Source organism: Cupressus sempervirens, chromosome 6 (assembly GCF_028749045.1).
Source record: "Cupressus sempervirens isolate cs-2001-9-10 chromosome 6, ASM2874904v1, whole genome shotgun sequence".
NCBI lineage: Eukaryota > Viridiplantae > Streptophyta > Pinopsida > Cupressales > Cupressaceae > Cupressus > Cupressus sempervirens.
Window position 1 is genome coordinate 554797870 of NC_143123.1, and position 72089 is coordinate 554869958.

Here is a 72089-nt window from a genome sequence, read left to right on the forward strand (position 1 = left end):
ACAATGTCACAGATTTTAAAGGTACATTCTGACTTTTTGTCACATTTTGGTATTACCATGTAGCATACACCTTTGGCATTTATGTCAAAAAGGGGTAGAATATGCAATAAAAGGGGAGAAGATAAGAAGAGAAGATGTAAGATGTAATATATATGTACGGGGGAGCATCATAATATTATACATATAAATGCATAGATATTTAGATAAACATCTATTACAAAAGAAATTTTTAAAAATCTCAAAAATAGAGTATGTTACTGAGTTGAACACATAGGATGGAGAATAAAGATTGTTTTGAACTTTTTGAGAATTTAGTTTTGATTGATAAGTGTTTTTGTCACTAATGCCAAAGGGGGAGATTGTTGAAATTATACTCAATTTTTTTATCAGTGACACACACACTTAATTAGATGGTTAGTAGCTAACAAGCTTATCTTGTAGTGTTAACCAAGTAATTAAGGTTGTAACAAGTTCTATAGTTGCTATCGAGTTCCAGGAAAAGTATTCAATTTGCACTAAGAAACATCTACCAAGTTGATGATTATTAGTGTAAATTGAGCTTCAAAGTGTTTACCGAGTTTCTCAGTGCAAACTAAGTTCTCTAGTTTTTACCGAGTTCATAGCTTTAGTAATATGGATCTAGTGTTGACCGAGCCATGCAATGTCAACCAAGTGATTTAGTTTATACTGAGCTCATAGTGATAGTGTTGATTGAGCTATGTAGTGTCAACCAAGTGATTTAGTTTATATGTTGAGTTTTGTAGTGTTCATCGAGTCACCAATGCAAATCGAGTTCAAACCACTTGGAAGTGATTAGTATGAACTGAGATTCTAAGTCTATCGAGTGCATGATGATGCCAAGTGTTGACAATGGTTGCCGGGTGTCAGAACCTCACCGAGTTTGTCTTTAGAACTTGAGTACCTATAGTTGGGCCAACTTTTTATATTTTGGTGAAACTTGTGTTATAGCTGACTTTTATGAAATGTAAATTGCATTGGTATATATGTAATGTATTGTATCACATCCAATATGAGAAATGAGATGAATATAGAAAGATATGTATAAGAGTAGAAGTGCAAAGTAAGAAGGTTACAAGGAGTATAAGGAGCAATAAAGATTTATCTATCACAGTAAGGTGATCATTACACTCCAAAGGAATCTCATTCAACAAATCAAGGTTGTAGATCAGAGATCAGCCACTAGTTCATCCTAATAGGTGGAACAGTTAAATCCTTTCACAAAGTAGACTTAATAGTCTTTTTTAAATCTCTTTACCAAGTATATACTTCATTGTATGTTTGTAAATCCTTTTGCAAGGTGTACCTAGTAGTCCTTATTGCTCTGAACATGGCAAAGCATCAGAAGTGATCATTATAAGCCTTAATAGGCCAACTTTATACTACAATACTAAAGGTTGCGGGTATCATCCCCACCCTAGTTTTAAGTTCTATTTGGAAGGTTTCTCAGTTACCATATTGTGTGTCAAAGTGTTATGAATGTTTTAATGCTTTTAGTTTTTTATGCATGCAATTAGATTAGATTACATATGAAGGATTAATTGGTGAATTAAGATTAAGTTTTATTGGTTCATGATTCACCCCTCCCCTCTTAGTAACCTAGCCTATCTTATATTTCCAACACTTTAATCTAGTAGTGGAGTCCATGGGTCTAATAAACTCCAACAATAATTTTGGAATTCTTAGGTCATCGCTAGATAATAATGCCCTCAACTTTGATGCAACATATCTATCAAATCTGGTAAAACTAGCCTCATTCGCATCCCCTGACATGTCCACACTCCATAATTAGATAGGTATAACTTCTCCCTCATAGCCTTTTGTTAATTGCATCTCTTCTCTAAAATAGGTGGCTCCCTTGAAAAGGAACATATTCATCAACATTGAATACCATCCAAAAGATTTCTCCACTCTGCACTTTGTAATTCCAATTAATTCATTATGGATTTCATTAGCTAAAAATGAGGCAACGTATAAAATAACATCAACTCCAAAACAAGAAATCAACACCATCATATACATAAATCTAATAAGCATATAGCTCTGTTCATCTTCCCCCAAAAACCTACATAAAGACATGTATATATCCAAACATGAGAATTAAAAATGTCTTTCTTAAAAGGCTCTAGGGTTGAAGCTATAACCAAAGTTGTTCCAATAGCTGCTAGATGTTCCCTCAAAGGTCCTTGTCTAACATAAACTATCCAAGCCTCATATCTCCTCTCAAATTCTTGAAAATCAATACCTTCATGGTATTTAGAAAATGGGTCCATTTGGAAAACCCCTTTGATCTCCTTGGGCGTTATTTTTATTGGGAAACCCTCATTTATGCCTCACACACATTTAGTAATTGGATCATACATCCTTAAAACCAAAGTTAAGAGGTTTGAATCCATAAAAACTCCAAGTACCACCAATTTTGTAAGATCAAAGTTCCAAACATTTCCATGTGAAGCGAAAAGCTTCCTTTTTGAAAACCACTCTTGAAAAAGTTATAACCTGCTCTTGGTTGTTACTACATCTTGGGTCCAATTTCCCATATCATATAAACCCTTGGCCAGATTCAATCATGGAGTGAAAGGGACCAACCTTTTTGTTTGCACTGAATAATTTGTTGATCCACCTAATTTCTTAAGGAAGTCATCATGAATATTCCTCTGTTGGTAATCAACCTTTCTAAAAAAGTCTCGTTTGGGAGGCATATTCACAAAAAAATAAAAATCTCATAGAAAAGTTCTTGATCAAGATGGGGACAAGAACTTACTAAAATACCCTCGCTATTCCCTCATTGTGGAAATTTACAATCTCCTTAGCACTGAAATCTTTGCTCCTTTCATTCTACTATTTTTTTCAATCATTCCTTTACAGAATATAATATGATGCATGCATTATATTTTCAGATTACACCCACATGAGTAAACTTAATTCACCATTAATATTTTGCAGAGAATGAGTATGTATGCATTATAGATGATTTTGAAAATATACCATTGATTCATAACACATATGACAACCACAATTGAATTTCATCACTAAATCATGCTTATATATGCAGATGTGGAAGTCAAACCAATTATAAATCACCAATTGGAGTACACTCTATCTCATATAATGCATCATTGTGTTAGCTTGAAACCTAGGGACAAGTGGTGCCTTATCGCTTTATCACTATGATTAAAGACCTCACATGTTTCAATAGTGACAAAGTGATAGACATAGATATGTTTTTCATCAAATGTGTTAGATCAAACCCTTTTCTTTCAGTTCTTTACATGATAGATGGCCCACCAACAACATGTGACATCAAGTCACATAGTCAAATTGGTTAAAAACCTTGTATTTTAAAATAGAAAAAAAGTGATATCAATTGATGCCTTGCTAATCCAACGGTTGAGATGTCTTCTTGTGCTTCATACAACTGGGCCCAAGAGAGGAAGGTGTCACATTGTCATGTTGTTGCATTCTATAAACACCTAGCACTTTTTCATAGTGATAATGTGATGACTATTGATTTTCTTTTGATCTAATGGATGGGGGAAATAATATCTACCTTTCCTTTCATGACCCATCCAGACACATAGTGCAATGTTATGTTGTTGCTTTGTTTAAAAACCTTGCTACTTGACTTAGTGATTATGTGATGTCCATAGATCTTCATCCACATCAATGAACTTAGTTTTATTTGATAACATTACATAGCTAGCCCACCACAAAACATGGCATTATGTCTCTTTCTCACATTGCATAAACATCATATATCTTTTCATGACAATAATATGACAATCATTGATCTAGGCAAGATCAACAATGTGAGAAATAACACCTTCACTATAGGATATGGCCCACCCAAGATACGTGTTATATTCTTGTTTTGTCACATTGTTCAAACACTGAGCACCTTTCCATTGCAACAAAGTGATACTCATTGATCTTCAATCTAATCAACAACTTAGACAAAACTTTAAAACTATCTTACCATTAGACATGATCAAATTTGATTGCAACACCTATTAATCTTTGATGACATTTTCTTTTTAAAGTCCATTAGCTCCTAGGGCCCCACTATATACATGTGGCTTACCGTTGTTATGTCACTATAAGTAAAGTTCACTCATCTTCTTTTAGCGAAAACACACCAACCTTCAATTTGATTGAAATTTGATGGTCCTCATCAACCTTTGACTACTATATTTTGATGGCTCCACTAGATACATAGAACCCTATTGCTTTGTCGTTATGATTAAAGCTTTCACATATTTCAATAGTGATAATGAGACTATTGTTATTTCACCCTAGATTTGATGACTATAAAACAATCTACAACAAGGGTCCACCAATGGCAAAAAATAATTAGGATTTTGAAATTTGAAAGAGTATGATTTAATTAATTATCACAAAAAAGGGATAAATTACATGAAAATCTTAGGTTATAATGCTTTTAACAAGATCAAACCTTCATCAAAATAAAAACCTAAAATAAAAGGTTAAAAAATAAAACAAGGATAAACCTTCTTCTTTGTTATTTAGGGTTTTTGATAATAACTTCCCATGATAAAATTATAAAAATGAGACCATTGCAAACAAGTTTTTCAAATCTAGATTTAATGAGAGACCAACTCCTAAAAGGGGCTTACACAATGTATACACCTTTCTAGATTTACTCCCCAACGTGGGCTCTAGATGCAACCCCTTAACACCCTCACTTGACAATGAACCCTTGGTCTTACTTGGCATCGAGGATTAAAATATTTTCTTTAGAATCTTTAATTACACATCCTGCACCACTTCTCCTAGGACTCCCTTTAGAGGTCCCATCAAAATAAGCCTCTAACCATCCCTTTCCAATAACATCCTCCTTCTCTATTGGTTCTTTATTCCCTAGATAAGGATTAGCCCTTAAAGACCCTTGAATTGGCCTAAAATGGATCAAAGGCCATCTTGCCTAAATTCTTAAATCATTCCTTGTGATTGGGGTTTTTGAAACATTACTTTTAGAAGCATAATTACTCACTAATTCTGAAATAACACTATTTAACCTGTGAGAAAACCTTTCCCATCTCTCCTTCTTGTCTTGCAAATTTGTGATTGCTGTCCTTCTGAATCTCCTAGACCACCGTTGATGGTGTGAGATCCCAAATTTCTACATATGTTGATTTTCCTTTGACCTTTGACCATGATACTGACCAATCTATAATACTATTCAGATATGGACCTACCCACCCCAATTTACTTAATACAAACTCCCAACAATTTTGTGGGAATATGCACTTGAGGAGAAAATGATCTACATTCTCCTCTGCCTCGGGACATAAAAAAATATTTAATCAAACCAACAAAACCAAGCTTCTATGAAATTCCCTTGTTAGAATTTGACCCAAACTAGCCTGCTAGGTGAGAGTTCCTACTTTGGGAAGGCAAGTGTGATGCCAATAGATCTTACTAGCCCACTTCTCCTTCACTTCTTCATTTTCTATCACTTTATAGCCATATTTGATAGAATAATCCTCGTTCTTAAAATAACAACAAATGATTATGTCTTTGTGATCTATGAAGGAGATATTTCTCTACTCTAGCTGACTCGTAACTCCTACAACTAACCCCAACTCCTTTAGATCTTTCAATTTTAGTATTTCTTCATACACCATATTTTGAACATCCATGTAATCTCTTATCTTTACCTCCCATCTTTCCTTTGATGCTTGGGTCACCTCTTTGTCATTGACTACCTCTTCCATCTTCTCTAGCCCATCCTACGAGTCTTCCCAAAAATCATTCTTTTTCCCATCACCTATCTTCTATGATATTTGATCAGTAATAGTTGGTCTACAACTCATAATAAAATTCCAAAGAGATGATCCTCTTGGTAGATTTTCCACTATCAAAATGCACTCCCTGTAACCACCTTGGAGAAATTTCCTATTTAGGATATGGAAGCACCTTTGATTGGGACACTTATACATGCCCCCACCAATTTGGCCCTAAAAGCATCATTTATCAAGTCCATGTTCCTCAATCCTACACCCCCATTCACCTTCATTTTACAAAGCTCATCCCATGCTAAAAATGAAACTTTGTCTTGATAATTATTTCTATTCCACATAAATTTTTGCATTCATTATTCAATTTCTTTGAAAGTTTTCTACAGAATATGATTGCAATACATAGAATAAATCAAATTCGACAAGACTACCAATTTAAGGAGAGACAATCTATTGAGAAGAGTGAGCTAGTAAGACTTCCAATCTTCCATAACTATGGAACATCTATCCACTAGCTAAAGCCATAGGATTCCTTTCCCCACTCTAGTAAAGAAAGGAAAACCCAAAATTTTACATGGGAGAGACTCCTTTTGGACCCCAAAAATTCCTACTATATCCCTCTAAAGACTCTCTTGCACATTGAAACATATATCTCAGACTTTGCTCGATTGATATCCTACCCTGAAGCCACTTTATAAGAGTCCAACATTTGTTTCATGACTCTTAATTCTCTCATTGTCACTTCCCCAACTAAGAAGGCATTGTCCACAAATTGGGAATTGGAGAATGAGTCAAGTTCCTTGATAATTTGAACCCCTTTCTACAAACCTTGTGTCCTTTTCTTCAAAATCAGCCTATCCATCCGATCTTCTACTAAAATAATGAAAAGAAATGGAGAAATTGAATCCCCCTAGCATAATCCTATGGAAGTGGAGAAGAATCCTAGGACATTACAATTGACTAACATTGATACCCTATATTCACCAATCATATTACTGATCCACTATAACCATATGATGAGGGCACGACTCAAAAAAAAAATGAACACAACATGAATGGAAAATTTTATCATTTGAAATAAGAATCTATTACATACATTCCATTAAAAATATACTCAACTACATGGGCTTAAACATTATCAGATTCTAGAGAAAAACCCTTCACATGGTACCTTCTCCCAAAATCCACCAAAAATAGTCTTTACATTACAAGAATAAGCCTTAATTAATTTTTTTAGGTTTAGGATTAGTAATATAGTTTACATTGTGTCATTTGATGGCCACTACCAAAATAGAAGGATTTCCCTTATACTACTAGATGCCCCAACATCACCATCTTCCATTGAATCCAAATTTCTCTAGAACTTTAAGAAGAAACTTCCTATCCATTGTTGTGGTGTCCACAACACACGCCCCATTCCTAACTTGGAATGGGGACCCCTTACCTTTTTTTTGACTCCCAGACTCATAGAGCGAGAGTCGAGAGAAGAAATTTGGTCATAGTTAGAGTATTAAAAAATTAGAAATTTGAAAAAACACAAAAAAATTAGAAATTAGAAAAACACACAAAAAGTATTAAAAAAAAAAAAAAAAATCATCATCAATTTCCATGCATGCACACAAGAAGGATGCGCACCGTGCATCAACACGTGTGCCAAGGCGCATCACACACCTAGCCCAGCAGAGGGGCTATAAAACCCTCCCTTGCCCATCGTAACATATTTCTTGTCTTGCTCCGATGTTTACACATAAGGTACAACACACCTCTTTGCCAATGTGCTAACGCACCAACGCACCACTTCAAACATGCACCAATGTGCCACTTCAAACCCGCACCCACAATCCATGGTGTTGCGCGCCCGCGGCACCATGTGCCCCCAACCAAGTGCGCCACGTGTGCCTCCAATCTTAGCACTTCTCAAAAAATGCCCACGCGCCTCTGCCAAACTGCGCTCGCCACTCGCTTTCGGCCCTCGCTACCACATTGAATTTTGCCACACGAGAGGGGCTTTGGAAGAGCGGTGGCGCATTTGTTTGTTTGGGTGCATGGCGCCTTAAACAAACAAATGTGCCGCTGCTCTTCCAAAGCCCCTCTCGGACCGCTTCTTCCAAAGCCCACCGTGCACCACTGCGCCTCCACCCACACACCTCATTTTTTTAGTTTTAGTTTAATTAATTTAAAAAATAATAATAATAATAATAATAAATATATTTAAAAAAAAAAAAAATTAAGAAAAAAGAAAAATAAATAAATAAATAAATAAATAAATAAGTTTCCTAGGGGGACTTTTTTTTTCTTTTACATTTTTTTTTGATATCCAATAATTAATCATGTTTTCTTTTTCCCATGATGTGCAGGTAATATAATCAGATGGCGTCCACATCTAGACTAGCAAAAAAGCCAGTTGAGTACAAATTCCAAGGTGTAACCCCAAAATCATAGTTGTATGATGAGTACTCTGAGATCAAAGACACAGAAGTTGGACACACGGACTTGGGAGAGTTCTTGAGAGTTTGTAACAATCCAATTGAAAGATCATCCTTGAGATCTGCCCTAATCCGTTTTGGATTAGTAAATGCAGCATCACATCCCGAGACTATGTAGTCAGTTGAATTGATTATGACCCTATCTCGATATTTTGTTCCTGATGAAAGGGTGATAAAGAGCGTCACTGGGGAAGGGCTCTTGGATCTACGACCTGATAATATCGAGAGGGTTTTTCATCTACCTAGAGCCGATTAGTTCATCAAGCTTTCATATGAAGCAACTGAGAGGTGGCATAAGGATCATTACCAGGTGGCCATCGACATCATATATTCCTCATACTTCATTGAGAAACCACCTTGGGGGAAGACAATTAGCAAAGCGGATATGACTCGAGGATACATAAAGGATGACATTGGATATTCAATCATTCTCCTAAGCAGAGTTATGGGATTGCCTGCAGTGGGTCATCTCACTCCATTTATGGTCAACTTCATTGAGACCATTAGACACGCAAAGATGCCACTAGATTGGGCCACCACACTTAGTGAGAACTTGTGTGACTAGTTGCAGATAGTAAAGGGCAAGAAGAAGTTCTATATGACTTCTTATGTGGTGTATTTATTTGCAGCAAGGGCAACCGACTATCTCGGGTTGTACAAGAAGGGTAGTATGCAGGATCCTAATGCATGACCGTATATAGTCTATCCTTAGCTAGTGAAGAAGAAGCTCTCACGACAGAGCAAGGTGTATAGAATTGTGAATGATGCCTTCATCTTTGCCATCATTCGATTCATTGAAGGGGATTATGGGAAGAGGTTGTCCAATGAAGCCAAGATGTAGATCATAGCTCTCGGTGCATATTTCATCCAGTTCTGAACATTCACATACATTCGAGTTGGTGGTGCATCCATCAATCCGAAGAAACTCCCAAGGTACCCAAGTGACAAGTTGGTTTTGATGGAAATTTTCCAGCAGATTGAGTCAGCTTATGAGAGGATCAAAAGACAAAAAAGGCCTTGTTGGGATTGGCCTTTTGTAATAGGAGCATACCAGGTAAAGAGAAAGCAGGATATCCCAACTTTTGAGTGGGAATGGGAGAATTATCCTCTTGAAGAATATAACTCTCCCCGACCATTCTTTAACAATGTTGGTAAAGTGGAAAACTTGGCAAGGAAAGAGTTCTACCACGAGGATGCAATTGAAGATCATTGGATGAATGCCACAAATGATTATGATGTGTGTATTAGAGACTATTGTAGAATGACTTTGTATTTAGCAAAGAAGGCTCTCCATTTGACAATCCGAGATGAGATTAGGTTACATGATTTGTAGGAGCTACTGGATCCCCTATTCAATGCAGATAAAGTTGGTGAGAGGCTCATTTTGAATGTAGAAATTGATAGAGAGGAAGGAGATGATATTAATCATCAAGTGAGACATGTCATTAGAATGACAAAGAGTTGGATCAAGAAACCCTTTCCACTTGATCCAATTCTAGATACAATGATATTCCATGCACATGCTCACCCAGAAAGGGGGAAGGGAAAGAAAGTCATATTTCCTATCTTTGTGCTCTAGTCTCCTATCAGGCCAGAAATAGTCTACTAGCTTGATCATCCAGTAGGATACTACCACCCTCCAGAGAAGAAGAAGGAAAAGAGGAAGAGAGCCTCAGGTGAACCCACAATAATGGGTTCCACTTTAGTGGGACGAACAAAGTTAGAAAATTTGCCAAATTTTTGGGTTCCTAATTGCTAACTGTTCGCGCGAACAACAAAGACCTATTCGCGCGAACATGTGTCTTGCACATGTTCGTGCGAACATGTACACGCCTAAAAAGGCATACTTGCACAAACATGCACAATGTACATGTTCGCGCGAACATGTGTAGCGCCAATTTTCAACGCTTAAATTGCCTCTTTTGACTTTTAGAAGTCATTTTCACAGCGACTGTTGATCAGGTGAACGTTAGGGCAAACATGCATTTTGTGTACCTCCGTCAGCGTCATCCGGTCATTTTCCTTCTCATTCTCATCATCGGGTATGTGTAAATAGTATTAATTTAATGTTTTTAAAGTATTTTTTAATGTTATTAAAGTAGATTTTAATGTTTTGTATTCATTTTTTTAATGTTTTAAAAATAAATTTGAATGTTATTTATGTTTTTAATGGTTTTGAAAGTATATTTTAATGTTAATTTAATATTTTTTATTGTTTATTTATATTAATTTAGAAAAAAGAAAAATATTATATAGAAAACATTAGAAAACAATTTTAGAAAACATTAGGAAAAAAATAGAAAATTTAGGAAAAACATTAGAAAACAAATTTAGAAAAACATTACAAAAACATTAGAGAATTTATAATTTAATATAAAATTTAGAAAACAATTTTTTTTAAAAAAGTAAAAAAATATTAGAAAATTTAGGAAAAATATTAGAAAATTTAGAAAAAAAACATTACAAAAACATTAGAAAACCTATAATTTAATATAAAACTTAGAAATTTTTTTTATAAAATATATTTTTAAAAATTAGAAAATTTAGAAAAAAGATTAAAACAAAGTAGAAAATTTAGAAAAAAAAATATTACAAAAACATTAGAAAATTTAGAAAACAAATTTAGAAAAAACATTACAAAAATATTAGAGAATTTATAATTTAATATAAAATTTAGAAAAAATATTAAAAAAATATTAGAAAATAAATTTAGAAAAAGATTAGAAAATTTACAATTTAACATAAAATTTAGAGAACATTTAAAAAAAAAAATTACAAAAACATTAGAAAATTTAGAATTTAATATAAAATTTAGAAAACAAATTTAGAAAAAATATTACAAAAACATTAGAAAATTTATAATTTAATATAAATTTTAGAAAACAAATTTAGAAAAAAACATTAGAAAAATGTTAGAAAATTTATAATAATATAAATTTTAGAAAACAAATTTTAAAAAAATTAGAAAAATATTAGAAAATTTATAATTTAATATAAAATTTAGAAAACAAATTTATAAAAACATTAGAAAAAATATTTTAAAAAAATAAGAATTTAGATTAAAATGTATATTTTATTTCATAAATGTACATGTAAATATGTTCATGTGTTAGATATAGACGTGCATACATATGTTTTCAATATTCATGTTTAAATGTACATATGTTATTATTTTTAATGTCTTAATAATTAGAAGTATATAATTAACTATATAATTCAATGACATGTCTTAAAGGGAGATCCTAAATTATACATATATAAGAATGTAGATTAATTTGCATATCTAGATATGAATATAACATACATGTACATCCAAACCCTAACCCTAACCTAACCAAACCCTAACCTTGATCTTAAAATTTAATTTCTAAACCCAAGATTATAAATGATAATAAATACTCTAAATCATAATCTTGAACCAAATCATAAACTTCATATGCTAAGTTCCCTCATGTATTACAACTAGCAATCGACCTTAGTGTGCAATGGGTACGCCGTAGATGTATGGAAGATCAATTATGTATGTCCTATTTTTAATCTCTCTCTCATCCTCTCTATTTCTCCTCATCTCTTTACCATTCTATCCTATAATCTATATCTATAATTATAGTCGTTCACAATTAAAACATTTTCTATTTCAGATTTGTTCACACAAGTTTCATAATAATAGAACCTAGGCAATTCCCACAAGACAACCCACTGCACATTGCACTACATTTTTAAGCTCTTCTTGAGAATCGAGTTAGCAACTCAAGAATTGAACCTAATAAGTCTTCCATACAATGGAACCCACCCTATCTCTAAAACACATTGCTCAAATTCTTACAATCTCAAAAAATACCTCTATAAAACTGCATTAAATATAATATAAAAGAGAACAAAGAAAAATGAGACCTGGTTTGCATTTGTAGAAAAATCTCTGTACGTAATTCTGGGAACAAATTTTTCATTTTCAATTTTGTCAGGAGCTATTTGTCTTAGAGGTAATACTTGGTGAATTTGAAGGCTGTCTTTTTGGGCAAATTCTCCTTCCTCTTCACTATCTTCATATTCTACCAGGTTTTCGTATGCATACAAATATACATAATTATAAATTATTGTGAGAAATAAAATACACAGATGCAAAATAAAATCTGTATAATACAATGAATCATATGCCACACTCGGCATACCATTTTAAATTAATAGCAAATTAACGTAAATCTTGGCAAGCTAAGAAATTTTTTCACTGCGGAAGTTTCTGGCTGCCAAAGAGTGATGAGAGAATGAATTTATGCTTGCTCTGACATTGAGGTCTGTGTAACTTGTTGGCACTCAAAATTACATTCCCGTTTTGAGTGCCTGTTCGTGAATTTGAGTCAGTTTTGCCCCCTATACACGCTTTTCATGCTTGTGTCCTGGCTATTGTCTTGTTAGTCAATGTGGTGTTTTATGTTTCTAACACCTTTCTTTCAGCCTATGCATACGTTTCATGATGATAAACTGACATTCTGAGCCATTCAGTGAAGTTCCATTTTGAGAGTATGTCATTTTGCATTTTCTACCCAGTGTCAAACAGTGGTCAGAAGCCTAGTTTGCCTTTGAATATCTTTTACCTGGTTATGTTTCATGGTTTGCCACTTTGAGGATTTTTAATATGCATAACAAAGAACCTATGTTTCAATTTTTAAGTCGTTTTGACATGTTTTGACTAGGTTTCAAACCTCTCAAAGTTGATTAGTTACCTTTGCTGTAAATTTGCAAATTGTGCATTTTTCCAGGTAACCCTGTTTGACAGGTAATAAATTTTGACCAGTTAACCCAAATGAGAAAATTCCTTTTGCATCATTTTCTAGGGGTCAGAGACTTACTACGTGCCAGATTTGAAGTCATGATGAATCCGTTTGATCAGTTTTCAAATGCGATTCCGAATGCAATTTATAGAGTTTCACTGGTAATCGGAGATGCAGATTGTTCAGGTGCCCTGTTCATGATGCTATATATTTTGATTTGGGATTGGTGGGATTGAATGGTCTATTCCCTTGCATTCTACTCCAAAAATACTTTAAGTGTGCCAGTTTATAGACCTTGACGAATCCGTCTTCACACTTTTCCAAGGCCTTTCCGTTTGCCAAAAATGTTATTTTGCTATTGTTCCTTGTCCTGCAGTTCCAGGTTGCCAACTTCAGACGCTTTCCAAATGCGCCCAGTGATTTGTCATGAGCCCAAATCACAGAATCATACTCTTCTCATGGCAAAGTACCAGTGCCCCAGTTTTCAGAATCCCAAGTGCTCGTTTATTCAGTTTTCGAAGCTCAAACCAAACACACTTTGTGGTTTTCTGACTTGTTTAATCTGCAGGCAGTTTTAATTAGGCATGTTCGGAGGTCGATATCTTTTGACTCCAATGTCATCATGTGATGAGATTTTGCAGGCCTATTGAACATGTCAGAGAGATGATATATCCAAGGTTTCAGAGCTCAATCACATGTTTGAATCAATTTTTAAAGCCAGGCAACATGCCTCCTGACATAGTTTTCTCAATGGTGCGAAAATGTTTTTAAATGGTTTTTAATGATCAATCAGCGGTCAAAATTGGTGAATAGCCCCACTTCCTTTATCCCACATTGGCGAGGATGGGGGACTCTTAGTCATTTTAATACCCAGTAGTGCAAAGGCTTAAGTGTTTGAACAGTGATTCAATCGATTCTATGATTGTCGAAGGCCTCTTTGCTAGAATGCACCATTGATTATAAAAGTTAGCCTGAGTTCTTTCATATGGAAATGCCTACGGCGTAATTATAGTCGTTCACAGTTAAAACATTTTCCATTTTAGATTTGTTCACACAAGTTTTATAATCTCTTCCTGAGAATCGAGTTAGCAGCTCAAGAATTGAACCTAATAAGTCTTCCATACAATAGAACCCACCCTATCTCTAAAACACATTGCTCAAATTCTTACAATCTCAAAAGATACCTCTATAAAACTGCATTAAATATAATATAAAAGAGAACAAAGAAAAATGAGACATGGTTTGCATTTGTAGAAAAATCTTCGTAGGTAATTCTGGGAACAAATTCTTCATTTTCAATTTTCTCGGGAGCTATTTGTATTAGAGTTAATATTTGGTGAATTTGAAGGCTGTCTTTTTGGGAAAATTCTCCTTCCTCCTCACTATCTTCATATTCTACCAGATTTTTGTAAGCATACAAATTTATACATAATTATAAATTATTGTGAGAAATAAAATACACGGATGCAAAATAAAATCTGTATAATAACAATGAATCATATGCTACACTTGGCATACCATGTTAAATTAATAGCAAATTAACATAAATCTTGGCAAGCTAAGAATTTTTTTCATTGTGGAAGTTTCTAGCTACCAAAGAGTGATGAGAGAATGAATTAATGCTTGCTCTGACATTGAGGTCTGTGTAACTTTCTCAAGTATGTGTCCTTGATGGCTTTAGTTCTCATTTAATTTCTATAATTGTAATATAAATGTATATATTAGAGGAAAGGTCTCAATGGTTATGTATGTAAGATTTTTATGTTTGATTTTTCTTTGATTATTTTATAATGATCACAACATGTTTAAATAATTTCACCTTATTAGCTAAGTTCTAACCAAAACAATTATAAAGTACGAAAAATGAAAGTCCTCGATATATCAAAGTTATACTTGACACATCAAGAGTATTGAAAGAATTGGAACCTATGTATTTGTAAGGGTTTCACATCAATATTTAAGAATATTTATATAGGTGATCATAAGGTCTTAAATCTTAACCTAAAATTGAGCCTAATTACACTAAAACCCTATTTCAAAACCTAGTTAAGGCCTAACTTACATTAAAATTAAAACAAGTTGACCCTAATCCTAAATTGTTAAAAACTACATTTGAGATACATGCACATACACGAAACTTATGACCCTTGTTTTAAATGATATATATGTAACCCAACTTGAAACCTAAATCTCGAAACATTATCATTTAAGAGTAATAATACAGGCCCTTTAATTGAATTCTCTAATAATACGGGCCCCCAAAGTATAATAAATTCCTAGAACAATAAATTAACTCTAACCATAACCAAACTCTCAACTTTAAAGTTATCTTATACTTATATGCAAATTAATCTAGGTCTGGATGTGTTATAGATTATCTAGGTCCATGATGTGTGATGTATGTTCAATTACATGTGTATAATTTTTAATTTAAAAAATAAAAAATTATGTATACAGTAGAAAATTTAGCTCTTCATACATTTCTACAGATATGGCTTCACACGATCAGCTTGATGCGGCTCCTAGTGTGACACCTAATGTAGTTCCTGCTGCGGCTCCTAGTGTGGCACCTCATGTAGTTCCTACTCCGGCTCCTACTGCGGCACAGGTTGATGCAGTTCCTGTTGCAGCCCCAGATGTAGTTCCTGATTTGGCTCCTCATGTAGCTTGTAGTGGGGCTCGTGCTACAGCTTCTAGTGGGGCTCGTCGTGTACCTCGATGTAGGGCTCGTTGTGCAGCTCATGTTCCAGCTCCTGGTGCGGCTCCTATTCTAGGTCAGGCTGCGCCTATAGCTCCTACTAGAGGTCCTGCTGCACCATCTCCATGCATCGATATTGATGCTGTATTTTCATTTTCAGAGTAGGAGGTTGCCAAACTGTAGCACTCTATATTGACCTCTGATGATGGTCTTTATAGAGACATACGTGTTATGATATGTAGGAGTTTACAGGATTTGACAGCTAGGTTCAGAGCTCACCATTCATTTACTCTTGACATATTAGCTTCCATATCTAGGGAGCTTAGGGCTGAGGTTTCAGGAACTGCATCGTTCGATGACGTCAAGAGGGTAGCCCCCAAAGATGTCATCCAGAGAGAGCTCTTTCCAGAGTATGAGGGGACATAGGGTAGAGTGATAGGCTACAGAGTCATACGATGCAGAGACCCTATTATTGATAGCATGATCTATCCATGATTTTTAGCTGCACATGGTCGTTATCCTAATAACGACTAGATACCCCTTTATTTTGCACAACATTTGTACGCTGAGTTTCATATAGGGCTCAATGTCAACTACCTTGATATTCTTGGTTATTATGGATAGGGGCATGGTCGGATCACAGATCGTGACCAGTATCGCAGTGTAGATCATCTGCCACTTTCAGATCTTAAACAGTTTGTTGGACCGAGGATGCCTCCTGTGACTCCTACACATGTGCCTATTGTAGATAGAGTTGTCATTGCTTCCCAGAGAGAAGCAATTGACACTATTGGGCAGATTGCATCTGCGGCGGCTAGTATCATGTCAGATTCTAGTGGTCACTATCTTCATAGTTGACGTCCTCATCCACTTGGTCGACCATCTTCACAGGCATCTAGTAGCACTTCAGGTGCTTCCTCTGATGATGCATATAGAGCTGTTGGGCTACCACTACCAGGCGATATTCATGGTCTTTCAGGATTGCAGACACATATGGATATGGCACTGTATTTTTTGGAGGATATGTTGCACTTTATTAGCTATATTTTTGATACACAGAGGATTCTAGTACACTCGATGATGGATGTTGTTAGATAGCATCAGAGCTCCAACATAGTTCCACAGACATAGGCTGCCACACTAGTGACAAATGATACACCTGTGCGTAGCTCACAACATTCGGCACCAGGCTCACAACACTCTATAGATGACTCGAGCATACAAGTTGGAGATGTCCATATCACAACTGAGGGTCTTGATGATTTTGGTGAGCAGTTGCGAGGCCTGTCTGAGATTGATACTAGTTTGAGCCTAGGTATTTCATCATACATGGACCTGTTGTTTGGACCTGGTAGCATTGATTCTACACCATTAGCTAGCTAGTTACACAATCCACTTCACTCAGATTTACTAAGAGTTGGACATGGAGTTTTAGGCTCAGGTGCATCAGTAGATGATACGATGGAGTCTGTTGATCATCCTTCACCTCTGGAGACCCAAGTACATATATAATTTATTTTTAATTTTAAATATATATGAAATTAAAGAATATGTTCATTTATTGAAAAATTTAGTTCATATATATATGTAGATATTTAATTTAATCTTTAACTCATAATAAATCATGTAGGCACGGGTCGTTGAGCACAGGGTTACACATACTGTTGGTTCAGGGCATCATGTACATGAGAGAGATGATTCTATTGAGACACCTGGTAGTGCTTAGGTACTTGAGTTTTAAATAGTTTGTTTAAAGTTATTTAAATATTTTGAAAACTAGATATATATATATATATATATATATATATATATATACAGTTTAATTTGAATGTACATGTACATGATGCACGTATGTATATATATGTTTTAAAGATAAAACTCTAACACATGTGTATGTATATATGTATATATATTTGCAGGGCTCAATTGATGCACCTCGATGAGAGGATGTACAAGAGACTCAATCAGAGGGTCGTGCTATTCGTATGCGTCTTGAGGGGTCACTCTAGTAGTAAATTAGATTTATATATTTTTTGATGCATTTATATATTGGAGGTCCAGTTTACATGTACACGTCATGTGTATTTCAGTTCCTTGATGACATACATGTACTTTCACTATTTATTTGATTATTGAGTATTTCAGTAGTTAGATACCAGATCACATGTATGTATATATGACTTTTTATATTTTGATACATACGTGTATTTATTCGAGATTTACAGTTTGCATTTCAGATACATAGAGATATATTAGATCTGTAGATGTTTATTCTTGAGACGTGTACATATGTGTATTTTTTTGCACGTTGTAGCTATAGAACATGATCTTGAGACGTGTGTACATGAATATCAATTATCAATTAGTAGGAAGTTAGAAAGATACATATTTCTTAAATTATCAATTACTAACCCACTAAAGATAAATATTAGTTTTGTGTGGATAAAAATATGTTAATTAGGTAAGACAATAAATTAATTTAGAAAACTTTTATAAAATATAATATTAAAAAAAAATATTAATTTAAACTAATTTAAACTTTAAAAGTACATGACCGTAGATGTAATAAAGTAACATTAAAATATATAGTTTTTCAATAAACTAACCTAAATGATAACTATGAACTTATAATCTTACAATTTTAAAAACAAATTTTAATTTTCACTTATGAAATTCAATCTAGTTTGAAAAAAGTTGATAAATGAATTTAAATTATTAAATTCATCCATGGTACAATTAATTTAAATTATTAAATTATATAATGTTTTAATAAACTAATGATAATTAAGAACATATGATCGTACAATTAAAAACACATTTAATTCAAGCTGAAATTCAATAGTTTGAAAAGAAGTTGATATTCAAGAATTGTAAGATATTAAATTATTTTTGATATAAATCTATAGATAATGATTGCGTCAGTTTGAACTAAATTAAAGCCTATTTATATCAAGTTGTTAAATTATTAAATTCATCCATGTGGTACAATTAATTTAAATTATTAAATTATATAGTTTTTTAATAAACTAATGATAATTAAGAACTTATGATCGTACAATCCAAAACACAATTAATTCAAGATGAAATTCAATAGTTTGAAAAGAAGTTGATATTTAAGAATTGTAACATATTAAATTATTTTTGATACATATCTATAGATAATGAAATTGTGTAAGTTCGAACTAACTTCTAGCATATTTAAATCACTTGTTGTTAAATTATTAAATTCATCCATAGTACAATTAATATTATAGTTTTTTAATAAACTAATGATAACTAAGACTATGATCATACAATTAAAAACACATTTCATCAAAGTTGATATTCAGATTATTATAAAATGAATCTCAAAGGTCTAATCAACCATGATGTACACTTATAACATGTAATATCTTTTCATGATCTTCACTATCTAGTCTCCACTTGTGATGTACACGCTTAAGTTTGATTGGATGTAGACAAAGCCTGGTAGCAACGACTAGGTGGCTATATTGTAAAACCTTGTTGTCACGTTGATAATCAACAAAGTGTATTCCATGTTGGACTATTTTGTCTTGCTTCAAATATGTTCCCTCTATCACAACAAAACCTGCACCACAAATTTAAGTATTTTAAAATTTGATAGATATAAAGTTACCTAGATATATATATATATATATATATATATATATATATATATATATATATATATATATATATATATATATATGTATCTACATACATGTATATGTATAATTTACCTATAGGGAACAACATTCCATCGCTTTCTTCAAGGTCATATAACTTTCTCGTCTCTGCAGTACATTGCAATAAATAATAACTGACACCTTCATGATTTCCAAGCTCAACAATCACTGCAAAGACATCTCCTGCATAACAAACTTATACATGAATGTATGTGTACAATATATATAACACTGTTGAAATCAATTGATAATTAATTAACAAGTTGAGATTAATTTTTATGATACTCACCCACTTTTACCAATCCAGAGATTTGATTATAATCATTAGAAATCAATGGAATATCATCAAAATTTTCATCATCTTTATCAAATGTATCGGTAACATCAAGTGGTACCAAAATCCATGCACCTGTATATCCACATGTTTGATTGAAGCATTCTTCATAGTCTTCATCAATGCAACTGTCACAAAAACATGAGTATTCTCTTGTCTTCAATGTCCAATTGCAATTATTTGTACTCATGACTGAATGTAAGGAACATGTCTTTTCTATACTCTTTTAACCATGCATGTTTTTTCTATTAACACCTGAACGTTTGAATTAAATTGAAAATATAGACAAATTGAATTTAAACTTCAACAAATTGAAAAATAAAACTTAACAATAAAATTTGGGAACTTAATTGCAAAAAGTTAAACAGATGTACACATCCATACCTGTTATCTCCCAGAAGACTCTATATGGTACCTATCTACTCGTGGTTGATGATGTCCTAACCTCATCTAATGCAAAATGAGTCTTACACCATTCAACAACATCATGTGCATCATTTATATGAACTCCTTGATAATTCATTTGATACTTTTACAAAGCAGGTTTGATGCAAGCTCTAGCACCATCATGTTCACCTTTTCCATGGCCATTCTCGAAGAAATTCCATATGTGTTTTATATTCTCATTGCGATGATATCCACACAATGCATAAAATGGTCTAGATGATTTAAACTGTACAGCACATCCATCAGACCAAACATAATGTTTATCAACATTTATGTTTCTTTCTTTCAAATTAGAAAAGAACATATTGAAGCAATGTTCTACATAGTGAATGTCATGTTCTTTATCATCACTTATATAAAAATGATATTCCTTTATAATTACTCGTGCTTGAACTGTACTCTGAACACCATCCAAATCTAACTGTGCATGTCTATAACAAAAATGTACCATAATAGTGACCTGCTTATTAAAGTAATAATCTGATTGAATTGCTTTCTGATGAACAAAGGAATAGTTCTCTGCAAAATCAACAACTGATACAATTGTTCCAAGTGGAAAATTATCTCTCAGAGTTTGAAACTGTTGTGCTTGCCACTTTGCAAAAAATCCATGACGAATATAAGTTTGAATCAATTTCTTAAATCTGTCCATAAATGTTAGAACAAGCAACTCCTCTTCAACATATTCCAACCTTTTTGTTTCTTTCCCCAACTTTGTTTCATTCTTGACATACTTGTAACTTTTGCAATTCAATATTTTTGTTACATCAACATTTTCAGTTTTCAAAGAAAATAGAGCCAATTCACCACATGTTTCACATAATCCTTTGATACAATTTATTTGACCAGCTAGATCATCTATGTTGTCACACAAAATGGATGATATAAACTCACTTCTCCTATTAGGAGGAGCAGCATGAAAACCATATGTGTCTTCTACAAACTTTTGAAATACCTGATAGTGGAGATCAAACTCAATATGATGATGACAACAACACATTTCAAACACTTTGTTTGACCTCACAAAGTATGGCTTCAATTTTTCAAACAATGTTTGCCCAACTTTTACATTAGGATGTGGACTACAAAACGACACATATAACTCATGATGTGTTGTGTCCAACCAATGTTTTGTATGATGTTCATATTGACCAGGTGCAATCCTATGCCTGATAACATCTCTACTATTTGATGAAGGACGAGTGTTATCAATCCAAAATGATATGATTAATTTTTTTAATAACTCTTCAATCCTATCAAAATGAGGTGCTCTACACATGATTGCCCAATTGCCCTCCATAGTACTGTCATCCACAATTAAAAATCTCTTAACATGTTCTCTCATTGTTTTCCTACTAAAACCCATTTCAGATGAAATTGAAGATATTTGTCTATTTTGGGTCATATTCTTACTTATAACAGACATCAACATCAATTTTCTTGCCATAGACTTATCTTTAGTTCGAGAGTATTTTCCTATGTTTCTCAAACCTTGTTTAACATTTTCAATCAGATCAGTTTGCATGTTAGAAAATTTTCTTTTTTTTGATGTTGTGTCTACACCTAACAATTTCAATGCCTCTTGCAACTTCTTTTGTGTAAGCAAAAGTGAAAGCAACTGAGGTTGTTCAAGTGTTTTAGTGTTATCAAATTGAGTCATAATTTCTCTTATCTTCTTATTCATTGACCTTTTCTTAGACAAACTTAATGATTGAACACTAGTTGCAAGTTTTCTCAATTTATCCACATCCATTTTAAGTAAATGATCTAAATTCTTATGGAAAATATTATTCTTTACAGATTGGGCAATATTTAAGATTTCATCCATACCAATTCTTGCACCTGATCCTGACCCTTCTCTGACTTCTGTTACTGGAATTTCTACAGGGACTGATCTTGAGCCTTCTCCAACATAGATTGTTTGAGATTCTACAGGGAAAGATTCTGACTCTTCTCTGATTTTTGTTATTTGAACCTCTGTAGGGAGTGATCTTGAGCCTTCTTCAAAATTCATTGTTTGAGATTCCATAGGGAGTGTTCTTGACCTCTCTCCCATATGCACTACTTCTACTTCTGTTGAGCCTTCTTCAACATTTCCTTCACCTTGTTTAATTTGATGATAACGTGCCACAGTCTTCTAAATATTTCTTTGTTCTGCTTCATCAGATCTTTTCCTTGCATATTTGTTTTGCCTTCCTCTCTTGTTTCCCATTATAAAATCAAAAAAATAATAATTTATCCCTTGCCTCAAGATAAATTTTGCGCAATAACCAGATAAAAAAATCACTGTATGGATTTGTCTATTGCTGTCAGTACTTTTAAATTATTTGACAGAAATCAATAGAATGCAGTCATTTGCAACAAGGCATAAATATTCTTCATTATATGACTAAAATCTGTGAGTCACATTCTTTACAAGTAGCAAAGCACCAAATCCTTCTTAAGCCATCATTGAATCACAAATAAATAACATGGTATGAATACTAGAATGTTTGTCCTAAAAAATAATTTTTTCTTTCTTATAAAATATATAATTGTTTTGTCTCTTTAATTTTTTCGTTCTTATTGTAGGACTAGAAAAATGGGTTAAATGCATAACATACTATGAGAAATCACAAAACTCAATCAACATACATTAGCACCCACTAGTCTACCATGAAAGCCAAACTAATCAAAAGAAGCAAACACAAGGTTAGAAACCCCCTCTTTTGTTTGTAGCTCCCATGTCCTTCTTTCTTCTGCAAATGATGTAGCTCCAAAGTTTCCTAAAATGCAAATTTTGAGTGTTTTGAGTGATTTAGAGTGTTTCCTAAGGTCTTGGGATGCAATGCAAGGTGTGAAAGTGCAAATTAGGGTTTTGGAACCTAGAATGAAACACCTAATTACCAACTGCACCCTAAAACTACCAAGTGTGCCCTAAAACTACCAACTGCGCCCATGAAGTGTGCAGTTGGTAAAACAGGGTTGCAGTTGATAAAAGAGGTCAAAACTTGATAATTAAGATGTGGGTATGCAAGATATGAGTGTTTTTGATATTTTTAAGTGTTTAGGGATGTTATGCAATGTGAGGAAATGTTAAATGACCTAAGGTTTTGATATGCAAAGTACAAATGTCCTAGGGATGTTATGCAAGTGCAAATGCAAGGTGTCATTTTGAAGGTACGCAAGATGAAGATTATTATGTGCAAAATGAAGGTTAGGGTTATGTTTTGGACTTGGTAAGGATGTTAAAGGTAGGTGTACATAAAGTGGACTATGTAAGGGATGGTTTCCTAGGGTTGATAATGACGTTTAGGCTATGCAAAATGAGGATAGGTGATCAAGAAGACAAGTTGGTTGATGGACAATTTGACAGGGTTTGATAGTGAAAATGATGCTAGGGTTTGAAAAATGCAATATGAGGGGGATATACCACTAGGGTAAGTCAAAAATGACATTTAGGAATATTATTATGCTAATAATAGCTCGATATACATAAGGTTTTTTGAACTTAGGTGAAATCTTTACAAGGTATTAACCTAAGAGTTTAATGTTATGACAATAGACTTTGAATCTTGACCAAAAAAATGACAAAAAAAGATAAGATCAAAATGACAAAGCCAAATCTACCTTGATATAGGTAGCAGTTGGAAGCTGGGCTAAAACTAAGGCAATTCTAAGAGCTATGTTTTCCAGATTTTTTGTTGAAAAATGGGTCAAACTTTACTAGTGCCTCTATAGAGAGATCCGTAAAGGCCCAAATGCTGAAACCTTAGCCTTAAGCTTTTGAGTCACCTATGGAGGTAAACCAAAAAATTAACATAATTCAACTTACGATTTAGGAGATCTAGGTACCCGAAGTTAGCCTAAGCGACTACTAGGTCTCTTTCCCAAATTGGTGTCGTTGTTGGTGAATGCATTGATAGGCTCCACGAAAGGACTGAGATTGTTTTGGCCTAGTCATTTGCATTATTTTTTATTTCAATAAAAATATCTTTTCACATTTCTAATGAAATAAAAGTTTATTGTTTAAATGCATTATTCATCTTCTATTTTAAAATATATTATTTAATATATATTTAACCAAAAAAAAGTTATCTATATAAATATGTATATGTATCATTATTACTATTTAATATAATTATAGCTAATCTATTTAATCTATTATTAATTTTTACTTGAAAATAATAAATAAAATATATTACTCTTAAAATACATCTAAAATAAAACATGTATTATAATATATTTTTTCTTATTCAAACATAAATATTTTCTTATTATGTTGATATTCACTCAAAAGGAGATTTAAATTTGAAATATTAGTAATATAACAATGTTGTAAAAGCTTCAAAAATAATTGAAATTCTTAAATATAAATTTATTCAATTAAATAGGTTGCATTAATTCTTATGTTTATAATAATTAAATGAAAAAATAATTTACAATTAAAATGTATACTTATTAATTATATTATAATGAATGTAAATATTTACAATAGTTATATATAGATCACTACTGCAAATGATAATTAAAAGATAATATAGATAAAAAAATGTCATCTAACAAACTTAAACTCGTAATATTAAATGATTCATAATAACATATTTTTTAATTTAAATATATAATTATTTTATATGTTATAATTGACATAAAGAAAAAATAATAATGAGAGAGAGAGAGAGAGAGAGAGAGAGAGAGAGAGAGAGAGAGAGAGAGAGAGAGAGAGAGATGTGGTTTGGTAGGGTGGGGGGTGGAAAGGAGATAGAAAGAGAGAATATGCAAAGGGAAGAGAAAGAGAGAGTAAGGGATTGAGAAGAAGAGGGATATGGAGATGAAAGGAAGAGATAAACAAAGATAGTGAGAATGAAATATATAACTAAGAGAAGGTAGAGAGGGAGATATAGGGATAGAGATGGATAAAGGGAGAGATGGAGAAGAAATATGGATATAGAGGAGAGGTGTATGTGGAGAAGAAAAGGGATAGGTGATGAGAGAAGTGAAAGGGGTAGATAGAGATGGAGGGATGAATATAAAAATGAGACACAAGTAAATAGTGTTTGTGTGTGCGTGGAAGAGGGAGAGAGTAGTAAGGGAGAGACACATTCAAGGAGATAATTCAAAATGAATGCTCAAAATGATGTGTAGGACATCCGAAATGATGGTTAAAGTAGTCAAGATGAGGGTTAGGTATGCAAAGATGCAAGATGGAAGATGCAAAGTGATAATTTTTGAGGTGAAATGCAAATGATGCAAGCTTAAATGCTAATGATTGCAATGTGAATATGAGGTATACTTAAAATTTTCTATATGAAGTCTATATGATGCAAGTATGAGGCTCAAACTATGAAGAATGCAAGTGGATGCTATGCAAGAGTGAAATCTATGTTTTGCCAAGCACGTTTAGGAGCACAAGTTGCCATGTTTTCCAAGGTTTGAATGTATTGAACCAAAGTTTCTGATGTTTTGACAATGTTTGATATTTTGACAAGGTTTTGCAAGTTTCCAAGGTGTAAATTTGAATGTTGGCTTTTATCTTGATTATGTTTTACACACACGCAAGACACATTAAGACAAGAATAGCTATTGTTAAAAGTGAACAGTCACACCACAACCTAGGCTTTAGGAGTGTATCCACTGAATTCCTACTTGAACCAAAGTTCAGCCGTGCTTATCCAGAGTGAACAACTTAGGACCTTGGCATCACAGGCTCCCCCTTATAGTGCACTCACTTCTCGGGGCTACCAAAATATTCTTCCCAAGGGGCATGACTTCCCAAGGGACTGTTGTCTCTACTAGGGACCGTGAGAATGTAGGATGTCTTCATGGGCATTGGTGACCCCTTGAGCCAGTGGATAGAAAGGATTTTGGCCACTAAAACATGGTTTTTAGTAAGGGCATTCTGTTCAGCAAGTGAGTGATAAACTTCCTCAGAAGGTCTCCCAGCCTCGAGAACCGGGGTTTGATGCACCACAAGGGTACTGGAGGAGAGCTATCACTCAGCAATACCATCGACACGACTTTTACCGTAATCAAGTTTTATATAGCGGTTGGAACGTTGACCTAGCTTTTGGCCCGTTAATGCTTTGAGGTCGTCCCCTGGCATACCCAATATCGAGTATCTTGGTCCAAGGCAAGCCTCCTATAGAAGTTACATGGATTTCTCTTACACCCAAGATCCACGAATGGTGAGGGGAGAGGATATATCCAATGTAACTCCTAGGGATTTAAACACTGTAAACATGCCAGGCAAAAAATAAAAAGTTCATTTTAAGCACCAAACGAAGTGTTATTTAATCTAATAAATCCACACACATGGTTTTGACAAACACACAATGGTCTTCGACAACATCTTGCAAAGCAAACATTAATAGTTTATAGTTATGATCATGTCTTCATCCCACAATTGCCACATGCTGCAAGGAGACCATTAGTAACACAAAATCATCTAATCTATGTTCTAGAAGGAAATGAAAACCTTAGATTATTTCTTTATAGAAATTGAGAATTCATAAAGAGTTATGGCACATTTATTTTTATTGAATGAATTTGATTTGAAAATAAAATTAAATGTTTTTCATTAATTCAAGTTATAAATTAAAAAATTCAATTAAATGTAACTACCGAGATAATTAAAGTGAGATAAGTAAAACTAACATGTAACCACACTTTAAAAGTATCTAGTTTGAATCTATTTAGCTTCAATGTATCATTTAAACAACTTCACTAAAGAAAGAAAGAAAGAAATAATTTAGATGTTCAATTTTTTTTTAACAAATTCAATATTTAAAAAAATGAAAAAATCAATAAGAATATACATTTCTTAACACCATGAATGTGTTACTAATTTTTAATTTAACTTCAATGCATCTGTTAAACAACTTCATTAATGAAAGAAAGAAATAAATAATTTAGATATACAATTTTTTTTATCAAATTTTGAACGAAGATAGGAAATATTGATGAAAGCGTGAATGAAGATAGGAAGAACATTAATTTGCAAATATTGAGAAATCTCTCACCTGCCTTTGATTTATCTATGGACAAAATTCGTGGCAAAGACAGGCTTACAATGCACTATCAGGTTGATGCCAAATACGGAGATTGATGGCACAAAATGACATCTATGATGGAAATTTGCAGTTAATGATTGAAACACGAGACATGGTGATTTTTGTTTCGCAGATAGAATGATGTGCATGTAGATGCAAGTCCCATTTCTGATAATTTTTTGGATTTTTTGACTGTTCGCACGAACACGAAAAAATGTAGGCATGTTCGCGCAAACATGGTCACTTAATTTTCTGCCCGCTGTGAAATTTCAATGGGCATGTTCACCTGAACATGTGTTCGCACGAACATGCTTTATATGTTAGCACAAACACCATGTTCGGGCGAACACCCAAAATAAGAAAAATTTCAACCCATTTTTCATAATTTTTTAAATTTTTTGCTCTCTTGACTCCCATAATTGTAGGAGAATGATCTCCTACTGTAAAATAAAAAATGTCAAAATGTGCTGCTCAAAGAAAGCTTTCCAACGACTATAATTTTAATACATATTTTAGTCATTAAGACTTTCAAATATGAGTTTAACTCATTATAGGTTCATTACCAGTTCATTACCGACTGAACATCAACCGACTTCGACACCTCGAGAAAATTAGTAAATTAGGTCAATTTTTTTTTGAAAAATATGTAGGCACTATCTTATTGAGATAGCTTACTATTCAAAAAAAAAAATTAGGTTTATGGTAAATTGACTTCAAATTATCTGTGTCAAATAGAATGTATGTCTGAATTACGATTCGTGTCACTTCAAAACTTCATAAACTATACAATATTCAACAAAAATAAATCAAACCAAATGCAGACTCTAGATATTGATATTATAAATCCAACACCAAAAGAATTACTTCATTATCATTTCTAGAAAAAAATTTATGTGTGTCAAACGGACTGTCACTCTTTAAAATATTGAATTTTATTATGTACCACTTTTTGGAGGAGATAAAAAAAATTGACATAAATAATTTTTTTTTAGATTAAAAAATATAGTTACAAAGTAGGAACAAAGTTTTCAAAATCACTAGTTTATGTCATCTTGAAATAATTTATAGTTTTAGAGATATAATCACTTGAACGTGACGTTTGTTGCAAAAATATTGATTTTAGTGTCAAAATTGGTCAAAAAGTGGAACCCATTATTGTGGGATCACCCCCTCTCCTTAGAGGATTCAGGTAGAGCATGTTGAAGAATAGGCCCCTTCGTAGTGACAGGAATCCACTCCCCAAGAGCCCCAAGATGGCGAAGCTTCTCATATCTAGGTTGAATTTCCATTGCCTCCTATTTTGTCAAGTCAACAAGAAGAGGGAGAAATTCTGGAGACATCCATTCATCTGGTGCATGAAGAGCCTGCTTCCCCTATGGTTCCACAAAAACAAAAAAGGATCAAGGTTAGAATGAACAAGAGGTAAAGAGTTCGTAAAAGATTAGTGCCTACTCTATCTATTCTTGAAACCATTCCCGAGGAAGAATCAGATGAGGGGGAAACAAAGTTAGATGAAGAGGAGGAGCAAGTGCCTCTACAAAGGAGAACTCGGCTGGCCAAAGCCACAGAATTGGAAAGAAGGAAGAGTATCACAAACACCCCACCACCCACCCAAGCTGAAATGGTAGAACTCTCTTCTTCGAAAGATGAAGTGCAACGATGGGTGAATGAGCAGAGGGAGTTAGGTGATGATGTTCTCTCCATCCTAGATTTTGATTTCATGCCAGTAGGTATAGAATTATTTGGAGATAAGATCAGAGATACCCCTATAGGTGAACTTCAATAGCAAGGTTGGAGTTCCTAAAGGACTCATGCATCCAATTAACGAATAAAATATGGATGGAGTTCCTCTAAGCACCAGTTAGATGGTTAGTTTGTATATATTTAGTTTGTTTTAATGTTTTAAAAGCATTTTATTGCCTCAAGATATCTCTCACTCTCAACAAAAATTGAGGAGATGATTCTTATAAATACCCCATTATAAAATGTAAGAAGGGCCACCATTATTATGCAATAAAATTATGCTTTTGGTGCTAGCATTTAGAGTGTAGTTATTCTTGCTTGAATGTGTCATTGTTTTGTGGATTTTATTCATGAGGTTGTGATTGAGCCAAAGGTTTATTGCGTTGTTTCTGGTTGTATGATCTTTTAGTTCTGGTGTTTGCTACAGATATATGAATTCCACTGATGTAACAAGCTAGAGAAGAGATCACCCTATTGTGTCTACATAGCTTTTTTTCTCACATGAGCGCACTTTCCGTGGCCTTGCAATTTGATGAAGAGTGAAACATCATTCGATTTGTTAAAGATTCTCATCAACAATTGCATCAGTGGATTTTAGGAAGTGTTGCTCTTGTTTTCATTTGTTTCTTTCCAATTTCTTCAAAGGTCTAACTTGCAATGTGTTGTGTTCTGTAGCTTATGTCCGTTTAGGAATTTCAATTTCAAGTCATTTGATTTCACATTATTTTGCTTTTAGTTTTGTTATTTTCTTTGCTAACCCCCCTGTTAGAGTAGGACCTCATAGTAGTTGCATTGTTAGAGTTGCATTCATTGAAAAATAGAAACTAAAAAAATATTGTTCTTTTGGTGTGATATTTTGAGATAGCAAACAGATTTTACTTCAATTCCAAGATAAGAGAGTTTTTAGAACTAGCAAAGGTCTCCTTGTGAACACTCACATTTATCTTCCACTGAGTAGATTTTTGTACGTCGCAAGACAAATATTGAACCTTGGAGTGGATCCTTAAAAAGATTTGCTTTTCAAGAGAGGAATTACACTATGGATTCCTGCCATTGGTGTCATGCAAAATGAATGCCGAACAAAAGTGGTGCTAGAAGGAGGGCCACAAACTAAAGAATCTACTCCTGGAAACAAGAAAGATTTGATAGAGTTTCAAATTTTTTTGCAACCTTGCAATAATATACACTCCATAAAAGTTTAGAAATCACTTCTAAAATTTTTAGAAATTCATATCTGCAAATCTATAGGCTCGTAGGTACACAGATTCCATGTCTGTAGGTCCATAGATCTGTAGGTATGCAGGTCCGCAAATCCATAGGTATGCAGGTCTGTAGATCCACAGGTCCATAAAACTCTGTGGTGCAAAAAATTCAAAGAAGTGAGCAAGTGCACTTCTACAGAGGTGTTCTTTTTCCATAATCGATACAAGCTGGAAGATATTGATCCAAGATCCCCATTCCAACGAGCATTAAGATCTTCCCCAAGTGCCGAAGAATTTCTAGAGCTTACTCATTTTCATAAGCCACGTAGTGATAGAGGAATACCTTGAATTCAACCACTTCCATTCAAAATTTTGTCATCTTCTTCTACTCCACCACCCATTTAACCACTAGGTGGACCTCCACATATTCCAACAATCCCATCACCATCCTAGCCACCTTTAGGTCCACAAAATCCTCCAATGGCCTTTTTCACAAACACAGTTGATTCACCCATTAATTTGAGAGGTTCCCTCCATGACCTCCCTAAGAATCCCAAGAAATTTTGTCCAAGGTTCATTTATGGAGAAACAAGAATTGCTGAAGATCATGTCAAGGTTTTTAAGGAAATTTACAACTGAAATAAAATTGCTAATGAAGATGTGGTTCTTCATTTATTTCCCAACTCTTTGGGGGAAATTTCCTTTAATTAGTACATGAACCTACCACCAGGATGTATTTGAGACTGGGACACTTTCAAAAAATTGTTCTTGGAACAATTCAAAACATTCATCAATCCAATAGTGATACATCAACAATTCATATCAATAAAAAGGGACCCAGCTGAGACAATTTCACGCTTCAACCATCACTTTCATATGGCCTACTGCAAGTTGGAATCACCATACACAATACCAGTTGAAGCTGCCATCTAAATTTATTTGAATGCTATGGACCCTCTCACTGTGATTTTTCTGAGAAGATTTCCTGCAACAAATATTGACACATTGGACAAAGTCTTTGCAAAAGAGACCACGTTCACGAAGCAAGCTAATCCTAATGGGGGAGGAATGATGCTTTCAACACAAATAGTCCTACAATGCCAACATATCCCATGGGTGCACCCACCATGCCTAGTTAGTTCATACCTATGAACCTAGTTCCGTTGCAGCAAACACCTGCTCCACAAACTCAAGCGATAACATATCCAGGGTACGAGCCCTCGAAAACAACTTTCTTTGAACAAAAAGAAACAGTTCTTGTGGAAGCAAATAATGATCTCCTTTCAAAAGTTGGTCAAATGAAGAAGACCATGTCACAAATGAACAACGAGTTGACACATCTTAGATTGTCACAAGGAAAAAATAACAACTTCCAAAGAAACAAAGTTGGCCCCTACAACAACAATTTTGGTCAAAATTACAATAGGAACTTTAACAATAACAGTAACAACAATGCAGGAAACAATGGTAGAGGAAACAACTTCAATCCTCCTAATCGCAACAATGGCTTCCAAAGATAAAAATAACAATGGAATACTCGACCAAATAATGGAAGCATTCCTGCTGATAAAAACAACAACAACATTTAGTATGCTGATATCAATCAGTATAATGATGGCCAAAATATGCCTAGCAACCATGGTGCATACTATAATGGTAATCATGAGGTGAATCAAAACTCATAGGTGAATGATAATCCTCCTCCTATTCAATTCAATGCAATGCTATTAGAATCTTATGATTCTACATAGAATGTACACGAAGAACAACAAGCAAGTGAGGAATTCTCATTCCCTTTTAGTCAAGAACCTGATCTTCAACATGATGAGATGTTTGCCTTTTGTAATGACAATTGAAATGCATACAATCTCAGAAATAAAAGGGATCCTTTGACCAATGGAATTCCTCCTAGTTTGCAACTGACTCCACCTAATCCTAGAGCAAGTAAAAATTCCCCACTAATAAGGCCAGCCCAAGGAGGACAACAGTACTAGAATCAAGTAAACATACTGACAATACTAAAGAATCCTGCTTGGTCTACTAAAAAGTATAATGCAGTGGAAGATCTCAAGAAAATGAAAGCCAATATGTCCATGTTCGACATGTTGCAAAATTTTCCACAACAAAGAGAAGCACTCATAAAGACATTGGATAATACAAAGGTTTCCCATAATACAAATGTTGTCACTCAAAAGACGGTGCCACAACAAGTAAATGTTGTAGAAGCAATGCCCACTATGTTCAAGGACAAAGTGGAGGTAACCCCATTTTTGCTAAGCATAAGGATGTATGGGAAGAATCTTCACAATTGTCTTACTAATTTAGGAGCTTCATGTAATGTGATGCCATTATCAATGGCTCAAAGGCTAGGAGTTAATCCTCAACCCTCTAACTGAGTGGTAATACATTTGGATAAAATAGAGGTAAAAACCATTGGGGTATTGAAAGATGTGTGGATACAATTAACAGTTGATCCTTGGATCCAAGATATTATTGACATACATGTGGTTGATATCCCGAAGACATATGACTTACTCCTAAGTAGAGAATGGACAAAATGTCTTAGAGGATGGTTCTCTACAAACTTCACTCAATTATGGTTGTCATGGAAAGGATTGAACAATCAAATCAAGATAGATGCTGAGCCCAAACTAAAAATAATGATCACAGATTACAATGCCCCAAATGAGATAACATTCTTATAATCAGATTTAGGTTTGTACAAAGTGATGGTATTGAATATGGTTCCAAACAACACATCTCAAGATCAAAATGAAGAACCTAAGGTGTCAGTGCCCAAAAGTGAGACCGTGACACAATTCATAGAAAGTATGGTAACTATTCTACATTATTTAGGAGAGGAAGTTGACTCTAGTATCCTCCTCCTTCTAAGATTTTGCTGGTTGCGCAAAGTTAGTCATTTAGAGTTTGAATGTTTAGTATGCCAAGAAGCAATAGCAAAGGTTTTGACACATATTATGGAAAAAAAGAGTACAAAGACCTCAAAAGATGAAATTACTGAAAGTCAAGATTTAGTGAATTCATCCAACTTTATTGAACAGACTAAAAAAGAAAGTGAAGATTTGAATGTATCATACAGTGATACTTCTTTAGATGGTGGAGGCTTATCTTCTCCTCCTCCAGGGATGATTAAAGTTCAAAGAAGAAGAAAATATGTCAAAAGTAAAGGATGGACTTCAGTAGTCATTCATCCTAAACCTAAAGTTGAGCAAATCAAAGAGCTAACAGGGGAAATTCACGAGAAGCAAGAAAAACACACACTTCCTCTATCCATAGCATATGAAGGAGATTCATCAAGCCCTACACAAGAAAAGTTACAATGGGTTCCCAAGAAACAGTCATTCAAGGCCCAAGTAAAAGAAAAGTTAAGGACGAATAAACATAAAGTCAAAAAACCCAAGGAAAATGTAGATTGGATACTTCACTTCAATGGTTCCAGATGCAAATCAGGAGCCGGTGCAAGTATTGAACTAATTAACCCAAAAGATAGGTCTTTCTATGTTGCATATCGATTGCAATTTAGATGTACTAATAATGGTGCAGAATACGAAGCTTTGATTCGAGGACTTCTATTTGCATTGGAAAAAGGAGTCACCACTCTTATAATCAAAGGGGATTCTCACTGGTTATACGAAAAGTAAAACCCATATACTCATGCAATGACAAAAGATTAATCACTTATAGGAAAAAGGTTATTTGATATAATGGATGACTTTGAAGCTCTAAACATCAAATCCATTCCAAGAAGGAAGAATGTGGTAGTAGACGCCCTTGCTATTTAGCTAGTGCTTTGTAACTAGTTGAAATGAAAAAGCTAAAAAGATTCTCAATAAAATTAGTTGTTGTTCCTTCCATTCCCAACAATATCACTAACTTTTAGGTCTTTCAGGATGATCAACATATACTTGAGTTTATTATGTGCAGTCACCATTTTCAAGGACAAGAGATTGATGATACACCTAAGGACAAGCTTGAAGATGATGAGCTTGAGGATGATGATGGAATCCTTAATTTGAAAACCAACACCATTCTAAAAGGAATGGTTGATCTTGAATGCATCTTTGATCATGATGAATCAACATGCAATAGAATGGAAACTCAAGAGAAAGGAATCAAAGAATGTGACACCTATAATTTGGGTATTGATCAAGAACCAAAAATGATACAAATAGGAAAAGCATGCAATCAACAAGAAATGAATGACATGCTCAAATTTCTCACCGAGTATAAAGATGTCATTGCTTGGATCTATGAAGAGTTAAAAACTTATGATCCTGAGATTATCACACATGACATCCCATTGAAATTGGATGCTAAACCTTTCTGACAAAGACAATGACCACTAAATTGAATAATTGAACCACTCATTATAAAAGAAGTTAAGAAACTTCTGGATGCCAAGATCATATTTCCTATCATTCATTCCACATGGGTGGAAAATTTGGTTCCTATAAGGAAGAAGACCAGGGAGATTCATCTTTGTGTTGACTTTCGTAACTTGAATTTAGCATCTCAAAAGGATAACTACCCTCTACCCTCACTAGATGAGGTATTGCAAATCGTTAATGGTTCAAAGAGGATGTCATTCTTAGATGGTTACTTAGGATATAACCAGGTGATGGTCGAGGAAGAGGATAGGCTAAAGACTGATTTCACAACCAAGTGGTGCTTATAGAAGGATGCCTTTCGAGTTGATTAATGCGGGAGCTACATTTCAATGAGCAATGGATGAAGATTTCAAAGGATTGATAAAAAAGTGTATAGTCATCTACATGGATGACTTGACTGTCTTTTCAAAAGATTGAAGTACTCATATTGCTGATCTAAGTTAGGTATTCAATAGATGTCATAGGTACAACATATCGCTCAATCCCAAGAAATGTTTGTTCATTGTTACTAAAGGGAAGCTCCTGGGACATGTCATTTCTGAAGTTAGAATTTCCATTGATCTAGATAGAGTTGAGTCTATTTTGAAGTTAGCACCTCCACAGATTCAGAAGGAATTGAAATCTTTCTTTGGAAAGATAAACTTTGTATGCAAATTCATAAGTGCTTTCACAGAGATAGTTCACCTCCTCAATGATTTACTCAAAAAGGGAGCTAAAACTAAATGGACATCAGAGATATAGAAATCATTTCAAGATATTAAGATTGCCATTTCCATAGCCCTAGTTTTGGTAAGTCCAAATTATGAGTTACCATTCAAGATCTATTCCTTTTCTTTTGATCATTCTTGCACTGGGATCTTGACACAAAAAAGAGAGAAGGAAGATGAGTGACCAATTGCTTTTATGAGTTGTCCTCTAAAGAACATTGAGTTGAAATATTCAAATCTTGATAAATAGTCCTTTGCATTAATCAAGGTAGTAAAGAAGTTTTGTCACTACATACTTAGAAGTAAGGTGTATGCAATCATACCTAACCTAGTAGTAAATACACTTTTGATGTAGAATGAACTTGGTGAAAGAAGGGGAAAGTGGATGGTAATACTTCAGGAGTTCAATCTAGAGATTCAACCTATGCGACTAGTCAGAGGACAAGGATTGTCCAAAATGATCACTGAAAACCAGGATGGAAATCAAAAGGAATTCAAATTTGATGATGAAACAGATGAAGATATCAAAAGAAGATGGTTACATCACAAGTTGATATCAATCAAGGTGTGGTGATAGATGTGTGGTACCAGGATATTATCTATTATCTCTTACAAGATCAATGCCCCAGATGGATGAACAGTTCACAAAAAAGGGGACTTAAGATGAAATGCGAGTCTTACAAGTTACTTGATAACAAGCTATATAAAATAAACTATGAAGGGATTTATTTGAAATTCATAGGATGTAAAAAAGCTAAGGATGTCTTGGAACATTTTCATGATAAGTATGGTATAGGACACGGTTCAACAGAAGTAATAGCTCACATGATTTTAAGATCGAGTTATTTTTGGCCCTCGATATTCAAGGATACTTTTGAACATGTGTGTTCTTGCCATATATGCCAAACCAATGCTAACAAAGAGAGGCACCCAACAATGCCACTACAAATAGTATACGAGGTGTGCCCTTTCATAAAGTGGAAACTAGATTTCATGGGTCCAGTAAACCCACCATCATCAATTGGACATGCATTCATTCTTATAGCTATGGATTACTACACACGATGGATGGAGGCAAAGACTTTTAGAAATTGCACTGCTAAGGTGCTGACTGACTTTTTGGAAGAACATATTGAAATATATTTGGAATGCCGTTCACTCTTGTATGTGACAATGGGTCTTCATTTGCATCTACATTCTTGACACATTGGGCATTTGAAAACAAAGTCATTATCAAATTCTCCTCAAATTACTACTTGCAAGGAAATGGGGTAGCAGAGTCTACAAACAAGAACTTAATCACTGTGATAAAATGATTGCTGAAGGAGAACCCTAGGGATTGGCATACACAATTGAAATATGCCTTGTGGACATAACAGGTCAGAGTTAAAAATGCCTTGAGGACTTCTCCATATCTACTTGTTTACAGACAAGAACTGGTATTCCCACTCAATCTTAAGATTCTTGTCTTAAAATTCATGAGTGGGTATGTTGATGACACTAATAGAGTACAAATCTGATTGATGAATCTTCTGGAAATGGATGAGAAATGAACAAATGCATTAGAGCACATGGCCAAACACTAAGCTATTGTTAAGAGATAGTTTAACAAGAGGGCCACAATAAAATCCTTCAGGATTTTCAACCTTGTCCTACTTTGGGATAAGGTGAAACAAAAGCCAGGCAGCCATATTAAGTTTCAACGCTTGTGGATAGGCCCATATCAGATTGTGAAAATTCTTAGAGAAAACACTTTTAGGCTAAGTTCCTTATAGGGGGAATTTCTACCTTTTCCTATAAATGGGCAATTTTTGAAACATTATTTTGACGCCTAAATAGTTAGATTTTATTTCTGTATCTAGATTAGATTTTCATTTTTGCAAGCGTGTTTGTTTTTGCAAGTGTGTTTCCTTTCAAGTTGTGTGTTTTCTTTCAATTGTGTGTTCATTTTTGAAGTTGTGTCAGTCCTAGGGGGTAAGGTGTACTTGGGATTTTTCTCAAGATTTTACTAACCACTCTTTGGTCTCGATTTTAGGAAGAGGTATTTCTTTGTCAAAACATTTGGATGATTGTGTATCTTATACCAACCGAGCAATAGAAATTTCCTATGGAAATAGGGGACTTTCAGTCTAAAAATCAGAGGCTTAGACCACCAAGTTCTCAACACTTTGCAAATATAAAGATTTGATTGTTTTAGGTGTTGTTAATTTGGAGTCAAAAAAGGTGACGAGGGATGATCCAAACTTCAATTGGTTCAAACACGAGGGGTCTCCTTGAAAGGTTGCTTAAGATTATTTCTTGGCATGAGAGTTTCTTAAAAGTTCTAAAAGAGGAATGCAAGGGATTTTCATAAGATATCGAATCCAAGAAACAACACTAATGTTCTGACTACACAGTCTAAGCATAGTCAAGATACACAATAAAAAAAAAGGAAAGAAAAAAAAAAAGACAATGTTAAGTCTAAAGGATTCTAAAGATTTGAAATGGCTAAAGATATGTTACAAAGCAAAGTATCTTGTATTCAAAAGTATTGTTTCATCAAAAGTAATGTATTGAATGACATGGAGCAATTATGCAAAAGGCCAAAAATTAAAAGAACATGGCATCTTGTCAAGAGCCCTCGAACTGATTCTCTCATCTAGTCAAGCAATTGATTGATAAAAAGTCTTCATGGAAATTCCAAATGAATGAGCTAGGAGGAGTGGAAGATTGTTTTGAGTTGTCAGAAAACTTTGATTGACTATATCTTGACACATCAAAGGGAACGAATACACAATGCACACACTAAGCTTGAAGGTTTTGACTTTAGAGAGTTTGTTTGCAAAGTCATCCGAAATACACTCAAGCTATTTGAAGTTTGGTTGGTGTTTGCCACACATCAGAGGAATGTTTGCTGATGAAGAAATGCCTTGGTCATTTCTTCCTTTTTTCAAGGCCATTTGTTGTGGTGTCCACAACACATGCCCCATTCCTAACTTGGAATGGGGACCCCCTACCTTTTTTTGACTCCCAGACTCATAGAGCGAGAGTCGAGAGAAGAAATTTGGTCGTAGTTAGAGTATTAAAAAATTAGAAATTTGAAAAACAAAAAAAAATAAGAAATTAGAAAAAAAAAACATCAATTTCCATGCGTGCATGCGGGCAGGATGTGTGTCATGCATCGGTGCATGTGCTAAGGTGTGCCATGCAACTGGCCTAATGCAAGGGCTATAAAACTCCTCCCTTGCCCATCATAACATATTTCTTGTCTTGCTCTACCATTTACACATAAGGTACAATGCACGTCTTTGCCAATGCACTAATGCGCCAATGTGCCACTTCAAACACGTGCCAATGCGCCACTTCAAACCCTCACCCACAATCAATGATGTTGTGCACCAATGACACCATGCGCCACCAACCAAGTGCACTATGCATGCCTCCCATCTCAGCGCTTCTCAAAAAATGCCCGCATGGCTTTGCCAAACTATGCTTGCCGCTCGATTTTGGCCTATGCTACCACATCCAATTTCATCACACGTCACAATGCGCCTATGGCGCCATGTGCCCAAAAAAACAAATGTGTCACCACTCTTCCAAAGCTCCTCATGTGCAACTTCTTCCAAAGCCCCCCGCGCGCTGCTTCCTACAAACCCTAGCCCCCGCGCCTCCACCCACACACCTCATTTTTTAAATTTTAGTTTAATTAATTTTTAAAAAAATTTAAAATAATAATAATAATAAATATATTTAAAAAAAAAATAAAAAAATAAAAAAAAATAAAAAAGAAAAAGAAAAAGAAAAAAAAAAAAAAAAATAAATAAGTTGCACAGGGTAACTTTTTTTTCTTTTACATTTTTTTTTGATATCCAATAATTAATCATGTTTTCTTTTTCTCGTGACATGTAGGTAATATAATCATATGGTGTCCACATCTGGACCAACAACAAAGCCAGTTGAGTACAAGTTCCAAGGCATAACCCCAAAATCACGATTGTATGATGAGTACTCTGAGATCAAAGACACAGAACTTGGACACACGAACTTGGGAGATTTCTTGAGAGTTTGTAACAATCTAACCAAAAGATCATCCTTGAGATCCACCCTAATCCATTTTGGATTAGTAAATGCAGCATCGCATTCTAGGACTGTGCAGTCAGTTGAATTGATTATGACCCTATCTCGACATTTTGTTCCTGATGAAAGGGTGGTAAAGAGCATCACTAGGGAAGTGGTCTTGGATCTACGACCTAATAATATCAAGAGGGTTTTTCATCTACCTAGAGCCGATCAGTTCATCAGGCTTTCATATGAAGCAGCTGAGAGGTGGCATAAGGATCATTACTAGGAGGCCATCGACATCATATATTCCTCATACTTCATTGAGAAACCACCTTGGGGGAAGACAATCAAAAAAGTGGATATGACTCAAGGATACATGAAGGATGACAGTGGATATTCAATCATGGTTCATCTTCCTCCATTCATGGTCAACTTCATTGAGACCATTAGACACGCAAAGATGCCACCAGATTGGGCAACCACACTTAGTGAGAACTTGTGTGACCAGTTGCAGATAGTAAAGGACAAGAAGAAGTTCTATATGACTTCTTATGTGGTGTATTTACTTGTAACAAGGGCAACTAACTATCCTTGGTTGTACAAGAAGGGTAGTATGCAGGACCCGAATGCATGGCCGTATATAGTCTATCCTCAGCTAGTGAAGAAGAAGCTCTCACAACAAAGAAAGGAGTAAAAAATTTTGAATGATGCCTTTGTCTTTGCCATCATTTGATTCATTGAAGGGGATTATGGGAAGAGGTTGTCCAATGAAGCCAAGATGCAGATCATAGCTCTTGGTGCATATTTCATCTAGTTTCGGACATTCACATACATTCAGGTTGGTGACGCATCCATCAATCCGAAGAAACGTGCAACGTACCCAAGTGACAAGTTGGTTCTAATGGAAATTTCTTAGTAGATTGAGGCAGCTTATGAGAGGATCAAAAGACAACGAAGGCCTTGTTGGGATTGGCCTTTTGTAATAGGAGCATACCAGGTAAAGATAAATTAGGATATCCCAACTTTATAGTGGGAATGGGATAATTATGCTCTTGAAGAATATAACTCTCCCCGATCATTCTTCCACAATGTTGGTAAAGTGGAAAACCTAGTAGGGAAAGAGTTCTACCACGAGGATGCCATTGCAGATCATTGGATGAATGCCACAAATGATTATGATGTGTGTATCAGAGACTATTGTAGAATGACTTTGTATTTAGTAGAGAAGGCTCTCCATTTGAAAATCTTGGATGAGATTAGGTTACAAGATTCGCAAGAGCTACTAGATCCCCTATTCAATGCAGATAAAGTTGGTGAGAGGTCCATTCTGAATGCAAAATTTGATAGAGAGGAAGGAGATGATATTAATCATTGAGTGAGACATGTCATTAGAATGACAAAGAGTTGGATCAAGAAACCCTTTCCACTTTATCCAATTCTAGGTACAATGATATTCCATGCACATGCTCGCCTAGAAAGGGGGAAGGGAAAGAAAGTCACAGTTCTTATCTTTGCGCTCTAGTCTCCTATCAGGCCAAAAACTATCTACCAACTTGATCATTTAGTAGGATACTACCACCCTCTAGAGAAGAAGAAGGAAAAGAGGAAGAGAGCCTCTCCTCAGAGGATTCAGATAGAGCATGTTAAAGAATAGGCCCCTTCGTAGTGACAAGAATCCACTCCCCAAGAGCCCCAAGATGGTGGAGCTTCTCATATCTAGGTTGAATTTCCATTGCCTCCTATTTTGTCAAGTCAACAAGAAAAGGGAGAAATTCCAGAGACATCCATTCATCCAATGCATGAAGAGCCCGCTTCTCCTATGGTTCCACAGAAATAAAAAAGGATCAAGGTTAGAATGAACAAGAGGAAAAGAGTTCATAAAAGATTAGTGCCTAATCCATCTATTCCTAAAACCATTCCTGAGGAAGAATTAGATGAGGGGGAAATAGAGTCAGATGAAGAGGAGGAGCAAGTGCCTCTACAAAGGAGAACTCAGCTAGCCAAAGCCACAAAATTGGAAAGAAGGAGGAGTGTCACAAATACCCCACCACCCACCCAAGCTGAAATGGTAGAACTCTCTTCTTCAAAAGGTGAAGTGTAACAATGGGTGAATGAGGAGAGGAAGTTAGGTGATGATGTTCTCTCCATCATAGATTTTGATTTCATGCTAGTGGGTACATAATTAGTCAGAGATAAGATCAGAGATACCCCTATAGGTGAACTTCAATAGCAAGGTTGAACGCAAATGCCACCCAAGACATAAGGTCCTCATCTCACTCGCCCATCTTCACCTCAGGTTATGATGGTAGATAAGGCTTTAGTAGCACCTCTACCTCTGAGTTTAGAAGAACATGTTCAAAAGGAATCATCATTACAAGGAGAACCAGAACCAAGGGTTATCAATGAGCCATCAAAAGAGGCACAGATAGTAGAATGTATGCAACAACCTTCTTAGGAAGTTGAGGATCAAACTATGGGATCTACAAAAATTGAGACTACAAAAGAAGAACCCTCGCAACAAGATACTCCAAGCAAGAGTGATAGAGGGAAGGAGGTAGTTGAACACATCCCTTCATCATCTAGAGCCAAGATTATAGAAAGACATATCCCAAGATGGTTTCAGAAGGAGATAATGAAAAGTGCCAAGCATCAATTTTCGTGCTTCAGAGGATGATATCTGTGACATTGCGGAGATTTTGAACAAACCTAAGTCTCCACTACATGATGCAATGCCATTTGCATTCATTACTACTACCCAGAACTAGGAGTTATTTGCATAAGTGGCTCACCCTCCAGAAGGCACAGATGCAGAAGCTATTAGTCTTGAGGACTATGAAGTAAAAGATATTATGTTAGGAAAGCCTACATGGGATACATCTTGATAGATGATGACTATGGGAGTCAAGGAACGTTCTCAACCATATGGAATAGGATAAGATTGAAATCAGAACACTTTGAAGGCAAGTTGAGATCTTAAAGGGATATCTAACTGAAGGTATTGGTCCTCTTGATTTTGAATGCCCTGAGGAGACTTTGAATACCATTCTTATAGAAGGGGAAGGTGTACGGCTCAGTCCATTTTTGAGAGCTTGTCAAGATTGGCAAGACAGCCTTGAGGATAAGGGTGTTACTATAATCATAGGAATATTGAGGTTATTGCATGCTACACAAGAGAATGTTGATAAGATCATGGCAATTTTGAGGCAGGACTTCAGTATCATGGATGAGGTACGAGCATGGAGTAAGGATTTACAAACTCTACAAGCCATAAAAGGGCAAAGGTACCGCATTTTGATTGATGTATATACCAGAGAGGAGTTAGATATGATAGATGATTGGATAGAAAAGATTTTATATGAAAATAAAGTGATGGAAATATTGCATGATGAGATACATAGGCTCAAGGATCAAGCCCGAGAGTGAATTTTGGAAGCAAAAAAGCTGTACAATGATGCATGCTTGGATATTTTTGAAGATGGAGAATGAGATAAACTATTGCTAGTTGAGGTAGTTGTTGAAAATTTTAGAAAAACTTTAGAGGAAGTAGCTAGTGATGAAGACATCAAACAAGCCTTTAGGACAGAGGAAGCACTGTTAGAGTTGGACACCAAACTCGAAGATTTTGCAGAAACTCAAATTGAGGTGGAAAACTACGGAGAGAAGGTCAAAGACAAGTATGAGGCTTTGGATCTTTCAGATGCTACTAAGATTATTGAGATGATAGAGAAATCCAAGGGCAAACATCCAAACATAGCTTTGGGATAAAGATGAACAAAACCTAGATGCTAGAATTTCAATTTTGACACTTAGTAAAATTTTGAGATATTGACCCAATCAAGCTCCACAGCTCTGTAATTCAAAGGTGTGTCGATAGTTAACTACTAGTTCCAAAAATATCACTTTCCATGCATTGGGAGTACATTCTAATGGCAAATTAACTCTGACACATGCCTAGTGAAGGGCCAGTTTCCATTTTTGATGCCTCTGTGCACTTCCACTTCGACTAATGGCTTCCTCCTACTTTCTCTCTCATGTTTTCTCTATTTTTTGACATGTAAAAGACTCATGCATCCAATTAATGAATAAAATATTATGGAGTTCCTCTAAGCACCAGTTAGATGGTCAATTTGTATATATTTAGTTTGTTTTAATGTTTTAAAAGCATTTTATTGTATCAAGATATCTCTCACTCTCAACACAAATTGAGGAGATGATTTCTTATAAATACCCCATTGTAAAATGTAAGAAGGGCTACCGTTATTATGCAATAAAATTATGTTTTTGGTGCTACCATTCAGAGTGTAGTTATTCTTGTTTGAATGTGTCATTGTTTTGTGGATTTATTCATGAGATTGTAATTGAGCCAATGGTTTATTGTGTTGTTTCTAGTTGTGCGATCTTTTAGTTCTGGTGTTTTCTATAGATATATGAATTTTGCTAACATAACAAGTTGGAGAAGAGATCACCCTATTGTGTCTACATAGCTTTTTGTCTCACATGAGTGCACTTTCTATGGCCTTGCGATTTGATAAAGAGTGAAACATCATTCGATTTGTTAAAGATTCTCACCGACGATTGCATCAATGGATTCTAGGAAGCATTGCTCCTATTTTCACTGGTTTCTTGCTGATTTCTTCAAAGGTTTAATTCACAACGTGTTGTGTTCTGTAGCTTATGTATTTCTAGGAATTTCAATTTCAAGTCATTTGATTTCACATTATTTTTCTTTCAGTTTCGTTATTTGCTTTGCTAACCCCCCTGTTAGAGTAGGACCTCATAATAGCTGCATTGTTAAAGTTGCAGTCATTGAAAAATAGAAAATACAAAAATATGTTTCTTTTGGTGTGATATTTTGAGACAACAACTAGATTTTACTTCAATTCCAAGATAAGAGAGTTTTTAGAACCAGCAAAGGCCTCCTTGTGAACACTCACATTTATCTTCTACTGAGTGGATTTTGGTACGTTGCAAGACAAACACTGAACCTTGAAGTGGATCCTTAAAAAGATTTGCTTTTCAAGAGAGGAATTACACTATGGATTCCTTTCATTGACCTCATGCAAAATTAATTCCCAACATCCACCCAATCATACACCTTCTTGATATCAAGTTTGAGAAACTTATTACTTTTACTTCATGTTATTATCATGTGTATCACTTATGCGACATTATAATGCCATCTACAATATTTCTACCTAGAGTAAATCCACTCTACTCTTGTGAGATGAGATTCTCTAACACCTCCTTCAATCTATTTTCTACCACCTTCAAAATAATCTTATAAACCATGTTGCCCATATAAATTAGCCTAAATTCCTCCATGGATTGTGGGGATCAAAGTAACCAAGGTATTATTAAAGTCTCGTAGCAAAAATCCACACAATCTAGACTCCTCCACGACACCCAATAATTCCTAACAAATAAAATTCCAAAATTTATGATAAAAAATGCCAAAAGTCATCTAGTCTAGTGATTTATCTATAGCCAAATAAAAAACAACTACCTTCAATTTTGCTAGCTTGACTGGGGCTATTAACCTTCTATTATCATCTTTTGTTATAATTCAATCAATGAATTGAAAAATATATTCATGCATTTTATTTTCCCCATTGTCCCCCTCACTCCTTAGATGTGAGGAAAAGTCCACTACCTATTTGTTAATCTATTCTAGATCTTATGTCTCAACTCCTTGCACTTTCTAGAGCTTCAAGATTTTGTTTGATCGGCCTTTAATTTTTGACCGACTAGTGAAAGAATTTGTTAACACTCTTAATAATTTTGTTTCCAAAAAATTTCCTCCCTCACCAAAATTTCTCCATACTTGCTCTTTAAATCATTCTCTATCTTGAAGTCCACTTAATTCATCTCATCTTAAATATTTTTATTATTCTACACTGCACCTCACCCTATAGAATTTCTTTCTCCTTAAAACTATTTTAAAAATGATCTTTGTTCCAAATTTTTAGTTGTTTCTTATTATATTAAATCTTTTTAAAGAATCTAAAAATTTTGTTAGACCAATCATTGATCATCTCAAAAAAAACCTTCTTTTCTCATCTACATAACACACCTTAGAGGGGTAAAATATCCAATCAAATTGACAAAGACTAGGAAATGATTTGAGGCTGAGTGGGGAAGAATTTTGGCTTTAAAATGAACTTGTAGATATCATCAATTACCCCCAGGAAAGAAACTATCCAACCTTTTTGCTACACCTGAGAGACATGATCTGTGATTTAACCATACCAATTTTCCACTCTTTGGCCTAATCTCTGAAAGAATATTCTTCAAGAAAAAGCCTTGGAAATCATTTTGAATTCTACCTATCCTACCCACACCTCATCTCTTATCTTCCAGCTCCAAAATGTCATTGAAGTCTCTAACCAAAATGAAAAATTTCTTTGAAAGACACCAATTACACTTTCCAACTTATCCCACAACTCCTTCTCCTCCTCTATCTTTTTCAAACCATACACGTTTACTAAGTTGAAGCATACACCCTAAGCTAAGGATTATTCCTTGATCAACATCCAATTCAAACATTGCTCCCTTATCTTGGCTTTCACACTCCTTGGGATCCATATTATACCCATGCTTCCTGAAGCTCCAACTGAATCTACAAAATTTTCTATCCAGTTAATCATAATCCCTAAGTATCTAGCTTCCACCTCCTTATTTACTTATATTTCTCACAAGCATACTATATCCATTGAACCAAACTACATTGGCATGATTAACTAGAAAAAATGGTGGATATAGAACTCATGTATCAAGTACTTACTAAAGTGTTTTCATTTATTGGCAACTAGTTAATAAGAAGAATAAAGTATTACAAGTGCAACTACTGGGAGAATGACATACCATTCTAGATTAAGGAAAGGAAAAAGATGAGGAAATATAATGGTCACATACTTGTCATCAGTGATGTGACATAACTAGGAGTAAGGTCAGAAAGTGACATGACAAGCACACAGAGAGAAGTGGTGGATTTGAAAAATGAAGTGCAAGGACTAAGGTATATATATGAAAAGATTACCTATACCATTAGAACTTATGATTAAGTAGTCACATGTGTTCTATGACTATGCTCATTATGTAGTTCATATTTAAAATTTGTAGTTTGAGCAGGACAAATTTTAGGGTTTCCATCTATAAATAGTAAACATGATTTACAATATTACTTGGACTTCATTTTTTGACGGACTAACAAGAAGAGAGAAGGCTATTGTCAATAGAAAAAGACAAAGTTGTTGCTGTTGCAACTATGTGAACCAAAGAACTGTTAAGGCATACTAGAATGGTTGTGAGGAGAGTGTAATAGAAGATAGGTGCAAACAACACAAGGAGGGAGAGGAAGTGAAGAGAGGAAGTTCACCAATCTAGAATAGAGGAAGGAGATTAAAGAACCTTTAAAGAGTTTTCATAGAGGGCTTGCTAGGAAAGATTTGCCAAGTATTTAGATCTAAGCTCTAGTTTGCTTTCTAAACAATGCAGCTATTGTAAGCCTTTAACATGCAAGACTTGAAATAAGTCTTTTAAATCCTCTAAAGAGGTATCTCTCAAGAAGATATTGAAATATTCTAACAAGGTAACCTTGATAGACTTTTATAATCCTAATAGGTTATAGCTATTCCTAATAGGATGTGTTCTAAGAAGGACCAAATGTAAGCATTTAACATGGTACCCTTTTACTTGCAAGGAAAGGCTAGTGGGTATATTATTCCTACCATGGTTTTTACCCTCACACTGATGGTTTCCATGTTAAAATATTTGTGTCATTGAAGTATGTATCTACGTGTGATTTTGTAGGGTTTTACAACATAGCTTTTATCATTTTCTTAGTAGTTAAGGTGGTTGTAACAAAGTATGTGTTAAAACTAGTTGTGTTAACTAGTAGATTTTGTAGAAGTGAGCATATTGACTCACCCCCATCTCAATACCAATCGGGACAAAAAATTGGTATCAGAGAACAAACCTTAATAGCTACAAGTCTAACAACTTTGGGGACGATCTAATCATGTTACTCATAAGATAACTAGAAAAAGCATTAGAAACTATTAAATATCTAAAGGAAAAATTGAGAGAATCCTTAGCCAAGTGAAAGAAGCTAATAAAAAGGTTGAGAGAAAGCTAGGAGTTGATAGAAAAGATCAAAGAGGTTCTAAAGAGCCAGAGGAAGTAGTCTTAGAGCTTATGACTGAGAATGAAAAGCTAAAGAAGATGATTAAAATGATGAAAAAGGAAAAAGAGAATACAACAGTTAGACTAAGTGAAGCAAAATATTAAAAAGGAAACACTATCCTAACAAGAGATCAAGTGTATGAGGAAGTTAGAGTGGCTCAAGAATGAAAATACCAAGCTAAAGATCTAGTAAAAGAAAAGGAAAATGAGATAGCTCTCATGGAAGAAGAGAACCTATATGTCATGCAAGAAAATAACATCCTACTTGAGCATGATCATGACAAAACAAAACAACTAAATACTCTAACTGAGGAAACAAGTTAGATGGAGGAGCAAATCTGCCAATTGATGGATGAACTCAAAATAGTGAAGGAAGAATGTGTTAGGTTTACAAATTCAAACAAAAATACCTAGAAGGTGGAGGAGAAATTAAACACTCAAAGAGAGACGAGAAGCTCAATTGGTCTAGGATTCCAAGGAATCCACACAATTGAAAAAGAAGAGTCTTGAAATGCAAAAGACTCATAGTTTAGAAAGAGAAAAGGGATGGGAAAAAAGGTACGTTATTGAACAAACCTACTTATTTTTTTATGGAAAAATAGGACACAAGTCACATATGTGTTGGCATAGGAAATCTAAAACTATAGATAAGATGGCCATAGATACTATTGTAGTACTTATCATCAGTATGGACATAGTGCACATGAGTGTAGGGATCTTGTGAATGAAGAAAGAGAAGAAAGCTATTGTTGTTTCCATGATATATATGATCATAGTGTCAAAGGATGTGGATTGAGAACTTGGTCATATCAATCCTATCTTAAAAGTAGAAGACATACTTGTTTTGATTGCTGAAATGTTGGTCACATTGCATCACAATGCAAGTGGAGAATAGGTAATTGTAACCATGCAAGACAATGGAAGAACACAAAGAGAACATGCTACAAATTTCATAAGAAATGTCATGTAGCCAAGGATTATTGGGTTAGATGAAGACCTAATCAAAATCACAATGGTAAGAAAGGAAAGGAAAAGGTCATTGATGTCAAGAAAGTCAAGAAGGACTTTGGTAAACTTTGGACCAAGAAAATGTCAAAGAAAGTTGGAATAAATATTAAAGAAGCAACAAGCTCACTGGAAAGTGGTGAGTATTCTCAATCAAGTAAAGCTAAGAAGATCTTAATAAGGGTTATGAAAGAAAAGTAAGCCCTACATTGGTCCTTGTATTTAAACCAATAAGTCATGACATGCGACTCAATGAAAAGTATGTGTGCCATTGCCAAGAGGTAAAGACAGGTTGTCACTAAAATCTAACTATTGGATAAATCATCAAAAGACATTTATCGCACAAAGGTAGAGATGTTAGAAATTTGGCTAAGAGGTGAATATGGAAACACAATGAGGTTGCCATTTATCAAAATATATTGTTATAATGATTAGAATAACTGAGATGGGGAGTGAATTAGTTATCTTCAGGTCCAAATGTACCAATTCAAAACTTAACAACTTTAAATAAGTTAATTAAACTCATAAATCCACTTGGTCAATACAAAAAATCATTAGCCATCCAAGTTATTCATATCAACACCTTGATCTCTATTTTACTGTTAGCCAAATTGTAGAAACATATAATAGTAAATAACATGAAACATGAAAACAACATTCACACAAGTATATCACTAGGATTTAACATGGAAACCCAATTTGGGAAAAACCACCAACATGCTACCACTTGTTGACTCTTCTAAAGTGAGCTCAGTTAAGAGCCAACCATGTTAAAGGTTACAAAATACACTATTAGGTGTCACCTTATTAAAAGATTCAATCAGCTTGTTAGGAGTGGCCTTGTTAGAGGTCTTCAAAATTATTCCATCTAAATATCACCTTGATTAAATTGTTTACAAAATGATTATTAGGTCAACCTTGATTGAAGGATTTTACCATCAAAATGGTTAGAAAGTAACAACTAGGTTAATGTGATAAATAACAACTCACTTTACACATTTAGATATTCATTTAGCTCATTCCTAGTTCATTGATTGGTCTTCATCACATTCCCCCTCTCTAATCTTCTTAGAAACACTTCAAGAAATCTCACTTTCACCAACTTCTCACTTTTCCTTTGCAATTCTTGTTCTTTTGTTTGTTCTTCACAAATTTGTTATCCAACCAACACTACAAGACATCTCACATGCCTCCTTAAATAGATAGTTTTAATCTTTTTTCACTTAAACATAGCCATAGATCTTAGGGTTTAATTAGATTCATTAAATCTATTCATCAGTTTGTCTCTCTTCTTCTTTCCTTAAAAATTCTAGAAATTTCTCATTGAATCTTCACGTTAGATATATTAGCAAACCTAATTCATGCATTAAATATGCCAATTCATCAATTCTTATCTATAACACATTTTTACTATTCTATAAATTCAACTATGTTAGCCTCAAATACTGATTCTTTCTCAAATTGTTAATTTCCTAACACTCAGTCATCACTATGTTCTTTAACTTGGTCATCACGAGGTGGCTCAATCACTATAGATTTGTCTCACTTGACTTGCATTGGCTTGCTTGACCATCTTTGTACTTGGTTACTACTTCAGTTTTCCTTCAAATTTATTGGTCAGTACCATCTCTTGACTAATACATAAGTTCCTTAATCTTCTACTTGGTAATACTCAACTTCTTCATTGACCTAGTAACCTATTACTTGGTCAAACTATTATTTTACTTAATTTATTGAATTTTATCAATCATCTCTTCCACACATCAACTTATCTTTCTTCTTCACTTCATACAATGATCAAACAACACATTATCTTGTCAAATAATAATTGATCAAGTTTCCTTTGTAGTTCCATACTCCTTTTTACTCAACCACTTTACTAGTTCATCTTGTTATCTTTTTTTTCAAATCCTCTTCATCAATCAAAATATATGGCACTCTACACTATTAGAAAATGTCTTTCTAGCAAGGTATAACATCAATTAAAATATAATAATAGTTTCAATTGCGGTTCCAAGAATCTCCCTCTTTTGCATTGATGACAACACCTTTAGTTACCATGCAATGGAAAAGTGTTCACTAGATTTTTAGTGTCAACTCCTTCTATGTTCTATATCAAATCTTCTTAATATCCTTAGTTTTATTTTGATTCTCATCCATACAATATCCTTAGTTTCATTCTGATTCTCATCCATATGGATCTCTAATATGCTACCTCTATGATATCAATTGAGATTCTTCATTGTAATACAAATTGTATTTTCTCCATCTTTGACATATATATTAAATGGTAACTTGACACAAATCTCCCTTATTGACAACAATGCCAAAGAAATCATGTACACATCTCTATCTTTATCTTATATACTTGACTAATCTTTGAATTATCTTTGTCCTTGACTATATCACCATGTGCCTACTTGTAGCTTTAACAACTCATGCTTCTTTCCCCCTTTTCACATCTTTATGAAACTCCTAATGTGTGAACTCTTTCATCAATCTTCAAGATATTCTAATCATAACAACTGATGCATTGTTGCGTCCCTTCTTCATTTTCTTTAGATAGGGGAATGATCCCTAACTTACCTCTTAGACTCACAAAAGAATCCTTGGGCAATGTCTTAGTGAATATATCAACTATCTTCTCCTTTGTATTCACATATTCTTGTCTTCTCTATCTTTCACTAATTCCCTTAAGTAATGATATTTGATTGCAATTTACTTTATCTTTGTGTGCATCACAAGATTCTTGGATATGTTTACAACACTTGTGTAATCACTATATATCAAAACAAGTTTAGTAATATCTTCCTTCATACCTTTCAACAATTGCTTAATCCACACTATGTTTGAGTAATTAACTGGTGTTACATTATATTCAACTTCTATTCTGGGTTATGAAATAAAAATTTTCTTCTTATTTGTCCATGAAATCAATCGCTTTCCTATGAAGAAAGCTCCTCCACTTATGCTCTTTCTATCATCAATGTTTCTATCCTAATCAAAATTTGTGTAAACTTTCAGCTCAAACTTGTCATTTTTCTTATACCATAAACCATAGTCTACTTTTCCTTTTAGATATCTCAATATCATTTTCATAGTTATCAAGTGGTTCTCCTTAGGATTAGCAAAAAATATTGCAATAGCTACAACAACTAATGCAATCTTAGGGTTGATATGAACAACATAATGTGATTTTCCAATCATTGACCTGTACAATGTCTGATTTACTTTAGTAGAATAATCATTCTTTGAAAGTTTATGTCCAATAGTCATAGGTTTTCCAATTGGTCTTGAATCTTTCATTCCAAATTTCTTCAATATCTCATTGATATATTTTAATTGTGTAATGTATATACCTCCTTTCATTTGATATACTTGCAAACCAAAAAATAATTTTATCTCTACAAACATTGACATTTCAAGTTTTTTGTTCATTTCATTAGAAAGTGATTTGCACATTAAATATTGTCCTCCAATTATGATATCATCAACAATTATTTCAGCTAAAAATATCCTATCCTCAAATTCACTTTTCAAGTACAGATTGCTATTATCATTAGTTCTTGCAAAAACAATTCTCATCAAATATGCATGTAATCTTACATACCACTCTCTAGTAGCTTGTTTCAAACCATAAAATTCTTTGTGTGATTTACATACCATGTTCTTCTTGCTAGGTGCAACAAATCCTTCAAGTTATTCAATGTAGACTTCCTCTTCCAAGATTCCATTCAAAAATGCTAATTTGACATCCATTTGATATACCTTAAATCCTTTGTAAGCAGCATATGCTAGTAATGTTCTTACTCCTTCCAACCTTGTAAATGAGAAAAACGTCTCTCCATAGTCAATTCCTTCCTCTTGTGCATATCCCTTGCAAACCAAACTTGCTTTGTTTCTTGTGACTTCACCTTTCTCATTTAGCTTATTTTTGAATACCCACTCGGTTCCAATCAAATTCTTATCCTTTGGTCTTGGTACTAATGTCCATGCTTTTTTCTTCTTTATTTTATCGATCTCTTGAATCATTTCTTTAATCCAATCTCCATTCTCTAATGCATCTTTAAGTGTCCTTGGCTCAAACACATATAGTAGACATGTATCATTATTCAACTTGTTTCTTTTCATGACTCCTAAATCTTTGTCCCCAATGATTTGATCAGGTGTATGGCATCTTCTTACAAGCCCCGTGGGTCCACAACTACCCTACCCCTTCAAAAAGGAAGACTCACATGAGCGAGTTTAAAAATAAAGGAAAGGTAATTTGATAGTTTGTTTTATATATATTGGTAGAGTTATTTTTTTTAAAAATTAGTTTTAAAATAATTTTTGTTAAAGTAGTTTATTTTTAAAATATATTTTCAAAATAGTTTTAATATGTTCCTTTTTTTTTCTATTGAGTAATTTAACTAAATGGTAATTTATATTTTAGATAAAGTAAATCGATATTAAATATTTTATTTAGAAGTTTGAAAATAATATCTTAGGTAAGTTTAATGAATATAAATGTTGTTGAATTTTATTATATTATTTTAAATATAGTTTAATAAATATGGTTTTAAATTATTATTAAATTTTATATGATATTAAATATAATTTTCATAACTAATAAAGTATTTATATTAAAAGTTTAGTTGTTTTAAAGGTCATTTTCTTTTAAAGAATTTAAGTATTACTTATTGCTTTTATTAATAATTAAGTTTATTACATATTTTTATATTAGTAATTACTAAATTTATTAATGAAATTATAGTTTACTAATACTAAATTAGATATTAATATTAAGTTCACTAAGATATAGGTTATTAAATTTAGAATATTGAATATTTGATTTAATAAGGTTATAGTAAATTCAATTTACTATTATTAAATTTAATTTTATTGAGATATTAGATTCTTTCTTTTATCAAGTAAAGCTTATATAAAAATTATTAATATATGTTTATCTAAGGATATGCAGGTGGGGATCTATATATACTTAACATATTTTAAGGATGATACATCTATGTGAAGAATCAATGTTTTGAATGGGAGCTAGTTATAATACAATAAGCTTAATATTGACTTGAGTTATGGACATAGAATTTTATGTATACCTTTAAACTTGTTTTGTTTAAAACTAATTTAAAAAAATTAAATTAAATAAAATGTTTTTTTTGCTATTGTGTTTTTGCCCCAATTTTTTGGCTATGACATTTTGGTATTAGAGCCTAGGTTCATAACACTCAAGAAACAATGGGTCCATGTTATGAGAAGTATAAATGTTACTAGACAAAGTAGGAATTTCTCATTGCAAAATTCCAATAAGCTAATTTATTCTTTCTAAACAATGGTACTGATGGGTAAACCTAAGAGGAACATGAAATTAGTATTAATGATTGTAAATGGTCAACCATAATAGACAACCCAGTCTTAATGACTTCAAACAAATGATTAGATGCAAAAATGTTGTATTTTTATTAGGGAAGATTATGATCTCATAAAGTTTTCAAAAGTCATATTGAACACTATCACCTTGGGAGAAAACTAAGTTAAAAGTCGTAAAACATATTTCAATCATGTGATTGCAAATGAGTACATAACCTAGTAATCAGAGAGAAAGTGTTTAGCATCATCATTAGTAGAAGTCAGAGTTGCTTGAAAATGTCACCCATGGAATTATTGTAGTTCATATCAAGTATGAAAGTGTTCAAGTATACTATTATTGATTTAGACATTACAACGTAAGTATAGAAAACCAATGATCTTTGTAATCTAATTTTGTTCCTTAGGATTAAAGTATTGTATAGATAAAAAATTAATGGTGAGTGAATAGGAAGGAAACACTTGAAAAGTATACCATGTTAACAAGTTATTGGAATACCTCTTACTTATTAGAGTGTTAAAATTTATTGTTTCAATATTGCTTGGAAAGTAAACAAGAACTCAATGAAAGTTTTCAAGTAACTATTGTTGGCTCCTGATTTGATAGAATTTAAACTACCTTTTATGATATCCTAAAACCTTGGAATTAGCTAGAAACCATATTAGGTGTTCTATAAACAAAATAAAAGGACCAACTAACAAGGCATTAGAGTCTTCTCCACTTTGAACTCTAAAAGATTCAAGCGGGTTTACCTTGGGAATTCAAACTTATTTACTTCAAAATCAATATTTACAACATGAATTCCAAAAATAATAGATAACTTAGCCTTCTTTCTTCTAATTCAAAAGCATTGAAGAGATAATAACTAGCCATATTACCAAAATCCTAGACACCATGAATCAAGTACAAGCTGACAATTATTACTCAGACAACACAACATTAAAAGATTGGTTGATTATTAGTTTTCTACATTGTGTAAAACATTCCAATCTAATAAATTCACAAGGATGGCTTGTGCCTTATCCATTGATCTACAAGTCATAGAGATTACACTCTTAATCCTAGATCTTATCTTAACAATTTGTGTTAAGATTTATCTATATTCATTTCTAGATCTCATACTTATCATATCTTTTCATAAAACTGTAATGTTCTTTTAATTCACATCAAGCATTTACATAATCCATTAGAATACTAACAAAAGAAAATTGAAATATAATTTAGAATGAATTACAACTGAGACTTAATAAACTTTTCCATCACACCTCATAAATCCAAATAGAGAAGAGAAAAGAGACAAGATCTAGGATTAAATCAACTCTTTATATTTCTATTAATTCCTTTGAAATTGTATACAATTTAGTGATCATCTCTACTAGAAATAACACACCTAAACTAGCAATTGTAACTTTTGTATTTGATTTTGGAATTGATTTATAGTATGCATGAACTAACTCAGAATTTACATAGACTTATGAAAAAAAAGAAAACTCGTCCCCTCTAGCCTTGGAAACTCACTTATATAGTGTGAGTTGCAACAAGCTTCAAGCTCAAAGGGAAAGGAAAAATGTCCTTAGAACAAAAAGATTTACAAAAGGAAAAAACTATCACAATAAAAACTTGAACAAGAAGAGACAAAAACTAGTGATCTTTTATCTTAGTAAAAAAATGGCTTCTTCATTGGTCACTTTGTGGTGAGGCCAATTATATTGTAGCAGTTTCTTGCACATCCACTGTACTTGATGATTGATTTTCCTCTTTTTGTTTCTTAGGTTGTGGGACCACTTTCTTTTCTTCTACTGTACTTGGCTCTAACATTCTGACATTTGGAATAGGTGGTTGATCATCCTTTTCCTCAACCACTATTGGCACAATTCTTTGAGGATCTTATATTGGTTAGGAAACCACATCATCCATCATCTAGACAACTCTATCAACAAAATCAACCTTGTTAGTATATGTTGAATTATTGTACAATATGGTCTCTATTATTGTTGTTGAAAGTTCAACTGTTATTGCAAACTTAGCCACCCATTCATTATAAGTTACATCATTAGGCCGATCAAAACTAATGATTTTTTTCTCTTTGTTTACAAAATCCTTACACTCATTCTTCAACAACTTAGTCTCAGGTATGAGAAGCTTATAGAATATTCTAGCCTCTGCAAAATTTGCTATAACATCCACAAACATACCATTTGCATCATATGTTATTATATAGGCTACTATGTCATTCAAGACTACCACAACTTTATCATCCCACTCTAAAAATGTTTTCATTTCAATTTCTTTATTGAATAGTGAAGGGAAGAAGGTAAGATGCTTATTCTAATACTTAGAGATGCATGACCCAATTTTTCTCTGGAGTAACTCTTTTTACATATCAAAATCTAATAACCCTATTGTTGATCTCAGATTGGTTTTGACAAGTGAGTGTCAACATAGTTAAGCCATTTATTTAGATCATGTCAAACTAGTAATACATGCCAAGAACAACATGTAAATATTAGACCATACTGAGTTGTAAAAGTGTCAAGTCACTCAAGTGCCGAGTAGATAGATCATGTCGAGTGATTCAAAAGCTGAGTAAATATTGAATGTTGAGTAATGTAGGTGTTGAGTCACAGTATATATAACAGTGCATGCTAAGCATTAGACACTTCATATGTCAAGTGACATAGTTTTTACATATTTGTTTGTAATGACACAAACAACTATGTAAGCCATTTTTGAGCAGACTTCAATATAGATTTTGATATTTTGGAGATAAGGATGAATTTCTATTTGGATTCCCTATGCAATTACATGCAACCAATCAGAAAAAGGGAAGGTTTAGATGGTAAAATGGATGAATCTCAGCCATATATTCATACCTAACCCTAAGCCACCTAAGTCTTCTTAAGGAGGATGAAGACCTAAACTCTTTATGATAGATGGGAGTGAATGTGGAAGGAATTGAAGGAGCAAACAAGATAGTTTGCATGCAAAGCATTCAAGGTGACTTAGAAGTGAGAGTGAATTGTAGAATCAGTTAGAGAAGAAAAAAGGATAGAGAAAAGGATATAAAATTAGGACATGTGATTGTGAAGGACCAATTAGAAATTTTTTTTAGGTGATCTATTAATTGGACAAGCAAGTGCCAATCACAGGATCTATGTTGAGACATTTTAACAAGTGATTTAAGTTAAATTTCTTAACAGAGTAGTCCTAATAGGCTATATGAAATCCTTTAATAGGGTGCTTACTTAGTTGTAAGTTGAAGTCCTCTAACAAGGCACACTTCTAACAGGATGCTGAAATCTTCTAACAAGGTGAGACCTAACAGCCTTTGTAAGCCTTTAACAGGGCTGACCTTTTATAGGGTAGATCATGTTTCATGGTCAAATTATTGTAACTATCATTGGATACACTTTATTACTACAGTAGTGAAGATTTGTGGGTGTCATCCCCACCCCAGTTTTACCTTCTCACTTGGAGGGTTTCTTGGTAATCATATCTGGTGTTATGTGTGTGAATGCTTACATGTCTTAGATGCATATTCTGTACATGTTATTTCAACTTACTTGTTAATAGATGTGATGAATGAATGGTGAAAGTTTTATGGGTCCAAGTTTAAACTACTAATTCACCCCCCACTTAGAAGCTTACTCTTTCCCCTTGTAATTCCAACAATTGGTATTAGAGCCTTGTTCTCTAAAAGAGAAGCTTTTGTAGCTTTGAGGAAAGATCTTGAAATGGAAGTCTACAAGTTGGGAAAGACTATTGAAAACTAGGAAATTGAAATACATCTCATACTACATCAACTAAATGAGGCAATAGAGGAACTAAAGAAATCCTTGAAGAGAAGGAAAGAGATTTCTATTGCAAAAAATGACACACTATACAAAGAGGTAGATACTTCCAAGCTATTTACAGTTGGTGGCTCCAATGAATTTGATGCAGTAGTTGTAGATCTAATGGAAAAGAACAGAGTCAAAGCTAAGGAAATAAGAAATCTCAAGCTAGAATAAGAATCACAAGCTATACTTCTATGTGAGGTGACTGAACAAAAGAAGAAAGCCATAGAAGACAAAGCCATGATTGAAGAAGACAAAAGAATTCTACCCAATAGACTAGAAAAGAAGTCAATAGAACTAACCAAGATTTCCAACATGCAATTAGATACTCTAAGTCAAATGATGAATGCCAACTATGAATTGAATGTTAAGGAAATTGAAATAACTACATGAAAGTTGCATAATGAACAATTGCAGAGTGACCTGAAAAGAGAAAATAAATTTGTTGAAAGTTTCAACAAGCCAAATGAATTTTTAAATGTTTAGCTAGTTATTAATGAAGTTAAGCAATGTATATTCAAAGCTATTCCTGACATTAGTTACAAACAAGACCCATCTGGTGAAATATCTATGATCTCGCCAAATGTGATAATGGTGTAAGATTTAAGGAAATGCTACAATTGCAAGAGAGGGAGTATATGAGACATGGAGATAAGAGGTGCATATAATAGATTGTGTGAAAATGGTGTTTTGAAAAAGGAATACAAAATTATTAAGAAGAAGGGTTTGACATGAGCGGTAGATTTTTTCAAATGTATTTAAAACTGAGTGGATATGTATTGTGCTAAGTTGAATTGATGATGGTTCCTTGTGGCTAGAAGGAGGACCAATCAAGATTACCAAGAGAATAAACCTTAGGGTTACTAGCTATCCAACCCTAGGTCAGCTAAAGACACTTAGGAGTGATTCCAAGGAAGTCATTGAAAAGAACACTAGAGTAGTCTGGAATAAAAGAGGTATGACTATAGATACTATCACTAATCCATTGCTAAACTTTTTTGTAAGGGTAATCTCACATAAATTCTATCAATCTAGTAGATTAAATAGTGTACCCTACATAGATGTGGATGTTGGTTATAAAATTGTCAAGAAAGATCATACATATGATCTAGCAGAACTTCAGCTACAACTTATGGAGAACCTTGGAGCAATAAGGAAAACCAAGAGTGCATAATGCAAATTTGGTTCCATGCTGGTTTGAATATTCTTTTATGTATAGAATACATTCTCCTCATGGAAGACAAATAGATCAATTGTAGTACAAATTAATGATTACATTGAACGACTAGGAGAAAACTTTGAGTTGTTGATGACAAGTTACTTTGAAGATTTCAACAAGTCTATGAAGGAAAGAATGAGGATTCTAGTTTCCTTAATGGAGAAACATTACAATGATGTATGTTTTCTTGTTGATGCTGTCTACAGATTTGTACAAGTTGTACACCAAGGGTAAGATGGTTAAGACCCTTAGGTTATGAGATCAATGTAGATGAAGCCTCAATATCCATAACAACCCTACTTGCAAAGGAATTATATAAGACTACTAAAGTATTTGGAAATTATGAGATGGTGAAATCAAAGATTGCCATGGTATTGAAAATTGCCTCCACAATCAAGAAAAAGGACAAGCTAGTAAAGAAATTGAAAGAAAAACTTAGAGAGGGTACCGAGGAAGAAGAGAAAGAGGATGAAGAAGATGAAGAGGAAGAACAAACACAAGCTCAAGAACCTCTATCTTTTATGCAAGGCATAGGAGAAGATAAAGAAGAGGAGACTATAGGTGCTAAGGGAGAAGAAGCCAAGGAAGCACCTATTATTGCTAAGTCAAAGAAGAGAAAGGCAAAGGCACAACCAGTGGCAAAGGAAAAGAAAATTGTAAAACATATTTAGCCAAAGCCTACTATACCTACTACTAGAGCCAACACAAGAGAAAATACCCAAATGGTAAAAAAAAAGACCAAGAAAACAAAGCATGGGGGCCAAGAACAAAAGAAACCAAATAGAAAATATGTGGCAAAGCCAGATTCTAGGGAAGAGAGGAAAATATTAGATGATAATAGCCAATTCAAAGTGGTAAGTCATAATCCTTTATCAGATCTTGAGAACTTATGTGAAAATGTCAAGAGTAATGTTGATTTATCTAGTTTTAGACATATTGATTTTGACAAATTGGGTAAGGAAGAGAAGAATCAAGTGGAAGAGGCATTATATGCCATGATGTCAAAGTTTAAGAACACTCCACTAGAATTTTCCAATTCAATACCAAAAGGCTTATATGATATTGTTGAACAAAAATGATATTATTGTCTAAATTTTGAAAGACAGATTAGGGAAACAACATTACTGAAGGTAGTCAAAAGATATGTAGTTAGGTTTACACCTGAATACAAAGCCTTCAACATTCTCCAAAATAACATTGAGGATGTTGTGAAGAAGTCAACACAAATATGGAAAGTCATTTATGGGTTGATCACTATCAAGGAAGGAGAAACTGACCCTTTAGAGGGTAAAGATGATAATGAAGATGATGACAAGGATGATTATAACAAAAATAATATAGTTGGAGGAGAGACATAAAAGCAAGATGATGAGAAGGCAACAACTGCACAATAACAAGATGAATAGAGTGTGCAAGACACACAAGTGCTAAGTGTCAGTCCTCCTCATGATACAACCAAAACCATTGAGACTATAATTGTTAAGGATTTTTCTGATCCATTAGTTTAGAACATCAATCCACTTACTATAGAGGATTTGAAGAAAATACTAGATTAGTCTACACTCCAACCTAAACTTTGTGAAAATATAGTTTTGGTTAGTGTAGAGGAATTGCAAAAGGCAATAACTGATGTTACAAGGGAAAAGGTGAATCCACAAGAACCACCTTCAATAATCCCTTCAATTATTCATGTACAATATTTGGTTCAAACAAAAGTAGACACATCCACCAAGGTTGATACAAGTGTTAAAATTGATACAATTAAGAAGAAGGCAGAAGAGAGAGACACTACTACAAGTCAACAATAGGAAAAAAGACAGATAGATTCATCTGTACCTACAACATAGGAACAAGGTGCTAGCCAACTCATAGTGATAGACTAGGGAAATCCTGAAGAGAGTGAGAAAACACCAAAGGTGAAGGAACAAGTGGCCATTCAAGCACTGGTAGCCTTACCAGCATCTAGCACTCCTTCTACACAAACTCTTTAGAAGCTGGGTACATAAGCCATTCCATTGCAAATTTTAGTGCCAAGCCCAAGCTCATCAAAGGTAGAAAAGGTAATTCATTATGGAGACATAAGCCTTGATGAAGAATTTTTTTTCCAAAGTATGATTATGATACTATGAAATTGGAGCAAATAGGCATTTTACAACAAGCCTTAGAAAGGAAAAAGCATCAAGAAATGCTTAGGAGAAAACATAGGCAAAAGTAAGCACTTCAAGATATAAAGGACATCTTTTTAGATGCATTTAGCTTGCTAACTCCTGAAGAGACCAAGCCACTCATAGAATAGCTGATTGACTTAGTAGAAAAGGTCACTAATGAAGACCTTGATACAAACACAAAACTCTTAGAATGGTTTGAAAAGAAGTTTGAAGTAAATTAAATGAGAAAATATCTAGTGAGATAGCACTACAACAAGTTGCATTGGCAACAAAGGTTGAGGATGTGAAGAAGGTACTTGATAATATATTCTCACTATACACAAAACTATGCAATCCTACTCTCTTCACCTAAGAGACTAGAAGTCACATTCTAAGTTTGGAAAGTCAAATATCTACATTAGGGGAAAGACTACCATCAAATCTAGCTTAGAGTGAGAAGCATTTTAGAATGTTGCTTCAGACACAGAGTTAGTTAGTTATCTTAACAGTAGATGAGGCTAATATTAGAGCCAAACTGACAAGTATTCAAGCTACCCTCACCCCACATATGGAGATAATGCACAAGGAGCTAGGCTATGTCGAGAATCTATTGAAGAAAGACCCCAATCTTTCTACTTTAGATGGTTTAGTACACCTTGCTACTGAGCTTGCAATCCAAATTAAGTCATTGGATTTTGCATGTGACAACTGCAATGCAACTCTAAGGATAATAATGGATGTCCATAAATCCTTTTTGGACAAACACACCATAGGTGTATAACCCATTTGACATAGGTGTCAAAAAGTGAGAGATATAATAAAAGGGGCAAATAAAAGAAAGGGAGGAGATATTATATGAGAACCATAATATGGGGGAGTATGAAAAAAAAAGAAATAAATAAGAAAGGGGGAGCATAGCAACAAAATTATATCATTGAGGTGATATACATTTTTTTGAGAGAAACTGAGAAAATAGAAAGAGGGATAGATATTAGCTAAGAGAGAGCATGTCAGATGAAAGAGTATCAGTATTATAGTACATTGAAGTCAAAGTGTATCAGTAAAGACACATTTACTCAGATAGGAGCATAGATTTTGGATACAATATAGACATAGTAACACGGGGGAGTTATCAAATTTTGAGGTATAAAAATTAGTGCAAAAATTTTGTATATATGTCGAGTCATGGATATGTTATGCTTGAGAAATCAAGAATAATATTGTATATTTAAGTGTTTTTGACACTCATGTCAAACGGGAGGATTTTTGATCTTAGATTGGTTTTGACAAGTGAGTGTTAACACACTTAAGCCATTTATTTAGATAATGCCGAACTAGTAATACATGTTGAGCAAAACATGTAAATATTAGACCATGCCAAGTTGCAATAAGTGTTGAGTCACTCAAGTGCTGAGTAGATAGATAATGCTAAGTGATTCAAAAGCTGAGTAAATAGTGGATGTTGAGTAATGCAAGTGTCGAGTCACAGTATATAGAATAGGGCATGTTGAGCATCAGAGACTTCATATGCTGAGTGACACAATTTTGACAGATTTTTTTGTAATGGCACAAACAACTATGTAAAACCATTTTTGAGCCGACTTAAAGATAGATTTTGATATTTTGGAGATAAGGATGAATCTCTATTTGGATTTCCTATGCAATTACATGCAACCAATTAGAAAAAGGGAAGGTTTAAGTGGTAGAATGGGTGAATCTCAGCCATAGATTCATACCTAACTCTAAGCCACCTAAGTATTCTTAAGGAGGACAAACCCCTAAACTCTTTATGATAGAAGAGAGTGAATGTGGAAGGAATTGAAGGAGCGAACAAGATAGTTTGCATGCAAAGCATTCAAGGTGACTTAGAAGTGAGAGTGAATTGTAGAAACAGTTAGAAAAGAACAAAGGATAGAGAAAAGGATATAGCATTGAGACATCTGATTGTAAAGGATCAATTAGACATTGTTTTGAGGTGATCTATTATTAGGAAAGAAAGTGCAATCATAAGATCTATGTTGAGAGATTTTAACAGGTGATTTTAGTTAAATCTCTTAACATAGTAGTCCTAATAGGCTATATGAAATCCTTTAACAAGGTGCTTACTTAGTTGTAAGTTAAAGTCCTCTAACAAGGCACACTTCTAATAAGGTGTTGAAATCCTCTAAAAAGGTGAGACCTAACAGTCTTTGTAAGCCTTTAATAGGGAAGACCTTTCATAGGGTAGATCATGTTTCATGGTCAAATCATTGTAAGCTTCATTAGATACACTTTATTACTATACTAGTGAAGATTTTTGGGTGTCATCCCCACCCCAGTTTTACCTTCTTACTTGGAGGGTTTCTGGGTAATCATATATGGTGTTATGTGTGTGAATGCTTACATGTTTATATGTCTTAGATGCATATGCTTTACATGTTATTTCAGCTTACTTGTTAATACATGTGATGAATGAATGGTGAAAGTTTTATGGGTCCAAGTTTAAACTACTAATTCATCCCCCCGCCCCCCTCTCTCCTCTGAAAAGTTTTGCTCTTTTCACTTGTAATTCCAATACCTGTTGCTTGGTCATAAGTCTTTTCAACTATGTGATAATCATTCTTCTTATCAATTATTTAAATGTATATTTTTGTCATCATCTCCTCTCCAACCACCTATTTATTTAAAATTTCTATCATTTTTTCATCATCTTCATTATGGGTTTGGTGGATAGAGAGTAATTGACTAATCATGTAGTGCAATCTTCTAGTATCAATTTCATAGACAAATAAAAGCATTGCCTCTCTAATCTTATGTTTATACCTTTACCATGTTTCTAGTTTTTCCATGTTGCTATCATTATAACATTATTAACATGACTCAAAAGATAGCTTTTGCAGGAATAGGGAAAATTTGTGGTCAAACCTAAGATAAAAGGATCATGAGATAGGGTTAAAAAGGGATTTCACGAAAAATTTGATCTCTTCTGAGTTGTAATTACTCAAATACAAGATACCAAAATTCTTCTTGTGGATCAAAAATACTTACTTGGCTTATCTGATAATTGTAGTGGATTGCTAATGTAGAAAAATCATAATTTGTCTTCACACAATAAACAATTTTTAGCAAGTTCCACACTCTAATTCTTTAGCAATATGTTTTCAAAATGATAAACATCAAATATTATGTTATGGATTTCATATCAATTCACATGAGAGGTCTTTAATTCTCATAAATTTTTTACAAAGAGAGAAAATGACATGTTCTAAAAATTTGAAAATGGACCATTGATTCGCAATAATCTAATAGATGAAAACTCAATTTGCAAGTTGAGTTATCTTCAATTTTTTGATCTAGTAGTTGAACCAATCAAACCTTGACATCTTGAAACCTTTTTCTTTTTTGACATCCTTCATCTAATGACAACAATATATGGGACACATGTCACCATGTCATTATGTCACTTGGGGTAAAGATCGAGCAATTCTAAAGTTAGTGACATAATGATAGCCTTAGATCTTCCTTAGATTTGATGACTGAGGAGGACATACTTAACTTAGTATAAAGTGGGACATACATGCTACATGTCATTATGTGGCTATGTCCCTATGGTTAAAAACCATGCAACTTCTGTTGGCAACATAGTGACAACCCTCAATTTAGCTTTCATCTGATAGCTCTGAATAACTTTACTATGGATTGTAATGGGTCCACAAGGACACATGTTACTTTATCATTATGTTTCATAGATCAAACAACCTTCACCTTTCTAAGGTGAAAAAATGAGAGTCGTGGATCTGTCTTGAAATCAACAATTCTCATTATCTTCCTTCATTATTGCATTTGGTTTAAAAAGGTTCCACCAATTCCATGTGTTGTGTTTTTGCTATGTTGCCATGATTAAAAACCATGCAACTTCCATTGGTGACATGGTGATAACCACAGATCTTTGACTTGATCGATGGTGTTGACAATTTATGAAGCTTCAAATAATAGTTGGACCCTATTGCTAGGTGTCATGTTGTCATTATGCTGCCTTGAGTAAACACTACACAACTACTAATAGAGACATAATAATAACCCTTGATCATGGTAAAGATTGAGAGCTATCATTATAACATTATTAACATGACTCAAAAGATAGCTTTTGCAAGAATGGGGAAAATTGCAGACAAACCTAGGTTAAGAGGATCATGAGATAGGGTTAAAAGGGATTTTGTGAAAAATTTCAAAAATTTTGTAGGAAAAAACCTTATAATAAGATAAATTCAAAAGGTATTAGGGTTGTATTTAAAATCTCCCACCTTACTTCAAAAATGTGAACAAATCAAACAATTTCAACAAGGAATCGAGGGCATAACTAATATTAGGGCATAGCTATCAGGGAATTTTTAGGGCATAATTATTCAAGAGGCATACAAACCCCAATCACCCAAGGATAACTAGATTTTTCACAACAATTTTTTAAGGTTTCTTTATTAGGTGGAAAAAATAAGCTCAACAATTATTGGGAACCTGAATGATGTGATGATAAACCCAATAAGCTATCTTGATGTTTAGTTTAGTTATGAACATGAAAGGAATTGGAATATCTTAGTCTACTATAAGGAATAGAATACTAATAAGGTAATATATCTTTTTGAATATGATGGTAAAAATTTAACTAAAAGGTGAGTAGTATGTAACATATATATTAAGCCGGTAAGATATAAAATGTAAATTTTTTAAGCCAGGGTTATGTGCATCTGTTATGTTAGGAAGCTGATTACATAAGCATGAGTTATGCTAAATTCTAACTACCAAGTGTATACTGTTAGACCCTAGTATTGAAAATTTTAGATCAATTATAACCCTACAATATAGAGAAAGTAAAGTGGCGATGAGATTATCAACCTTATATGAAATAAATGTTCAAGTTTCAAAATTAAGTGATAAGAGGATTACAAGCCATAATGCATGATAAGATAAGTGATGATGACCTATACCTTTGGTGAGGAGATATTTTTAAGAGTGGATAAGTAAATATTGAGAACATCCTTCTAATAATTTGATACCTACCTAGTTGCAAACTTGTAATCTAAGGATGAATTCATAAGTTTTTTATGACTAGGAGATGTGAAGTATGGTATATTGATAAGAGAACCAATATTCAATGCATTCTCTAATGATAATTAGAATTTTTGTAACCAATGAAGTAATATAGGACAATGATATATATATGTGTATAGGATCATACCAAATTTGGTGAATTTGATAGCACAACTTCAACTTGTATATCGTGGTGAATTTGACCTAAGAAAGATGGTGTGTAGTTAGTAACTATAGCGAGTAGATGATTAGGGATAGGTATTATAACTACAACTCAGAGTTGAACTCTACCTATCAATAATGCCCCCACATGTTTGGGTTCTTTGAAAGGAGACCTAGTAACAATAAGAGGATGGAAGGGAAATCATTTTGGTTATCATCACATTCACACTATTGGGTGGGTTCTAGTCTAGACACACCCCTTGGTACAACAAACCCTAAATGTTGGGTGATGTCAATGGAGATAGCTATGCTGTTAGTACATGGGATCAATCAAAATTTGAGAAATATTGTCTTTAGACCACCATCTAATTTCAATACAAGATCCCTACAATTTATTTGGAAGACCTAGCACCTGCATGCATTGGCCCTTATAAATAGTAGGGGCCATAGGAGCCCTCCTTGTGCATGCCTTGCTATTGCTATCCCCATCTCTATTGCTACTGCCTGAGATGTAACTATGCTACTGCTTCTATCTTGACATATATATTAATGAATTAATTGTGAGTTCTTATATTTTTTGTAGGGTTAGGGCCCTCGATCTTCTCAAGCCCCTCTACATGCATAGGAATGTTATTGTACTTGGCTATTAGTTCTCTCACTTTGGAAGTAACCAACAACCCTACTATCTAATGGGTATGAAAAATGGGCTATTCTAATGGGTTCCCTACTATTGAAAGGGGTCTCCTCGAATAGACTTTGCTACCTTTGTCTTTGGTGCCAAAAAAATCACTTATACTAGGGCTCTCTCTACTATTGGAGACCTTGGTACGACCACATTATGTAAGTAATGTAAATTTTATAAGAAAATGGATTTATTTCTTTATTTAACTAATTTTAATTTTGTATTTTTTAATATTCTTTCCTACTTGTCAACAATGTGATGTTGGGCTACTTAGCCAAATTTATTGTTGATGGTACAATTTTTCCCCTAGGACATGATTTTATTTCTTGATTAAAAGTTTACTATTGTGGTCACTCTTGATTTATTTTGTTCTATACTTTTCATTTCATATTTCATCTTTGATTTTTGAATTTAAATTTTGAGGCCTTCTTGTGAAGTGTGTTGGCAAAGTGACATATGATAGGCCTACCAAAGGGATTCCCAACAATCAATGTGGAGGTATAGCTTTAGGGTATGGGGTTCTTAGTGAAGGTATTCATGCTCCACCATCTTCCAAGACTTCAAGAATATGACTAATGAATATTTTTTGACTATTATGAGTAATTAATTTTACAACATATAATCTAGTTAAGGTTAAGAGTAAACCTAATAGACTTTTGGATGCAAAAGGTACATGTGTAGTGATGGACTGGTTTAGTGTCCTATCAAAGAAGAAGTACACAATGGAACTCTAGAGTAAAAGTGATTAAACTTTGTTAAAGATCCAAATTTCATTTTGAGGAAACCCTATTTGAATGAGTCTCATACAACTATTACCTCGATGAGTGAGTATATGGAAATTTAGAACACCTTATGGTATTATTATGGGAGGCTTTTTTATAATATTCATACTAGTTTAAAATATTATATATATGTGACTTGTATGTTTGTAAGTGTGTTTGACCTTGAGAAGCATTATTGAATTCACTTTTAGTAAGGGGAATTATGTATATATGTTATTATCTTTGAGTGTATATGTGAACTATAAGTCATTCTTTTGTATTGGACTGAATTTCGGAATAAGTCTAGACAAGGTCTAGCATGGGATGAATGTTTGAGTTTTTGTGACTTCTAGGAGGAAGTCAAAGGTTAATTGGGGAGGATGTAATACCTCTCCTCATATGTACTAATTTAAATTTGAATTTTTCTGTTAAATCCTTTATAGGAGATTTGAATGGATGTTTGAGTACAACAAGGCAATGGTATGGGGTAATGTTGTTGTTCTTGCCTAAGAACCATGTAGAGTAAATTATGATGAATTATGATGATTGTGGCTATCTTACGTATAATGGTTTGATGATTATTAGAATAATATAACATAATACGTACCTTCTTATGAATCATTTGAAACTTGAAGACAATGATTATCAACTCTCTAGAAGTTCCCTTAAAAGTAACTTCAATTTTAAATATTATAAGTACATTGTGATGTGTTAAGGTTGTTAGGGTATCATGCACAAGAGGTTATACTTATGTATTGGGATGAGTTATTTGATTACCCAAAATTATGGTTCAAATCATAAACATTATGTGTGCTCTCTAGGATACATCTTTATAACTATGTAATAGAAAATTATGGACTTAGATAATTATGATGATGGATATGAATTAAGGTTTTAATGTTTAGGCATCCTAATGGAAATTGAGATTAGTTGATACATTCATATACTCCATATTTGAGACTTACATTGTTTGATTGTTTAAAAAATAATTTTTACTAATGATGATATGAGGTATTTCACCTTATGATGATGATGTTAATTATTGTACCTTGATGATTATGATATATGCATTTAGATAGTTTAGTATGATTTATTGATGATGTTTATGATGTTTTGGGTATATGTGTGCATTATGATGGCTATTTTAGGATTCTAATTTGAACTGATGAATATGTTATGACAATTCAACTATGATATTAGTGATGATTAAATATGTGTGCAAAAATGAGAAAGGTTAGTTAAATGAAATTTTTAATATTTTGATCAATGTGATTATGAAAATTTGGTTTAAATATATGAATGTGATGTTATTGTACTATTGATATTCAAATTGAGTATGTAGGATAATTAACCATGGAATTAATCAGAGAGTTGGTAATTGACCCTATGTGCAAACTATAAGACTAAGATTGAATCCAAAAATTTGATTCGAGCCTCATTGTCTAGTGTTTAATTTGTATCATAATCTAAATCTATGTGTATCATTTTGTATTTTGTGACATGTCAAATGTTATGTAAAAGTAAATCTTGTGGTGTCACTTGACACTTGTTATATGCATATGTGCATCGATATGTCAATTTAGGGTTAGTAGAGTAACTTGCTAATCTAAGACTGATTAGTTAGTAACCTAAATTAGTTCCCCTTAATTAGGGTTTAGTGGAGATGTTACATCCTTAGGTTTTTTTGAAGATCAAATATTTCAAGTCACTTGTATAGGTCATAAATTGATTCTAGAAGCCAAAATTAATGTAATTCAAGTGCCCAAGTGGTATGTGTATGGGTTAGGAATCTTTTCCACCCTTTTAGAACTTCCTAGCAACATTTATGACCCCTAAAATATCCCAGTTTCCCTTTGTTGCGAAAATGGATCATGTCCATGAGGTTCCCCAAGTTTTCACTCTTTCAAAAGGTTGTATTTATGATAGGGGCAAGTGAGAAGACCATAGGAGGCTTAAAGTCAAGTTTGGGTAGATAAGTTTAGAGGCTATTTAGAGTCACTTTGAAGATTTGAGGGTTTTTCACCCATTCTCTACATTCAGAGAAGTCAAGTTTGGAATTTGCAAGGAGGAGAGGACTTAGCTCATCTCAAAACTCAATCTTGCCATAACCTTTATGAAGGTAGGTTCTCCATTCCCATGGTTATGTTCATTTTTCATTGCTTGTATGTGTAAATATTTTGCATATTGTATCATGTTTGTGTTTTGTATAATGTGAGGGATGGGTATTGTGGGTTTTACTTGCTTTCTTTTCATGTTTCTTTTTCTTGTTTGGTTGGGTAAACTATGAAGGGAGTGTTGGCATTACTCACCCTCAAATAGGGAAAACAAGGCCATATATAGGAGAAGGGATTAGTTGGATCCTAGGTTAGTGCAGAGTCTCTTCTCATGTTGAGGAGAGGGAGGAAGCAAGGTGTTATGGGCCCTTTCTTGTCAATGCAAAAACTGAGTTTGTTTTGGGGAAATAAGGAGAGAAAAAAATGAAAGTTTATGTGATTTGGTAGCTTTGGAAGAGGCATGTGATTATGTTCTTCATTGACATCTCCTACCTAGAAAAATCCACCTTCTCCCTAGTCAAGGTTCATTATGAAACATGTTGTGCATACCTTGGATGGGAACTATATGTTGAGTTATGTCATTATGTTTGGTTTTTGAATATCACCTGATCAGTGACTAGTTCTCCTAGCTCGGTGAGTGGCATTCTAGGGACGAGGAGGAGAGGTGAGATCTCCATGGTTGTTTTGGTATATTTTTCATATTTCTTGGATAGTTCCTTGTGATGGAGCTTCCTGAAAATTGGAGCTTGGTAGTGTTCCTTCAGTATTGTTGGAGACTTCTCCTTGGATGATTTTTAGGTGTATCTTGTACCTTTGTATAAAAAGAAATGTGTCTCTCTATTGAGACCTATTGGATTTAAATATCATGGTGTAAATGTGATTGTAATATGAATAATTATGGTCCTTATGTATAAATTGTATAGTAGGAAAGAGAAGATGACAAACATATTCCATTTTAAACATCTTGTAATGTCTTGGAAAAGTTTCAAGAATATAGAAATCTAGTTGTTTCACATTTCAACTTCTGATAACCCTAGATTTCAATTATGAATGCAAGATGATTGATTTTATCATACATATGTTGAGGCATGAAGAAATTCAATTTAGATTATGGATATAATTCTTTAAATTGTTAAAATTAAATTTGATGTTCAAATGATATGGTTCCTATAGTTGCAGTTAAATTGTTAAATAGATATAATGGATTTATCAAGACATAGTTAGATAAAAAAGACCTAAACCAACACACCAATAACATATTCTAAGTACATTAATACAATCTCTAACATCACCTACCTAAGTGAAATATTACCCATTAGACCATTGGATTCCCCATTAAAGTTACACATACAAAAAAATACAGAGATTAAAATATTAGCATCCTTCCCACTTGTTAAGAGCAAAATAAAATAACAAGAGACACAAGCATCATTGTTCCTGCCAAAGTTGGGGTATGTGAAATTAATAGATCGATATTTAAAAAAGAAAAAAAAATTAAACATGGAAAAAAAGTGCAATCTTATGGAATCCATGCAATAGTTAAAGGTGTAAAGATTAAAACCAAAAAATTGGGAATTGTATGGAATCCATATAATAGTAAATGGTGTAAAGATTAAAACATATGGAAAAATGTAATCAAAATTTGAATTATAATTTTTTAATGCTGAAATTTAGAATAGCACATGTGCTTTGAAGACTACTAAAATTGTATTCAAAGATTAGTTGCATTTGCCTTGGATCTAAACTTTTGGTTGTTTTTTTTTTGAAATAATATCATAAAATAATATTTGTCTTTGGAAAATACTAGTGATTACAAACAATCTTCAGCCTTCCTAGAGATTTGATGCATAAAAACTTGTAATATTGCTATCACAATTCAATGTACTTTGAGTCAAAGTTATTGATCCATATTTAATAAGTAGGCCATGAACCTATCTTGATGAGAATGAATGAATAATGGAATACTCATAATAATATCATAATTTGACTAATTGTGCAAACCTCATACTTATCAAGTATAGTCAATCTTAAAAGAAATTAAAAGTAATTTTTTTATTTAATGTAATTGTTGATTATTTTGCATAAATTTAAAAATGAACTAAAAGTGAAATATTTAAATGAAAATAAAAAATAAAAAATAATTTAAAATTAAAGTTTAATTTATTTTTAAAACAACAAATTACATTTATTAAAAAATAATAATATTTGTAATTAAAACTGGAATATTTATATTTGTTAAAATTATTTTTCAATCACAAATAGAGTTTATAATGATGC